At 40.5% G+C, this 72,089-nt stretch overlaps 1 protein-coding gene across 1 annotated transcript; it reads left to right on the top strand.

Annotated features, from left to right (window-relative positions):
* Positions 1–51,689: 51,689 nt before the first annotated feature.
* Positions 51,690–71,861, top strand: RGMB (repulsive guidance molecule BMP co-receptor b; the record flags this gene model as incomplete). Its single annotated transcript, XM_084233618.1, has 3 exons — positions 51,690–51,939; positions 56,773–57,281; positions 71,193–71,861. Exons 1-3 carry the CDS (start codon positions 51,801–51,803, stop codon positions 71,859–71,861), a joined length of 1,317 nt encoding a protein of 438 aa, XP_084089744.1. The 5' UTR covers positions 51,690–51,800.
* Between the last annotated feature and the right edge of the window lie 228 nt (positions 71,862–72,089).

Genomic DNA, 72,089 nt, shown 5'->3' with positions numbered 1-72,089 from the left:
TACCCCATGACCTAACACACCCAGAAACTTGCAACTTTCTCCTGTCACAACACCCAGTCCCATTGGGCTCAATCCCGAGAAAACTGGGCCCACAGAAGACTCTTGAATATCTGACTTCCAACCAATTACAAAGTACAGCTACATCAACTACTGGCTCCTCAATTCTTGCTTCACCAGCAGAGCAAACACACCAGCCTAGTTCCCATCTTCAGAGTTTTTCAGACACATGTAAGCACAGGTCTCCTTGTCATTGAACAGTGAATTTTTTGGAATGGTTTGACTCATCCCTCACTTGGCTTGCAGAAAAAGGAATGAACTGCTCTCCCTTTTGTTTCCCATGAAGTGAAAGGGAAAGAAATGCCATAGTATTATATACTCCTAAAAACCCCCTACATATGATTCACTTTAAATCTCTAGTCCTTGCTAATGCAGACTAGAGTAGAGTGATAACCACAAATCTATGTGGTCACCTGTTAAGTGCCTGCTGCGGAGATGCTTCCAGCATATGTGCTTAGAACATGAAGTACTTCTCAATTTTGAGGTTCAGCTAACATCTGGAAGTATCTGTCAAGAAATGTCCTACTTACTTTTTTATTATATACATTTGAAATACTTTATAACATTTCTTTTTGGCCACATATTTGGAGTTGGTCTAATTCACATTTGTTTTGAGACTTTTGACTTAATGGTTCACTAAATGTCAAACAAAAAGTTCTTTTGTTGTTATTTAAAACAATCAATTGTTGCTAACTTCAATTCTAATGTCACATAAAATTGAATCTTCTCACATAATTTCAGATACTATTTTAAAATACCAAAATAGGTAAGACATGGTTAGATCTATTAAATGTATCCTCTAAGTGCCATGTTATCCTTTCAAAACCAAACAATAAGGTCGGCCTTATATCTGAAACAGAATGTGAGTACTTACATACACAGACAGTTTTAGAGGCAGTTTTACTATTACAGGGAGTATTTTTACTCTAAGTGGTGTGACTTTTAGAAAGCCACGTGATACTTCTAGACCCCACACTCTTAAATGCCCCGCAAAACCCATCTTTCCCTCTTCTTTCCATTTGCACCTCTAGAATACATTTCCCTGTCTCCCTGGTAATTATTATTATTATTATTATTTTGCATAGAAGAACTGGCGTGTAAGCCAGAGGTGCAGGGGGTGAGAGGATTACCAGACACAGAGTGGGGAGCAAAATCACGTGGATTGACTGAACTACACCGCTAAATGGATTAGTGGGCGAGACAGGAAAGGTCTGCTGCACCATGTGGGTTAGCTCCCTGGCCAGGCATTGAACTCAGGCCAGAGTGATGATAGCGCTGAGACTTAACCCCTAGGCCACCAGGGAGGTCCTCTCCCTTGAATTAAATGTGGTCATGTGGCTGATCTCTAATCACTGGGAAGAGAATAGAAGTGATGTGTGCCTTGGAAACCTACCCTATATATGATCTATATTCTTTCTTCTTCTGGCTGGCTGAGAGGGAGATAACCCTCAGGGATGCTATAGCCAATGTGGTATTGTCCTGCATCATCACATTCCTTGCTTTATCTCATGAAGATGTCAAAACCTCTGTCAGTTAAATTATCACATTTGTTCACATGGGGTTGTTACATGACTAAACACAAACTTACATATGCTATAGTCACTCTATATTTTTGAAGTTTAGTAGTTACCTTAAGTGATGCCATATCTAAGTAAGGACTTGACCCCAGGTATTAAATGGGTTAAGAAATGGGCTGTGGAGCCACACTGCCACACTGCTGGAGTTCACAACCCAATTCCTCTTTTATTTGTAATATGACCTTGGAAATATTACTGAATATTTGTGACACAGTTTTATCATCCATAAAATGATGGTTAAAAATTGTCATTGTTTTGTGAGATGTTAGGATAATTGAGTGAGTTAATATGTGTAAAACTCTTATTAGTTTCTGGCACATAGTATGTGGTCTTTAGATGATAACTATCATTATCATTATTATTCCAAGCTACCAACTGTAATTTTTTATGATCCTATGAAATTTCTATAACCACCATTCAAATGAACGTGGTGTGGTGGTTCTCCTGCCTTTGTTTCATGATTTTTCTTCACATGCCTTCCCTGACAGCACCCTTCTTAAAGAGAATCTGTATAGTCATTTGTAGGACAAACCCCACTAGATTATATAACAACATTCTCAGAGTAATTAGTTATGTAATTTGTAAGTACACAATGTCAAGTTCCTTCTTTCACCTTATCACAGTTAACAGCAATCTGACATTTATAATTATCTAAAACTTCACTTCTTAATACTTTTACTTTGCCCCTATCTTCTACTGTACAGTTCTTACTATTTAAGGAGAAGATGCCTCTGTATTTGTATCCTTCAAATCTATCCCCTTTCTAGATCACAATCACTATCTTGATGGCCACTCAAGTCTTGGTTGGAAAAATGGCTCCACATTTAAAAAAGCCTTCTCTGCCAGGCTCTTTTTTTTTTTTTTTTTTTTTTTCTGGGATATCTTAAGGGAAAAGTCAAAGGGGATTTTCTACTTCTTATTTTTATCCCTCTCCTGAACCCAGTTATTTAGGCCTTTTCTGCTTAGCCATTTTTGGTTTGGTTCTTTTCAAAGCAAGGGTATATTATTCACTTACTCCACTTACCCATTGGGTTTAGTGTTATTCTTTACTCTGGACTTTGTTTTTATGCTTTTAGATTCCTGCCTTCTCATACAACCTACTTCTATTGCAGAATGAAGATAACCCACCCCATATTTTAGGTAGTTTCCATCATGGGAGTAAATATATTATAATGTATTTTATTATTTTTAATGAGCTAGCTATTTACCTTCATTTGAAGATTCGATTTGATTAACAGAAAATGATGGAGAATATATTTACTTTATAACTCAGCCTATTGGAAGTTGGAAGAATATGATGACAACTCTAGGTCAACAGCTTTAAATACATGACCTTGAAATCAGCAAAAAACTTTTCCTGTTGTGAGAAATGATTGAGGTTAGTTAAAAGAACAGCACACAAATAATTGTGCTACACATCTGATTCTGCAAAAGTAGTAATATACTTTCCAAAAGAACTCCAAGCACACTGGATTCCTCATAGGTTTTATGCTCTCCATTTCCTTCCTAGACCTTCTTTCTGCTTATGTGTTCAGATTCAGCAACCATCTCCACTCACTAACATAATTTTTTGGACAAATAATAAAAACCTTTCGAATTTAGACTTTTTAATCATAAAATAAAATGTAAATATTAACTATTTCCATAAGTTCTTAGAAAGATCTGGGAGATAATATGATTAGAATTTTCTATCATATGATCTACTGCATGTTAAGTATCAATAAAAGTGTGTGTTGGTTCCCTCCCTTTCCTTGATCTTCATCTCTCTGTATATAATTGAAAATATGAGTCACAACTGTATAATCAGCAAAGGTAGATCATATCTGATTGCAAGTGAGAAAGTTAAAGCATTCTAATCATTTGTGTGTGGTAGGTGATAAAACATTTGAACAAATGGACTTCTCACAAATATCTGCTTTAATAAATCTAGTGCTTCTGTTAGGAAATCAAATCCTATATTAATGGGCTTGTCTCCTTTCCAGGCCTTGGCGAGAAGTATAGTATCTGGCCTGGAAGTTTTTTCATTTCTTTAAATCATTACAAACTTTTAAAATTATCTTTCATTAAGAGAAGTCATACAAGTAGAAAATAAACTGTTTTGCAAAATGCTATCTATTTATTGACAACCAAATAGAGCCTAAAATAAAACAGTTTAGGTAGACAATTTAGCCAGATGATATGAGTGTGATTAATGTTCTAAGCAATTTCAAACCAAGTCAAAGCATGTATTTTACTGTTTGTTAACAGGCCCTGGGGCACTCAGTCCAGTTAGTTTTGACAGGTTCTAACCACAATTCTTAAAAATAAACAAAATTCCACTTCATGGACTAAAACCAAAAGAGTTAATCATTTTTATCTTTTATATCAATTTCTATTACTGATGGAGCTCATTTCTCATAGATATGTCACGACTTTCTATATATTGATATACACACACATATATATAAAAACATTTACTGCATCCTTATCATGTGTCAACAAGAGTAATAGTTGCTACATTTAGTTTATAGAGGTCAAGCATGGTATTAGTACAGTCACATTTGTAAAATCAAGCTCCCAAATCATCTACTTAATATAAATGTATTATCTGACCACAGAATGCTTTCCTAATCCTGGAACTAGAAAATTAAAGACATTCATTTCTTAAAGAAAAGGAAGAGCAAGGAAGAGTTTACAGCTCCATTAGACAAAAGAATCAAGGCACAAGGCCTACAGAGAGTGAGCTAGTAGCCTAAAAACGGAAACACATCATCTTCCATACAACTCATCAAGTTCTCTCTCTTCACATACCTGTGGGGAATTTAAATCACTAATTGGTACCTATAGTCTTGAACTTCTTAGCTTTAGTCAAATTAAAGGTTTTTTACTTATGTCCACATTCCATATCTGTCCATGTAGCAGGACATAGGAGCTTTGCTTCTTGTCCTTAAAAGGCAGTCAGTGTTCAATTTTTATGGTCAACAGTCTACTTATTATGCTGACACCTTATAAAGAGGCCTTATTACATCCTTCCTTGTGGCATTGCCTAACGAGTACCAAACAGAAACACTTTTTTAAAAATTAGAGTATTCCCTATTGCTATTGATAATTATGTTGGATGAATATTAGGAGTCCACAAATAATAAAAGGAAAGGAGAGACAGAGATGCCAGACCAGTTTATGATAGACTTTGGTCTCGAAAGTTTTTTAAATATGACTGTTTTTCTAAGGTCAAATACCTGACACTATTTTAATGACTAATGTCTTAATTATTTTTATGTGAAATGTTGTTTTCTATATAATCTATGTAGTCTGGGCTATTAGGTTAGAAAACCATTTGACATTGAAATTGGAGTGCAAAGGAAACACTTTAGTAACTGAAAATTTTCAAAGAGATCAGGAAGTGCAATAGAATATGGTGGTGGTCTATGGGAGAGTCACTGGTGGGTGCATATGGTGGTGATACCTGATGGAGGAGGTGATCCTAACTGTACCTCAATTTTAAAAATAAATATATTTGAAAAAGAAAATTTTTATATCCTGTTAGTAATTATTATACTTTCAGAAATGTTTTTCAGTGCTCAAATTTAAAAAGCAATTGGAATTCTGGAAATATACAGCAAATTAATTTTAGGTATCAAATTAAACTTTATTACAGTTTTTACTGAGAAAGAACTCGTAAGGCTGTAAACTTCTTAGCTTTAAATTTTTAAGATATTTTTCCATCAATTTTCTGAGAACATGCATATTTTGCATGAAAGCCAAAAAAACTCTCAAAGAAACAGAATTGCTAAATTAGTCTTAATTTCCCTAACCACATTTTAAATGAGTATATGATTAAAGATCATATTCTATTTTTTTTTTCATTTGGAATTTTAGAAATAGAATTGAAGATTTTACTAGGACTGACAAGCCCTACATATTGATACCTGTGAAAAATGAAAACACAGTCAAGCTTAATTATTTATAGATTCTGTACCAGTGAATTTTCTTATTCACTAAAATTTATTTGTAACCTCAAAATCAATACTTGATGCACTCTTGAGATCACTCACAGCAAAAAATTGAGTCATCCAAGGGCCACATTCCCAGCTGAGGTTGAACAAGGTGACTCTACCTTTTTGTTTCAACTCTCATACTTTAAAATGTCTTTTTGTGGTCCATTTAGTGCCACATTTTTGTACTTTTAGCTTGTGATTTTGCTGTTTAAAATAATCCACAAGCAAAATAACAGAGTTCTGTCTAGTGTTCCTAAGTGGAAGAAGGTTCCATATGCCTTACAGAGAAAATACATGTGTTAGACAAGTGTCTTTAAACAGAAAACACATGTAAAAGGTTATCAATGTAATGTTCAGAGACTCACAGTACCTAACTCTGATTTCCCCTTGTCCAGCATTTATTATTTCAGTGTTTATGGCAAATTTAAAGAACATAACTACTTAAATAATGAGTCTACTGATTATAAATTTTTGTCATCAAAATTAGTCTACAGATGATTAGATGATGGGTATTCTGGCTAGGTGCACTTCAATATGATTCCACAACTCCCTTACATTGATCTTTAACCTCCTCCCACTCAACCAAGAGTTTTACTCATTTTATCTCCCACTCTCACTCTTTTTTATAGCAACTTATTAACTTGAGGTTCCTTAGTTGATAAAATATATTCAAGTCCCTCTAGAAATCTGAAGCCCTCTTGGAATTTCTACAATACCAGAACATTACATACTTTCCTGCCATGTCTGGCTCATTATACAGGTTCTGATGATTTTGTTCAGTTTATAAACTGTCTCATCATAGCATTTACACTAAAAAATTATAAATACACAAAAAATTTCATATGAGCCATTGATAGGTTTGGTGATATCAACTGAGTTCGGGAACATAGAAATAGGAAAACCATATGGAGTCAAACGCACTTGTCTGAAGAGAACCACATAGGAAAAACTGAGGTGCTGTACACAGGCTGGGTCCCAGGAAAGGAGAAAAGAGACCATATTCTGCACTGCCTCCCCTTCCTCCACCACTCAGAACTGGCACTAATCCCATGAAATAATGACAGTGCACAGCTGGAAAGTGTCAGACCTGGACAACGCAACGATGAAGGGGTAACCCAAACATGAGCTAAGGTTCCACCCCAGCACATTTGCATCAGTGGTTGGATTTCTTCAGGCCTCTCCCAACCCTACTGACACATAGACTGCAAATACAGGTCTCAGTACCTACATAACCCTGCAAAAGCCAATAAAATAAAATACCAAACCACAGTGCTACCTCTGGGAAAAGTAAAAGTTGTTCAATTCTAAATTGCTTTAAAAAAATAGGGAAACTGAAAGCAGCAAAAGGGGAGGACAAAAAGAAACTATAACAGATGGTACAGTGAGACCTCAAGGAAATATGGCATCACAATGAGAGAGCTCTCCAGAATCCAATCACCGACTTAGAAGATTATATCTCCCTATCAGAAAGGCAGTAAAAAAATTGCTATAATAAAGAAAATGAGGGCCTCCCTGTTGGCACAGGTGATTTTGTGCCGCACTGTGAAGCTGTCCGCAGCCTCTGCAGCACAGGTTCGATCCAGCCGGCCAGCCCACATGGTGCAACAGACCTCTCCTGCCTCTCCCGCTGCTCCTCTCAGCAGTGTATTTCTTCAGTCTGCCTGTTCTGTTCCCCATTCTGTCTCCGGTGAATCATCTCACCCTCCTGCACATCTGGCCTATATCCCGGTCCTTGTATAAAAATAAAAGAAATCTTTAAAAAAAAAAAAAGAAAGAAAGAAAATGAAAGACATAGGACAAACAACAGAAAGGCAAGTCAAAATGATGCAAGGGAAATCAGAAAATTTAATCAAAGAGATACAACAAAATTCATTAATGCAAGTTAGTGAGTTTGGAAATAAAGCTAGAACAGAAGGTAGAAATTGAAGATTTAAAATAGAAAACAGTAGAGATTCAGGATTTAAAAAGCTCAACAAGTAGACTTAAAAATTCTAGAGGAAGCAATGTAAGCAGAATAGGACAAATGAAGAATCAAATCAGTGACTTCGGAGAGCAGTACACAAGAGAGCTAGGTAGACTAAGAATAAGATCTAATATATATATATGTGTATATATATATATGTGTGTGTGTATCTATATATATATATGTATATATATATATATAAGAAGAAGCACATCAAGAACTATCTAACTTCATTAAGAAAGGTACATAAGAGGGCCTCCCCGGTGGCACAGCAGTTGAGCGCTGGGTTGTGAAGCTGCCCACAGCCTCTGCAGCACTGGCTCGATCCCCGGCTGCTCCCCAGCCACAGGAGGAGGGTCCCACATGGTAGGCAGAACTCTCCTGCAGCCCGCTGCTCCCCTCAGCAGTGTACTTCGGTCCTTCTGTCTGCTCTGCTCCCCGCTCTGTCTCTGGTGAATTCTCTCACCCTCCTGCACTTCTGACTGTACCCAGTGCTTGTATAAGTAAAATATATGAATGAATGAATGAATGAATGAATGAATGAATGAATGAATAAAAATAAATCTTTTTTAAAAAAAAAAGAAAGGTACATAAGAATAATGGGTATTCCAAAAGGGTAAACGTTATGGGGACAGCACTTTTTCAAAGAAATAATAGAGAAAATATTGTAAACCTGGGGATGGAACTAGATACACAAGTCCATGAAGCTAAAAGAACACCTGATCATGTAAATTCAGTGAGACCTACAACAATACAGCAGTGAAACAAGCAAGAGCTCGAGAAAAATAAAGAACATCAATAGTTGAACATCTGAAAAACAATGTATTCATCACATCAACAAAATAAAAAGTATTTCAGTCAATTAGATGCAGAGAAAGCATTTGGCAACATTCAACATCCATTTATAATAAAAACTCAAAAAGTGAGGATATAAGGACATATCTCAATGTAATAAAGATCATGTATGCCAAACCCATGCTGAAGTCATACTCAAGGGTGAAAGATTCAAACTTTTTCTCTAACATAAGGTACAAGACAAGGATGATCACTTTTTTAAAATTCATTTATTTATACAAGAACTGGGGTATGGGCCAGAGGCACGGGAGGGTGAGAGGATTTACCAGAGACAGAACGGGGAGCAGAAAAGAAGGACAGACCAAAAACACTGCTACAGCTTCACAGTGCGGTGCTCAACCCGCTGGGCACAACCTGCTGTGCGCCACCAGGGAGGCCCAGGATGTTCACTTTTAACACTACTATTCAACATAGTATTGGAAGTCCTAGCTAGAGCAATTAGTTAAGAGAAGGATGTGAAAGGAATCCAAATTGGGAAAGAATTAAAAATCATCACTCTTGGGCCTCCCTGGTGGTACAAGGGATTAAGTCTGAGCATGATGAAGTTATAGGCAGCCACTGAAGCACAAGTTTGATCCCTGAGAAGGGAGCTATCCCACATGGTGCATCAGACCTCCCCTGTCTTGTCCACTGCTCTCCTCATCAGTGTACTTCAGTCAATCCACCTGTTCTGCTCCCCACTCTGTCTCTGATGAATTCTCTTACCCCTCACACTTCTGGCCTGCACCCCAGTTCTTGTATGCATAAAATAAATAAATCTGAAAAAAAAAATCTCTATTTGCAGATAATATTATAATATAGATAGAAAAGACTAAAGACTCCTCTAAAAAAACTATTAGAAGCAATATATCAATAAAGTAATGTGACAGGTTATATAATCAATCTACAAAATGTTGCATTCCTATAATCCAACAAACTAGAAGAAAACAAAATCAAGAAAAGTGTCCCATTTACAATCACATTAAAAACAAATAGCTAGGAGTAAAGTCAACAAAAGATGTGAAAGACCTATACAACAACACTCTCAAGACTTTATTTAACGTTATTAAAAAAAAGGGGGGGGGCCTCCCCGGTGGTGCAGCGGTTGAGCGCTGGGTTGCGAAGCTGCCTGCAGCCTCTGCAGCGCCGGTTCGATCCCCGGACACCAGCGAGGATCCCACATGGCGCGCAGACCTCTCCTGCCACCCGCTGCTTCCCTCAGCAGTGTACTTCGGTCTGCCTGCTCCGTTCCCCGCTCTGGCTCTGGTGAATTCTCTCACCTCCCGCGCTTCTGACTGTACCCACTGCTTGTATAAATAAATAAAAATAAATCTTTAAAAAAAAAAAACTGTGCCAACTCATGTCTATTTCTAAAATAAAATAAAATAAAATATCAAACCAAAAATAAAAATAAATAAATAAATAGTTATAAAAAAAGAAACAAAGAAATGGAAATATATTTCTTACTCATGGAGTAAATGAATTAACATTGTTAAAATAACCATCTAATCAAAAACAATATACAGACTCAATACAATCTTTCAAAATCTGAATGGTATTCTACAATCTAATAGAGCAAACATTACTGAAATGTATAAAGAACCACAAAAGACCTCCAAATATCCTAAGCAATACTTACCAAAAAGAAAGAAAAGAAAAACAAAAGCAACATATGCCCAGACTTCAAATTATAAAACTATAACAAACAAAACAGTTTGGTATTGAAATAAAAATTTTCACACAGCCCAAAGGAATAGAATTTAAAGCACAGAAATAAATGCTTACTTATACGGACAGTTAATTTATGACACAGGAGCCAAGACTATACAATGAAGAAAAGAAAATCTCTTCAACATATATTATTGTTTAAACAGGTCACATGCAAAAGAATAAAACTAGACCATTATCCCACATCATACACAAAAATGAACACAAACTTGATTAAAGACTTAAGAGGTCTGACCTGAAACCATAAAATATATAGAAGAAAACATAGGCAATACATTTTATGACATTGGCTTAAGCATGTCTTTGGGAACTTGACATTAACAGTAATGTAAACAACAACAAAAATAAACAAATGGTACTACATCAAATTGAAAAGCTTCTGAAGCTAAAGAAACTATCATTAAAACAATTCATCCTACTAAATGGAAGAAAATATTTGCACATCATACATTTGACAAGGGGCTAATATCAAGATCTATAAAGAACTCATACAATTCAACAACAAGAAAACAAATAACCCAGTCAAAAAGTGGGAAGAACAGCTATATGGACTTTTCTCCAAAGAAAACATGCAGATGACCACAGACACATGAAGAAACTGCTCATCATCGCTTATCATCAGGAAATTCAAATTAAAACCACAATGAGATATTCTCAGTCCTGTGAGAAAGGCTCTTTTCAAAAAAAAAACAGAGAAATGTATTGGCAAGTATGTGAACAAAAAGGAACCAAGAAAAATTCTGGTAGAATTATAGAATTGTCCAACCCTATAGAAAACAGTATGGAGTTTCTCAAATTTTTAAAAATAGATGTACCATATGATCCAGCAATTCTCCGCCTATGTATCTACCCAAAGAGTGCAAAAACATGATTTGCAAGAGATATGTGCACTTTTATGTTCATTAGAGCACTTTTTATGATAGCAAGTTTTTGGGATACTACTCAGATATAAAGGAATAGATGAAATCTTGCCATTTGTGACAACATGCATGGAACTGGAGAGGAATTATATTACATGAAGTAAGTAAGAAGGAGAAAGACAAAGACCAGATGATTTCACCGAAGTGTGGAATATAAAGAAACAAAACAAAAGAACAGACAAAATCAACTGTAAGATCTGACTGTAGAATTGAAGCCAGAGAAGCAGCTGGGGAGGCCTAGTGGATTATAGTAGGAAATTATTGGTGCTTTTGTGAAGGATGTGGTATGGTAACATATATCTGAAGAGGTGTGATCCTAGGCCCTTAAATAATATGAAATGTTATAAGCCAATGTTACATCAGTAAAAGTAATACAATTTAAAAAAACGCAACTTGGTACTAAAGCTAAGCTGTATACGATGTCTCCATCCTCACAAATCAGTGCAGCATTATTATAAATCCTAGTTTTTGTTTGGGGGCCCATAAAACTAAATGGAGGCAACTGTAAAACAATTCAATTGCCGTGGGTCAGGAGGGAGAGAGAGAGAGAAAAAAAAAAAAAAAAAAACCCTGGAGAGTGGGAAGGAGGAGAATGGAGAATACAGGATAAAAGGACAACAGAGAAGAAAAGTTCCAAATTCTGTGTGAAGACTTTGAACATATCTCTGGCTAACCTTTGAATCATATATGCATTGGACATACTCCAATAAAGACAAAAGACTCCAACTAAGATTTGAGTCCACCTCCTAAGGGTCAGAGTTTGCTATTTGATTCCAACTAAGTTAACTGCTAAAATACAAAAGCTAACACTCTTTGGAGGAATATAACAGAGTTTCCACAACATAAAATTTCACAACATCCAGGATAAAATCCAAAATTACTCAATCAAGAAAATATGACCCACTTTCAAGTGAAGAACATTATAAACAGAAACCAAAGGGAGGGGCCTCCCTGGTGGTGCACAGGGTTAAGCTACAGCCTCTGCAGCACAAGTTTGATCCCCCAGTCAGCAAGGGAGCAACCCACATTGCGCAGCAGACATCTCCTGACTTGCCCGCTGCTCCCCTCTGTAGTGTATTTCCATCGATCTACCTGTTCTGTTCCCCACTCTGGTGAATCCTCTCACCCCCCACACCGCTGCCCAGTACCCCAGCTCTTGTATGCATAAATAAATAAATCTTTAAAAAAAAAAAGAAAGCAACCAATGGGAGATGATCATCAATCTGAAGAAAAATACAAGGATTTTAAAACTGTTAATATAACTATGTTCAACTACATGAAGGAAAATATGTGCACATTAAAAAAATTTCAACAGAGAAATATATTAATATATGGACATTCTAGAACTGAAAAATATGTCTGAAATTAAAAAAATATTTGGATGCACTTAACAGCAGAATGGCGGTGACCGTGGCAAGGCAGTGAATTTGAAGTTACGTCCACAGAAAAAATTAAATCTGAAGAACAGAAGATAAAGTTGGGGGTAGGCCTCCCTGGTGGTGCAAGGGATTAAGCACAGCACTGTGAAGCTATCTGCAGTCTCTGCAAGATGACCTTGATCCCGGGCCAGCCAGGGAGCTACACACATGGCACAGCAGACCTCTCCTGGCTTGCCGGCTGCTCCCCTTTAGCAGTGTATTTCAGTCATCTGCCTGTTCTGCTCCCCACTCTGTCTCTGGTGAATCCTCTCACCAACCCCCACACACACCTCTGGCCTGTACCCCAGTTCTTGTATGCATAAATAAATTAATCTTTAAAAAAAAAAAGTTGGGGGAAAGATTAGCGCTTCTGGGACATATTACATAATATAAAAGGATTATATTATTTAATAATATAAATGTTATATTATTTATATTAATCACATTGATAAATCACATCATAACTATATTAAATAAAAACTATCAAATAATTATATTAAAATTTATGTTAAATTATATAAATATATTTATAAATATTTATACATATACATATATGTAAGGAGAGTTTCATCAGCACAGGAAAGAGCAAGTTTTTAAAATGTGAATAAAAATGAGAAAAATTCCCAAGTTTTATAAAAAATAAACTTAAAGACTAGGAAACTATAACTAAAAATGTATCTTAATATTTCAAGTGTTACTAAAACAATAAAAATATAATTTATATCTTTCAAATACCAGAATAAAGAAAATTTTATAAATCTAACAGAAAATGAAGGAGGTTAAAAAACACAAAATACAAAGTAAAATTGTAGAAGGAAGTTCAAATATAAACATTTTTGTTGTCACAAAACTACAGTAGTTCAAGTGATAGTAACTATCACTTCTTTTGTTTCTTAATTCTTTGCTACTAATCTATATTCTGCTTCCAAAAAAACCTAATTAAAATAAAGGCAAACTGAAAAATTTTTTAAAAAGAGACACTATCAAAATACTAGCTTTGTAAAATATTAATATCAGGCAAAATAAGGCCAAATATCACTAGCCAAGATAAAGGAACAATCCATTCAGAAGAAATAACCATAAACTTGAATGTACTGAACAGAATGGGCATAAATATAAAAGGCAAAAAAATTAATTACTTTTTTTAGACACCTACATCAGGGAGAATTTGTTTTACTGCCATCCAGGGACTGAGTAATCAAGGGACCATAGATCAATCAGACTCTGCACCTTCTTAATGATATAGTGATATCCACGCTTGTTTTAATGAGTGCAATGTTCTGTTTCTAACCAGATACAACTTGATAGAAAAATACACACTGACAAACATATATATTAGTATGTATGTATGTATGTGTACTTACATATATAGGTAATAAGACAATATAAGAAAAAGAAAAAAACAAAACAAATTGAAAAGATCCACCATAAAATTTCAGGTATTACAGATACAAAGGAATATTCAGAGAATGGATAGTAAAGAGGGAGGACAAGGAAACAAAAAGTCATGATGGAGATTGGAAAGAAGAAAAAGAGAGAAAAGAAGAAGAAAATACAATTCATTTGGGAACTTGCATTATTTAAGTTATATAGTAAATATCAAATAACCACCTTAACCACCTTACAAATGAGCAAAATTAAAAGATTTTAACTCTAAAATGTCTCTTGATGCCTCCTTTTTTTTCCAGTAAATTTTGTTTTAATGGGTCTGAAATTTTGTGATAGATCTTTGTTCAATTTATTTCTATTGAAAGTCCCTACTTTAAAAACGAATAACTTAAAACTGTCACAGATAAAGAAAATCACCCATAAACACTTATTTTAAAGGTTTCATAATGCATAATTATCAATGAGTCTTTTATTATTCAACTTAAATGGCCAATTGAGTTGAGGTCTTCCATCATTGGAGTGGCAGGTATTGGGGATAACTTTCAGTTAAACTTCCAAACATTCTGGACAGACTTAGAGACCTTACTAGTTTCAGTTGCTTTCTGGTCCATGAAACAGCAACTCTCTTAGGTCATGAACAGTGAAACAGCCCATGGGAGGATAGTCAAAGAAACTCTCCACATATATGGACTTGCCAGGAGGCATATTAACTCTGGCAGCACTACCAGATTCTTGAAAGGATCCATGTCATTTTCAGTTTTGCTGCTCTAAGAACTAACACAAGGCCAAGCCTAAGACAGAATTTGGGACCATCTTATAGAAAGATAAATCAATCTTCTCCTTCAGTTCAGCAAATTTGTGACCAATGTGATTGTATGACAATCCAGTATTGGTGCATATCCAGCACTGATTTGGCCTGGATAGTTGATAATGACCAGACCTGTGAAGCAAGATGCTTCCACTGGTGGGTCATTTTTGCTGTCACCAGCCACATTGCCAAGAAGATCTTTGAGAGGCACATTCTTAACATTCTTAACATAGGAGCCCACATTGTCTCAAAGCTTCATCAAAGCTTCATGGTGCATTTCAACAGACTTAAATTTTGACATTGACTGGAGCAAAGGAGACCATTGTGCTATGTTTAAGAACATTGATCTCACACTCAGCGAAATAAGCCAGAAAGAAAAAGGAAAATACCAAATGGTCTCACTCATAGCAGGAATTTAGAAAACCTAAATAAGGGACCAGGAAAAAGACTAATTATAATAAATAAAAAATCATTATCAACAAGCAACTATAAACCAGAGACACATTATGGGAGGGGGACAGGGAGAAGAGGAGGGATTAGGGTCAAAATAAGGGGGGTGGGAATTGTATGGCGAATATAACCAAAATGAAAATGCATACATTGTGCAAAAATGAAAAATGATGTAAGAATTATATAAAATATATTAAAAACAATAAGAACACTGATCTCAACTCAGCCCATAGGGACAATCCCAAAACACAATTTTTCAGATAATCTGGAGGGGCAGGTACAAGGGCTTGTAATTTGAATGAGTTGTTAAAAGATACAATCCAGAGGTTCAAGCAATGTGGTCCAACTGACAGTGCCATCTTTACAGTAACTTTCCATCCCTCAAGCCAAGACATGTTAGCACTTGGCTTTAGTCATGTCACTACTGTTACCAGAAATTGATACAGATGTTACATGTCAGGTATGTATCCAGTATTCCCAATGTAGGTGCTGATTTCCCTAATGATTTTCTTGAATTGCTTCTGGCTATGGAGTAGTTCAGTGGAATCCATCTTGTTAATATTAACAATTACTGTTATTATTTTTTTACATCGATGTCTTATTTGATTCCCCTATATTCCTGCTATAAGTGAAACCATCCAGTATCTTTCTTTTTCCTTCTGACTTATTTCGCTGAGCATAATTCCTTCTAGCTCCATCCACTTTGCTGCAAATAGTATGAGTTCATCTTTTTTGATTGCTGAATAATATTCCATTGTGTATATATACCATATCTTCCTGATCCAGTCATCTATTTTTGGGCATTTGGGTTGTTTCCAGGTTTTAGAAAAAAAAATACCAACAACTAGACTTGTTTCATACCCAGTATGTAAGCAGAAGGGTATGCTCATGTGTCTTCCCATGCTTGAAGACACGAACTTCAAATTCACTAACACCTGCAGCAATAATCAAGACAAGACAGACAGTCTGAAATGCACCTGTATCATGTTTTTCATCAAGTCTCTATCCTAGGGCATCATGATGATCATGTATTTGGTGATCTTGATTCTCTACAAGGTGGTATTGATGGTGATACCATGTTCATTTTCAGATTATCCAAGTCCCAGGCACATTTGAAGGAAATTTTCCCTACCTAAGCAGCCTCTTTTTTAAAATTTTCAATGGTTGTTTTTCCATCTGAAGTTTCTTTTTTAAAAAAAAAGTGTTTTAGTTGATTTGTGTTAGGTTATTCCATACAGCACTTTCTTTTATGGAAGGTTTTTGTTTTTTTTTTCTTTAATTCTGAGAATAAAATGAGTTGTATCACAAAAATTTATGAAATCTGATAGTATAAGACAGATTAAGAAAAAGTAGCTACTTCATGAATTCTCAATATCCTTTCAGGCTCTGAAAAAATAATGTCCATTGAAGACTCTTCACTGAAAAGGAATTGTCTACAAAACTGTATCAAACAAGCTAATATGAGCAGGTTTCTGTTTTCCTAAAACTATTGTGTAAAGTAGATAATATTGATGAGGCCAAAAGATTAAATTATGTCACAAAAATATAAAATATTTAGAAATAATTAATTTTTTTCTTGTCTATGGGCTTCTTGAAAGGATCCATGTCATTTTCATTCTGCTTCTAAGAACTAACATAGGGCCAAGCATAAAACAGGCACTCAGTACTTTATTGTAGCATGGTATTGAATTAAGAAAGCATTGGTTCATTTAACTGAATCTGAAATGAAAAGGGAGCACTAGAAAAGCCACTATATGGGGAAAATGATATCTATGGTTGGTTTTTACCAGCAGGCATCCACTCAGTTTCTCCTGGCAATGATCCCCTGATTCTAATTCTCCCTCCATCAAAGCACATGAGCTATAGGATGAATGTGTGGCACAGAATTTAGCAGCATGCCACATATCTTGGTCATAGTGATTGGCCCATTGATAAGCACCTGACCCAAAGAGAGACAAAGAAACACTTCTAGAAATCCTAGAACAAAGTTTCTCCCTCTTTTGCATAGGATGAAGATCAGACCACAAAAGATTAACAGCTGTTGCAGATCACCAGGGGAGAACCCTGCTGGGGTCAAAGTCAATCAAGGGACTGTAGGGAATAAAAGAAAGAGAAACTCTTGCTACAATGGTATTGGCTGAAACTGTATCCAGTCTGACTGTAGACCTGCCAGTCAATGTTATTTTAAAACATAGTTTTCAGCAAAGAAAAGAGAACTATAGAGATTTCTCTCCAAATCACATGAAGTTAGAATGGCTATCATAAAAAAAGGCAAGAGATAAAAAGTAATGGTGAGGATGTAGTGAAAGGAAATCCTTTTTCCTCAAGAAATTTAAAATATAACTCCCATATGATCAACAATCCCACTTACAAAGTAATTGAAATCAGGATTTTTTTTTTTTTTAAATAGAGGCATGTTTTATTTATTTATTTATTTGTTTGTTTGTTTTGTTTATACATGCACTGGGTACAGTCAGAAGCGCAGGAGGGTGAGAGAATTCACCAGAGCCAGAGCGGGGAGCAGAGCAGGCAGAAGGACCGAAGTACACTGCTGAGGGGAGCAGCGGGCGGCAGGAGAGGTCTGCGCGCCATGTGGGACCCTCCGCTGGTGACCGGGGAGCAGCCGGGGATCGAACCGGCGCCGCAGAGGCTGCGGGCAGCTTCGCAACCCAGCGCTCAACCGCTGCGCCACCGGGGAGGCCCTGAAATCAGGATTTTTAAACAATATATCCCATGTTCATGGCAACATACTCATAGCAGCCAAGCTAGGGAAGCAAACATGAGTGTTCATTGACAGATGAATGAATAAGGATGATTTTATATATATATATATATATATATATATATATACACACACACACACACACATACATACATATACACACACATATACATGTGTGTGTGTGTGTATATATATAATGGAATATGATTAAGCATGAGAAATAATGAACTCCTGCCTGCATTTGCAACAACCTGGATAAGGCTTTAGTACATTGTGCTAGATAAACTAAGTCAGACAGAGAAATACAAATACTGTAGAATATCACTTATATGGGAAACCTAAAAGAGTCAAACTCAAAGAAACAGAGAAAAGAATGGTGATTACCAGAGGTTGTGGGGGAAAGATACTGGTCAAAATGTACAAACTTCCACAGTAAAATCAACAAGTTGGAGAGCTAGTGCGCAAGATGGTGATTGTTAATATTGTATCATACACTTGAATGTTGGTAAGAAAATAGATCTTAAATGTCCTTATCATAAAATAATGATGTGACCGGGGAAATGGTAACTAACACCATGGTGGTAATTAGTTTACAGTTTATAAATATATCAAATCAACCTGCCATATACCTTAAATTTATAAAATGTTATGTGTCAAATTTCTCTCAAAGCCAGAGGAGGGAAATGTATAATAACCTGTGGAATGGAACCTTTGGTGAATGAATACTTCCAGAAAGTTGATTTATTTTTGTAAATAAATAAATTTTATCATGCCCAACCTCTTATATTTTAATTTTCTTTGGAAGAATTCATCCCAAAATAAATCACTATTTGCCTGACTCTTCAAACAAATAATATTAGTGACCCAATCCAACCATTAGAAAGCTGCCCGGAGGTTCCTCAATCTACTAAAAATGGACCTACCATGCGATCTGGCAATTCCACTACTAGGGATCTACACAAACGACACAAAAACAGTGAATCAAAAGAGCACCTGTACGCCTATGTTTATTGCAGCACTATTTACAATAGGTAAAACCTGGAAACAACCCAAATGCCCAAAAATAGATGACTGGATCAGGAAGATATGGTATATATACACAATGGAATATTATTCAGCAATTAAAAAAGATAAACTCATGCCATTTGCAGCAACATGGATGGAGCTAGAAGGAATTATGCTCAGTGAAATAAGCCAGAAGGAAAAAGAAAAATATTGGATGGTTTCACTTATAAAAGGAATATAGGGGAAACAAATAGGACATCAGTGTAAAAAAAATAATAATTACAGTACAAACCACAACAAAGCAAAAACAGACAATTGTAAACCAGACATACTGCAGGGGGGGAGGAGGGAGAGGGTGAGAGAGAGGGATTGAGGAGCACAGGGGACTGCGGTGTTGGTGCACCGGTGCCTTGGGGAAGGAAATTCAATGGGGACTCAATATGAGGGGGTGGGGGCAAGCAAATATTGTCTAAAAAAGTGAAAAAATTGATAAATGTTAAAATAAATAAATAAAATATTAGTGACCCAAGTTCATCATTAAATATAACAATTATTAAAGTTTTAAATAGTGGTATATGCTTTACATTAATAGTTTCATTACTGGGAATTTATCTTTTTAACATAATAGGGATACACAAGGAGCTGCTACAAGGATATCAATATAAAATTGGTTTCATAAATGACTGTACACTGTGTACTCAAAAGCCATTAAAATGGTATAGATAAATGATAACAAAATAAGCAATGTTTACAATTTTTTATGAAATGAAAACCTACAATGAACATGTCACACTTTTACAAAGGGAAAAATATAAATCTTACTATGAAAGTATACTATGAAAGCATACAATATTGTAATATTGTACAATGGTCACCTTAAAACTTGCTGATGAGAACAGAGTTGTTTGTTCAAATAAAAAAAAGTTCCTAAGCAATGCTATTGTATTGCAAATTTGAAAAATTGCTAAGGATGGATGGTAGCAGACAATATGATAATCAATTCACATTACATACAGATGTCAAAGAATAAGATTATACACCTGCAGTTAATTTAATGTTGTATATTGATTATTCTTCAATAAAAATGAAATCAGGTGTTAGGAGTTGGCGCCTCAACTCCGTCCAGGGTTCCCAAAGACTACACGGAGCCACAGATGCAAAAGCAAAAAGGCTTTATTGCTAGCTTAAGCTAAGGTCCGACTCTGCCTGGTGTACTGACACAGCAGTCTCATCAGGTTGAGAGAAGGACCCCTTTAAGGGTGACAAGCTGTTTTTTATACTCTGTTACAGCAGAAAAAGGGGACCTTTCATATCAGAAAATGGGGACCTTTCACAACGGGGACCAAGTTCGATCTGATTATGTACCTTTCTTTGGCAGCCTTTAAGTTTTGTTCATCCTTGCCTTGTGGTTCTTGTGGTTTTACCCTGCAACGGACAGCTGTGCTCTTCAAAACGGTCATTTTCCTTAAAATGGCTGCTGTCTTGCTATGCTTAGTCCTTTAACATCTTACACAGGAACTTTACCTTTTCAAGTCTAGGGCCTGACTTCAAAATATTTCTGCCTTTCTGGATTGTTGTAAGGCCTCCTGTGCTATCTTCCCAATATTGACAGCGCACCTGTCCTTAGAAGCCCCTTGTATTTTTAATCTCTTCGTCATGACACTGAATAGGATGTCAGAGGTTACTGAAACCAGTGACCTTAGGAATGCTCAAATCACTTCATTTACAACCGCCAAATGCCATCCAACTGAAATTTGCACCCTTCTAAGTACAACTTAATTCTTCCACTGGCTGGCTGCTGCCCCGTTTAGTTTTGTGAATTTCCCTTGCGATACTCACCATTTGCTCTTAGTGATAGTGTTAGGGGGAAGTGATGTCCTGAGTTAATCCCATACAGGCTTTGTGGACTCCACCCCCACTCCAGACTAAAACCATCAGGACATTGGGGAAGACAAATCCCATCACCACCAAGGGGAGGGTGGCTGGGACCTGAGGGTGGAGTTGGGCAGCCAGGTTGGATATAAAAAACCAAACACGTGGGCCTAGGACGCTCTCTGGCTCGCGATCGCTCGCCTCCCGGCTTCACCGCTCCTGGCTGGCGGCCAGCTCTCAGAGCGCCATTTTGGGGTTCCAGATCGGCGGATCGGGTAGGACTCATTTAAAACTTTGTCTCCCGCTTTTCTCCCAGAGCTGTATATTTCCTCATTTCCCCTTCCCTTGTAAATAAACCTTTTATTAACCTTTCACGTGTGCCTGCAGTAGAGCATTGATAAGTCCTTTTAAGCGCGCGGGTGAGGACCCACAGTCAGGCACCCCGTTTTGTATCGGGGTTGCTCTACAACAGTTTGGCGCCCAGCGTGGTTTCCAAGTTACACCCGCGGTTGACCAGCCCAAAGTAACATTCCTTGCGTTGGTCACCATAAGCGCACTAGTTCTGCAGGACTAGCAGTATAATATTTGTCTCTAGTCCTGAAAAGTCTGTTTTTTTTTTTTTTTCCCTGTGCGTACAGCCCTTGTGGGTGTGTTTTGACTCAAATATGGCCTCAACCATGAGCCTATACAGTTTCATCCCTAGCCTGAGTTCTTTCAGTTTCCTTCCGGCCTTGAATTTGAGCAGCCTTCTTCCATTAAATATCACCACCAGTTTCATTAATATAAATAATTTGATGAAGCCTGGTGTATGGCACGTGATTTTACTATTGTATACATACATGGGTGGTTTACAAGCCATCCCTTTACAGACTGTGCTTCTGGGTGGTTTTTTGGTAATATGTGTAAGCGCAGTTTGCTACATTCTTGTTTCTGTGAGAGGTAGAAGTTCTACTTCACATACTGAGAATGTGCAACAACAAATTCAGGCTTTTAACGTGGCCATACAACAACTAAATCAGGTTTTTGATTTAACTATTAAGAGTATAAGGGATGAAAATCGTAACGTTTTTGAGTCAGCTTATCAAAGCATGCTGTCTCAAGTGCAACAACAAAATCGGACTTTTGAGTCAGCTTTTAAAGGTATGCAGGACCAGATGCAGGCCGCCCTCCATAAATTAGATATGGCGGAGGCGAAGGCTAGGCTAATGGTGCAGAGAAAGGATAGACCTTCCCCTTTCCATGAGGACAGCCAGCGAGCAGAGTTAGAAGAGGAGGAGCATCATATTTTAAATACTTTAAATACACGAGGACAAAATCCTCTTCCACGTGACAAAGCCCCTCCCGTACAGACCCCTGAGGCTGCACAGCCTCCACTGCCCTCTGGGGAGGACACTAAAATGGCGTCCCCTCCCCACACTAGACTCGGCACCCATTTTGGCAGGAAGGATCAACCTGAGGCAGGGCAGTTTCCCCTTCGCCAGATGCCAATGGGTGGCTTAAATGAACATGGGAGACCTGCTGGGTACTTTTGGTCGCACCATCCGTTCAGTACTGCGGACCTCCTAAATTGGAGGAGCTCTGTTCCCTCGTACCGGCAGGCTCCTCAGAGGATGGCGAACTTGTTTGCCTCTATCTTTGTCTCCCACCGCCCTAACTGGGCAGATATACAGTCCATGCTGCATACTTTATTAACGCTGGATGAGCAGAGGATGGTATTCAGGAAAGCCAGGGAGGAGGCTGACCGTCTCCACCAACAGGATAGGCAGTCCCCAGAGCCGGAGGTTGTTGTCCCAGAGAGAGATCCTGGATGGGACCCTAACAATGGAGGAACGGCGATGTTGGATCTCTATAAAAAATGCTTATTGGTAGGACTGAAGCAGGGGATCCCCAAACAAAAAAACTTTAACAAAATATTGGAACTCGAGCAAGGAGCTAATGAGGATCCGTCAGAGTTCCTTGAGAGGATTATTCAAACTTACACTAACCACACGGACATAAACCCAGATGCCCCAGAAAATGCTCGTCTGATCACTACGGCTTTCATTACCCATAGTGCCCCAGACATAAAGAAAAAGTTAGCTAAGGTGGACGGCGTCACTGAGATGAGTCCGTCCCAGGTAGTGGACCTGGCATTCAGGGTTTATAATAATAGAGAGCACAGGAGACCGAAACCTGCGACTGTTTTTTTACAAAGAGAACACAGAACAGGGTTTCAGGGAAACAATAATGGACAGAGACGTGAACCCCTAGGAAGAAATCAGTGTGCTTTCTGTAGGGAAGAGGGACATTGGAAGTACAGTTGTCCCAGGTTACAGGGAAGCGGCAGACGCAATAATTATAGAAGGCAGGATAGAAGACAGAGAACCCCAAGACATGATGATTCACGTAGGGGTTACAGGAGGGAATATAGAAGGAGCACACAGAACCAGGAACCAAGGAGAGAGGAAAGAAGACAAATGTTAGCACAGAGTGGAGGCTCAGATGATGACAGGGAATACAGACAGAGAAGGAATCGAGAGCCCAGTACAGAGGACAGGAGACAAATGACAGCACAGGGTAGAGCCTCAGGTGAAGATAGGAGGGAATACAGACAGAGTAGAAGGAATCTAGAGTCGAGTGCAGAGGAAAGGAGACAAATGATAGTTCATGGAGAAAGTTCAGATGCAGAATAGGGGTGCCCAGGGGCTCCACTAGATCTAGAGAAGCCCATTAGAATAACCCCCTCAGAGCCCCGGGTAACCCTCGCTGTGGGGGATCGTCTGATTGATTTCTTGGTGGACACTGGAGCAACATACTCAGTTTTGAATTCGAAATTAACTAAAATGAGCAAAAAGACTGCAGCAGTCATTGGGGTTACAGGGAAGTCACAACAGACACCCTTCCTGCAACCTTTGGAGTGCCGGCTAGGCACCACACAGCTCCAGCACAGCTTCCTATACATGGAAGAGTGTCCAATCCCTCTCCTTGGTCGTGACCTTTTAAGTAAGCTCAACGCACGAATTATATTCTCACCAAAACATCAGAGGCTTCACCTACAGGTGCCTCCAGAGCATGCTCTGCGGTTCCAGATGTTGCTTACTCAAGATGTTCCACCGAAAGGTGAAATTTTACCTCCAGAAATTGTTGAAAGAGTAAGTAAATGGGTATGGGCTGATGGAACCCCAGGACGTGCGAAAAATGCTGAGCCTGTAAAGATAGAAGTGATAGAGGGGAGTAGAACCCCGAGGAGGAAGCAATACCCCTTAAAGGAGGAAGCCTTGAGGGGAATTGAGCCAGTATTGAAAAGGTTCCTTCAATCTGGACTCATTCGGCCCTGTCGCTCACCGTATAACACTCCGATTCTGCCAGTGAAGAAACCCCATACAGGTGAGTACCGTTTTGTCCAAGACTTAAGGGCCATTAATGACATTGTTCGGGATTTACATCCCACTGTGCCTAATCCCTACACCTTATTAACTGCCATACCTGGTGATTTTGGGTGGTTTTCGGTATTAGACCTGAAGGATGCCTTTTTCTGTATCCCAATAGATGTCCAGGATCAACCGCTTTTTGCCTTCGAGTGGCAAGACCCTAAGTCCAAGAGCACTCTCCAGTATTGCTGGACTGTGCTTCCACAGGGGTTTAAGAACTCCCCAACTATTTTTGGGGAAATACTGGCCAGGGATCTCAGGAAGGTTCAATTAAACCAGGGCGTCTTGTTGCAATACGTAGATGATTTATTGATTGCAAGTCCAGACTACAAATCTTGTCTGGAAAATACCATAGTGGTACTGAACCACCTGGCAGAATGTGGCTATAAGGTGTCACCCCAAAAGGCACAGATCTGTAAACAAACGGTGACGTATTTGGGGTTTGAAATTAGGAAAGGCAGACGGAGCTTGATGACAGAAAGGAAACAAGTAATTTCAGCCCTTAAAGTCCCCAGCAACCGGCGACAGTTGCGTGGATTTTTGGGTATGGCTGGGTTTTGCAGGATTTGGATTCCTAACTTTGGATTAATAGCAAAACCCTTGTACGATGCTCTCAAAGGCCTGGACTCTGAACCTTTGTCTTGGACCTCAGAATGTCAAAAGGCCTTTGAAGAAATAAAAGTAAAGTTGATTTCAGCACCAGCATTAGGGCTTCCAGATCTTAGGAAGCCATTCAAACTTTATGTACATGAGAGACAGGGCGTTGGCCTTGGAGTACTAATCCAATTGTTGGGACCAGAAATGCAGCCCGTTGCATATCTGTCCAAACAATTGGACCACACCACTAAGGGATGGCCTCCATGTTTGCGTGCTGTGGCTGCCACTTGTGACCTCCTACATGAGGCAGAGAAGTTTACATTGGGTCAGCCCATCACTGTGTGTGTGCCACATCAGGTCTTGACATTGCTGGAGCAGAAGGGTGGACTTTGGTTGACTGCCGGGCGAATGGGAAAATATCAAGCAGCTCTGTTAGACAATCCTAATGTGAAGCTGCAGGTTTCTAACTCCCTGAATCCCGCCACACTGCTTCCAAGCAATGCAGATGGACCTGAGGATGACACTTTAATCCACAATTGTTTAGAAACCATAGACACAGTGTATGCCAGCCGACCAGATCTAACTGACCAGCCTCTGCCAGACCCAGAGTGGGAGCTATTTACAGATGGCAGCAGCTTCATGGACCAAGGCCGTCGATGTGCTGGATATGCAGTGGTGACGCTCCAGAACACCGTGGAGGCCAAGGCTCTTCCGGCAGGTACATCAGCGCAAAAAGCTGAATTAATAGCCCTGACCCGTGCATTGGAACTCTCGAAAGGTAAAAGAGTCAATATATTTACCGACTCCAAGTACTCTTTTATGATTCTCCACATGCATGGGGCCATTTGGAAGGAGCGGGGACTTCTTACTGCCAGTAACAAGGATGTCAAACATCCATTAGAAATCCTGGCCCTGTTAAAGGCAGTAGCTTTACCATCAGCTGTTGCCGTGATGCATTGTCCTGGCCACCAAAAGGGTGGGTCTGACATGGCAAAGGGCAACAGGGCAGCCGATCGGGTGGCTAAGGCCGCTGCCCGTTCTGCCCATTCTGCCCTCCAGGGTGCACTCATCCCTCTTGTGGACCTGACTCAGTATGCTCCTGAATACACCGAGCGGGATGAGGAGAGAGCTCGTGCATGGGGATTTACTGAGTTTGATCCCAGCTCTACTTGGAGAGTAAACTCTCATGGGATGATACTCCTCCCGGAGGCCCTGGTATATCCGGTGCTAAAACATCTTCACGAGGGATCTCACTATGGGAGAGATGCCTTATTAGAAACAGTGCGCCCATATTTGAAGGGCCCATATTTACACAAAATAGCACAACGGATCAGCAGAGGTTGTGAATTATGTGCCAGGAATAACCCCAAGACTAACTCCCACCCTAAAGCCATTGGGGTTCAATATCGGGGCAAGTGTCCTTTTGAGGACTGGCAGGTGGACTTCACACAAATGCCTAGAACAACAGGCAATTTCAAATATCTCTTGGTTTTTGTCGACACGTTCTCGGGATGGGTGGAAGCATTTCCCACAAAGACGGAAAAAGCTTCCGAGGTTGCCAAACAGCTACTGAAAGAGATAATTCCTCGCTTTGGGTTGCCGGACTCTATCCAGAGTGATAATGGGCCGGCATTTGTCTCTGACGTCACCCATGCAGTAAGCAGTGCGTTACAGATAAACTGGAAATTGCATGCTGCTTGGAGACCGCAGTCTTCCGGGCAAACAGAAAAGATGAACCACACCTTGAAGAAAACCTTGGCAAAACTGTGCCAAGAAACACAACTTCGTTGGGACCAGGTACTATCCCTTGCCCTCCTCCGCATAAGAGTGGCACCTAGAAGTGGGCTACAATTAAGCCCCTTTGAGATTGTGTTTGGAAGACCTTTTCAGGCCTCAGTTCTGAAAGCCAGTCCGGAAATAACACAAGATTGCCGGATCACGCAATATGTGAAACACATCCAGGAGGTTCTGGCAGTGATTCATAACTTTGCAACCTCAAGGATCTCTATGCCTCCTGATCAACCATTGCATCCCTTCAAACCTGGAGATCAGGTCTTACTGAAGACTTGGCAGAGCGGGGATGCTCAAAACCAGCTGTCAGAAAAATGGACTGGTCCCTATGATGTCTTGTTGAGCACACATACTTCTCTGAAACTTGCAGGCATAAAACCCTGGGTACATCATTCCAGAGTTAAGAAAGCCCCAGGAGGAACTGACCCAGAGACGAAGTCCCACTGGTCTTGTGAACCCATTGAGGACTTGAGGTATTTGTTTAAGAAACAGACAAAAACTTGAATGTTACTGACTTCTTTTCCAGTTATTGTTACAGGATACCCAAGGACTCATTTTTTTTTCCTGAAGAAACCCTGAGAAAACTAACATGCTCTAACCAATCTTCTTCTTTTCAAAGTTTAGGAGACGTGAAATAACATCTAGGATCATGCATATGGTGCCACTATTTTTTTTTACACAGAAAGGTTTTCAATCTTGATTTTGATTTTGTTATTTTTTTAACTTTCTGCTTTTTTTTACCTTTGAGATTTTTTTCTCTGCTTTCTTTTTGTTACTTTGGCCAATGAGTGAAACTGCAGTTGCATGAGATATCCCACGCGTGATAAATGGTAACTAATGAGCTCTTTGTGTCTATATGTTGTATGTCTGTATGTCCTTTCCTTGTGTCCTTGTCTTGACCTCAAGTGATTGACTAATTGGTATACATGGTGCCCATAGACGTTGAAAAAAAAAAAAAAAAAAAAAGAGAGTCTCCAGTTATGAGAAAAAAACTAAAGGTTATGGTTTGATTGTCAACATTGTGCTACTGAACTAAGCCGGTGCCTTCATAGAGATTGAACATTGTTGTTTCTGTTATTTTTCTGATATTTATGGCAAAGCTTCCCAGAAATCTAAATTCAAGTACAAATTTGGTAGCCTGTCATTTGGCTGATGCAAGGAAATTTTGTGGAACCTCAGTAGAGCTCCTGAGACACTCCACAAAGTTTCTCCCTTTCCTCCTGGGAAAGGCATTAGATGAATTTTTTTCTATTTGGATTTTACCTAATGAAGTAAAACTGGAAGGGAAGCATTGTCACTTGGGAAAATGGTAAAACTTTGGTATGTACAAAATGTTAACAGTAGTATCTGGTATGTATGTAAATTGTCAATGGTGATTGTCACCTTGTAATATTATATAATTCAATTGTTTCACATCTACAGAAATTGTTTCTGAAAATATAGGGAGAAAAGGTCTCAACAGATTCCTATTGATGGAACTGTTGAGAGTAAAACTTTTCTACTAAGGACTGAATAGACTTGGACATACGCCTCATATTTACTAGGTTTTCCTTGACATAATAATACTGATGATTTTTTTTGCATTTTGCTCTAAATCCACAAAGTTTTCTTGTTTTGGTGACCAGGATCTGCAGCAAGGTTGTAATTTTTTTTTCCAACAAAGCTAACTTGTATTTGCATTTTCTCTCCCCTTGATACCAACACAGCATAAAAATAGTGGTAGTAATCTTTTACTACTTATCTCAGAGTCTGTTTTTGTATAACTTCCATAGGGATTTTGTTTAAACTGAAAAAAATTGGACATAAGTTTCATTGTGTGGCTTTGTGTGGAGTTCTTCCAGAAAGTTGAAACAGAGCTGAACCAAGAAGAGGAGAACCTGTTTGCCTTGTTTGTAGGGTTCCAGAGACCTCCAAAGAAGGTGAGGAAGCTTGCCTCCATTGGCAGGACTGGACAACCCGGCCAACGAAAATGCCCTGGTACCCTCGAGAAGAGGAAAGCCCAGGTGGAGTCTGATGAGACTAACTTTGTACCTGAAGCCTACATCGACCGGATGCCAATGGTTCGCTCTGATCCTATATGGAGTATTTCAACAAAGCCAGCTAAAATTGCTGCTTAGTTATTCTGCCCTGTGATTTTATGCAAAAATAGGCAAAATGGTTTAAAAGTAGACTTAATTGCAAACTTTTGCTATGCTGTTAAAGTTTGGGATCAAGGTTGAGAGAATTCATTTTTGCATAAGTTGAACCATTTTAACATTTTTTTTTCCTGTGATCTTGACATATCTGCTGTCTTGTTCTGGCTAATGCCTCCAGATGTTTTCTTTCGGCTGGGACTGATGAACTGTTTTTCCAGGAATGGAGGACTTTTGCTTTCCACAATGGACAATACCTGGAGGGATTCGTTTTCTTTCAGACTGGAACCCTGGAAAACTTTCATCTGAGACTGTATCCCAGCATCCATATGTTTGATCTTCATCACCATGGAAATGGTGGCAAAAAGTGAAAGGGGAGAATTGTTAGGGGGAAGTGATGTCCTGAGTTAATCCCATACAGGCTTTGTGGACTCCACCCCCACTCCAGACTAAAACCATCAGGACATTGGGGAAGACAAATCCCATCACCACCAAGGGGAGGGTGGCTGGGACCTGAGGGTGGAGTTGGGCAGCCAGGTTGGATATAAAAAACCAAACACGTGGGCCTAGGACGCTCTCTGGCTCGCGATCGCTCGCCTCCCGGCTTCACCGCTCCTGGCTGGCGGCCAGCTCTCAGAGCGCCATTTTGGGGTTCCAGATCGGCGGATCGGGTAGGACTCATTTAAAACTTTGTCTCCCGCTTTTCTCCCAGAGCTGTATATTTCCTCATTTCCCCTTCCCTTGTAAATAAACCTTTTATTAACCTTTCACGTGTGCCTGCAGTAGAGCATTGATAAGTCCTTTTAAGCGCGCGGGTGAGGACCCACAGTCAGGCACCCCGTTTTGTATCGGGGTTGCTCTACAACAATAGCCCTTCAGGTCATTCAATTCTAAAGTCTTTTCCAATTACAGTTCCTGGCATATTTAAAAAACAAGTACCGTGATACCCAAAGTCTTCTCTTTTCCTTCATTTTTCATTCATTATTTGGTACTTACTTTTTGCTGACACTGCTCTAAAAGTCGAGAATATAGTGATGAATAAGACAAATTAAGATCCCTGTCCTTATCCAACTAAAGTAGAAGATAATAAACAAGAAAATAAATAAGTAAACAAGATAATTACCGATCACAGTAGATATAGGGAGTGGGAGAGGTTTGTAGCACCAGATCATGCAGGAATTTGGTAAAAAGGCTTAGATTTCTTTCCAAATGCAATGGCAAGTGACAGGCACCAGACTGATAAAATCTGATTTGTATTTTAAAAGATTGTTCAGGCTGCTTGAATGTTACAAATTCCTGTATTTCTCACAGGAATGATTTGCATTGTTTCTCTTGGTCCTACCCCTCAGAACATGCTCTTGTTTTTTTTACATTCTTCTCCAGAAGAGTCCAGACTGAAGGGAGTGATTTGAGTTTCATCTGATTATTTAAAGTGAAATGATCACCACTTTTACCTGGGATGTTCTTCTATGAATGCAGTTAAAGATTAAATTAATATTCCAGGGCCTCCCCTGGTGGCACAGCATTTGAGCGCTGGGCTGCGAAACTGCCCGCAGCCTCTGCAGCACCGGTTCGATCCCTGGCCGCCAGCGAGGGTCCCACATGGCACAGCAGACCTCTCCTGCCACCCGCTGCTCCCCTCAGCAGTATATTTCGTCAGTCTGCCTGGTCTGCTCCCCACTCTGGCTTTGGTGAATTCTCTCACCTTCCCAAGCTTCTGACTATACCCAGTGCTTGTATAAATAAATAAATTAAAAAAAAATTTAAAATATTCCAGAAGGTTGAAAGCCATGTGATTAAGCTTGCAAGAAACAAAAGTAAATAAAGTCTGCTTGAGGGTTTAATGTGGTCATTCTCAACCCCATTGTCCATTAGAAATCCCCAGGAAGCTTTAAGGGAAAAAAAAAAAATCCCCGGTGTCCAGAAAATACCCCAGACACAATTTAATAAGAATCTCTGGAGGTGTGCTTTTGTTGGGGTTTTGTAGAGTGCAGGGTCCTTGGGTTCACTCTGGGAAAGGTTTCACCAGAGCACCCGTTTCACACTGCGAGTTTCCCAGGCGAGTTTCTCCATGAGACAGAGATGTTAGTCATACTTAAAGAACAGGTTTATTAGGGAAAGGAAAAGGCACAGGTTTTGCTAAGAGAGACCTACATGTTTGCAGGCGGGGGACCTTGAGGAGAGCGGCCTCCACTGAGGGAGGTCAGTGAAGAGAAGTCCTGGCATGGTAGCTGTCACGGGCAGGCAGGAAGCTGCTGCCCTGCAGAGGGAGAGAGTTGGTGAAAAGGAGCTACATAGTCCCAGGTGGGCAGTGGGAGTGCAGCCCCGAACCTGTACAGAGACTGCACTAATATAGTCCTCTTCTGTTTGGGAGGGGTCACTCCTCCGTGGAGTGGCCCATTTGTTGCTGATTTGGGATAACTAAGTGTAGGGAGCAGGAATGGACACTGAGCAGGTCTTCTAGGATCCAGCAGACCAGGTAAAGGAGTAGTCAGAGTCCTCAGGGGTTTTGCAGGTCTTTTATTGGGGTTCACCAGGCATATGGCAGGCTGGGGTGCTGGGGGGCCAGGAGGCTGGTAGGCCTCCCAGTCCACAGCAGGTCTTCACTCTGTCTGGGCTCTCCGGCGTTCTCTGGTGGTTCTGCTTCTCTGCGTCTGCATCTCTCAGCTTCTCTTTTGGCTTGCTTTTGCTGGCGTCCCTGTGACACCGCCCTTAAAAGTGTTAGGGGGAAATGATGTCCTGAGTTAATCCCATACAGGGTGAGGACCCACAGTCAGGCACCCCATTTTGTATCGGGGTTGCTCTACAACAAAAGCACAGTCTTAGCCTAGGTGAATCCCATCTACATCTGCCCGCACCCTATTCCAGGTGCCCGCCATCAGGCATGCATTCAGGATTGCAAGAATCATCATCTCTCTTGACGGTGAGAGGGCAAAAAAGCCTGACATTTTTCCTTACCCTACACTAGGCAAAACCAGGAAGGGGCCAGAGATCCCAGGGTGGGCCCAATCTCTATATCTTTACCCTCAGGTCTGTGCTCCACTCCCTGGAGCATCTGATCCTGCTTGGGTCTCATGCCTTGTGATAAGGCACTGGTGCCTGAGGGTCATGACCTCTACAGCTGGATTAATGGTCACATTATTCCCCTTGACCCCCACCTCCTTGTGAGTCAGGTTCTGGTCTTGGGACACCTCCTTTCCAGTCTTTCTGTTCTTGTCCTCCATCACTTTCATCATGGCTGAATTTCACCAAAGCTAAATACCTTGACAGAATGGCCAGCTCTGTATTTCCCAAACTTTAATGTGCAGTGAAATCATGTTAGGAGCTTGCTAAAATGCATATTCTGGTTACATGAGTCTAGGGTAGAGCCCAGGAATCTGAATTTCTTAGTAGCATTCAGGTGATGCTTTTGCTGCAGGTTTAAGAATCACACTTTAATTAGCAAGGGCTAGCCCCAAAGTTGTGAGAGATGCATCAGAATAACTTGGAGTATTTGTTAAAACAGGTTGCTGGACTCCACCCTCAGAGATCCTGATTCAGTAGGTCCAAGGTTTAGCCTAAAAATTTGCACTTCTAACAAGTTTTCAGGTGATTCTGATGCTGCTGATTGAAGTGCCACCACACCTGGAAATCACTGGGCTAGCCAATGAGGAAGAAACTACACACTTTGCTGTTTAGCATAGACTTTGTAATTTTGATTTTCATCACCCAGAAAACTTGATCTTTTTGTTCTCCCATGAATTCCATCTAAGCACACCCTTATGAATATTCTCTTCAGGAAAAAAAAAAAGCTAGCTAAAATGCATTTATTTCAGGGAAGAGAGGATCGTGACAATGAGAGGTCAGCAAATGTGTTTTGGTTAGGGAGAAATTAATCTGTAACACTGAAGCTAGACCTCATATATTTTATCATTTAGAGAAGTTTATGCTAAATTTTGAATGATGTCTTTCTCAGAAAATTAGCTACAGCATGCAACTAGTTTCCCTACTTAGAATAATCTTTAGTGTTCTGAATCCTTTTGTTTGCACTGTATATTGGTCTATCCACTTTCTTGTTTGCTTTGTTGCAAGGCAACTTTGAGTCTCTTTCCTGTGAACATGCTGCATAATGCAAATTAATCAAAGTTCATGCTGATATAGTGTGGAGAGTTGAGTATCATACATAGAAAATAAAGGGAATTGCTCTTCCAAGATCAAGAGTTTCTCAGGAAGCATTTTTCTGAATGATATCTTTCCTTCAGGCTCATGAGCACACTAAAAAGTTGACACATATATTACACTTTATCTGTTATATATTTCTGATGTGACATCAGTCATTTCCTTTTCTTTGTCTCATTTGAGATCTGATTATTTAAATCATTTCATTAATAAAATGTCTTTAAAATAATAAACCAGGAAGTCTCTATTTTCCCTATATGTTTATTTAATAATTCTTTTTGTTGATGCCCAGAAACTACAAAATAATATATTTAAATGTCTATAATATAGTTAGCTATCTATAATATAGTTAACTGTCTATAATGTAGTTATAAAAAAACTAATAATTTTAGCACATTTTGTGAAGCAGTTAAGAATATATTACACTGGTGATATAACAAAAAAGTTTTTCTTAACCCTTAAACAATTATGGCACATTTCACCTCAAAAATTGCATAAATTCTTATAGTTCTAAATCATTATATAAAAATTCAAACTGCATATTTATCAAACCAAAAATGGGAGGGTAGATGACTGGAAAGTTCCAAGTGTTTCATCAATTACCTGTTATTCTCAGAACAAAGGCAGCAATAAAAAGCACATAACAGAGTACTTTCTCCCATTCAATTTAGAATGTCATTTTAGTTTATTTTTTAACCCTGATGATTAGAAACATCCTCTGAAGGATAAAAAAGAAATTAAAAAGTTCCCTCAAGCTGCATTTTATTGAGTTATTTTTAAGAAAATAGAAGAGAATGATTGACGTGAGGACTTACTCATAATAAATCTATCCTGGCACAAACCCAAACAGAAATTACAAGTTTCACATTAGAAAATGGAAGTTGATTGACATCTTGCTTGACTTCAGCTTGACAGTTTAAGAAAATCAGTGAGTTAACATGGAGTGCCTTGCACAGAAGTACGACAGAAAAGCCAAAGGATATACCAACACCTAGATTCCTGGTGATACATGTTAGAAAAGTAAGTTTGGGGCAGTGAATTCAATGATATGGCTAAATTTTGAATTTCCTCTTTCTCATAGATTTTAGCAACACCATGCAACCATCTTTGTGATTACTTCATTGACTCATGTCCTGGATGACCTAATATTCACCACCTCCCAAGATCCATGACTGGGACTGCATTATGAGTATTGTAGGTGCACAGAGCCTGACTTTTTTTAAGTGAGCTAGAAATTATGGGCAACCCTTGGTGGCAATTAGAATTTTGTCAGCTTGGAAGGCAAAATGACAGAATGCATCTGTAGTGCAATGCTCAATGTAGGTATTATTATGTTAAGCCAATAATATATAGTGGAGGGCCTCCCTGCTGGCACAAGGGGTTAGGCACAGCACTATGAAGCAATCCACAGCTTCTGCAGCACAAATTCCATCCCCAGCCAGCCAGGGAGCTACCCACATGGCGCAGCAGACCTCTCCTGACTTGCCTGCTGCTTTCCTCAGCAGTGTGTTTCAGTCAGTCTGCCTGTTCTGTTCCCCACTCTGTCTCTGGTAGATCCTCTCACCCCCCCGTACCTCTGGCCTGTACCCCAGCTCTTGTATACATAAATAAATAAATCTTTAAAAAAAAAAAAGAATATTCAGTGGATCAAGATGTGAGACTACTACTCAGCAATCAAAAACGATAAACTCATGATGTTTGAGCCAACATAAATGGAGCTAGAAGGATTATGCAAAGTGAAATAAGTCAAAGAAAAAGGTGTATATTGGATAGTTTCATTTATATGCTGAATATAGAGAAACAAAACAAAGGCCCACTAAAAAGACAAAACTTACACGTGGACAACAGATCTGAGGCATACAGCAGGAAAGGGAGGAGGAAAGGGGTCAAAACAGGGGAGAAAAGGGTACAGGGTCTGTGGTGATGGATCAAGGGTGCTGTGGTGGTGGGAGAACTACGCGGACTACACCTGAGAAGAGAAATCAAGTACTGTCCAAAAGTTAACAATGTAAGAAATGAAATATGTAAAAAAAAAAAAAAAGACCATTCAGGGTCTTTTGAGGGTCCTTCAATGGGAGGCCTCTGAGTTTCTAATGAATTTCACAAGCAGAATTATCTTGTGGAAATACTCTAGCCTACTTCACAACTTAGCTTATGCCATTTCCTTATTATTTCTTTACTTAAGGCTGTGTGACTATGGTAACAGTGGGTGTTAGCCAAGATGTCAGGCTCACAGTAATACTAGTGGTTCCTACCACTTTAAAGCCTGGGAAGAGAACTAAAGGTAATGATGTAGAAAAAGTCCAAAAGATTCATAATGAGAAATAATCCAGGTCATCAGTTCAAAGCTTCATCACTCCCTTCATTATTACTTTAAATAGATAGCTGGTCTTGTTATATTCATTTATTCATTCTTGAGTCAGTCACTTAGTATTTTGACCAAATATTCAACTAATATGTAGTGAACTACCTACTATGTGCTGACACATAGTAGGCACTCTCCCAGGCACACTGGAATTTATCAGTTAAAGAGAGGAGTTAGGAACTAAAATATACATTAATGAATAAAATATAAAAATCCTTCTCCCTTGTGGGGGTGGGGAGACAATAAACATTAACATGTATATATTCTAAAGAATATTAAAATATGTAAAGGCCTGGGAGATATAGAATATATAGAGATTAGAGAACTGAAATGTATGTGCAGTTTTTCAGTTGTATAGAACCTTTTTAATTTGAAGTAATCAAAGTTGTTTAATTTTGTTTATAATTCCCTTACCATAGGGGTTGAGTCACCATATATCCCTTTATTATTGATAGTGTGGAGCTTATCACCAATGTTTTCTTCCATGTATTTTATTGTTGCAGTCTTACATATAAATCATTAATCTGTTTGGAATTTGTTTTTCTGTATGGTTAGCAGGTAATCAGGTTCTTTCTTTATATGTGGCTTTCTAATTTTCCCAGCACCATTTATTATCAAGACTTTTTAAAATCCATTTTATGGTCATGAATGTTTTATTATAGATTAGGTGTTGGTATATATATGGTTTTGTGTAGTCCCATATAAATTTCAATAATTTTTGTTCAATTTCTTTGATAAATACTGCTGGGATTTTGATGGGAATAGTGTTAAATTTATATATCATTTTAGGCAAGAGAGTCATTTTGATTATATTGATTTTCCCCAGCCATGAGATATCCTTTCATTTCCTTATGTTGCTATCTAAGTGCTTTAATAATAATAATACCTTGTAGTTAGTACTGGATAGGGGTTTTTTTTTAACCTCTTTTATTTATTAGGTTAATTTTTTTAAGCAATTTTAAATTATTTCTTAATTTCTTTTGCTTCTTGTTTGTTTTGTGTATAAAAACACTATAGATTTGTTTGTTGATTTTATGGCCTGCCACTTTACTGTATTCATTTATTTTTCTGATAACTTTTTGATGTACTTTTTAGGATCTTCTACGTATAATATATTATCTGCAAATATGATAGTTTTACTTCTTCTGTTCCATTTGGATTGCCTTTATTTCCTGTGTTTGTCTGATAGCTCTGGACAAAACATCTAGGTACTAAGTTAAAAAGAAGTGGTGACAATGGGTATCCTTATATTATACCGAATCTTATGGGGAAAGCTTTCAATTTTTCACCATTGAGTATTATGCTAGCTGCTGGCTTGTGATATATAGTCTTTATTATACTAAGTTAGTTTCCTTCTATCCTCATCTTGAGAATAGAGTTTTTACCATAAATGGGTGCTGGATCTTATCAAGTGCTTTTTGTGCATCAATTGATAGTATCATATGATTTTCATCTTTACTTTTTGTTTATATATATAGTATTATATTAATTGAGCAACATATAGTAAGCCATCTTTGCATCCCTAGGATGGATCCCACTTGATCATAGTATATGATCCTTGTGAAATACTGCGTAATTAAATTTACTTGTATTTTGCTGAAAATTTTAGCACTGATGTTCATCACAGCTATTATCTATAATTTTTTTCTTGTGTTGTCTTTGGTTTTTATATCAAAGTACTGTTGCCATTATAAAATGTATTAGGAAGATTCCCTCTCCTTGTATGTTTAAAAACAACTGGAGGGTCTCCCCAGTGGCGCAGCGGTTGAGCGCTGGGTTGCGAGGCTGCCCGGGGCCTCTGCAGCGCCAGTTCGATCCCGGGCCTCTGCAGCGCCAGTTCGATCCCTGGCTGCTCCCCGGCCTCCGGAGGAGGGTCCCACATGGCGAGCAGACCTCTCCTGCCGCCCGCTGCTCCCCTCAGCAGCGTACTTCGGTCCTTCTGCCTGCTCTGCTCCCCACTCTGGCTCTGGTGAATTCTCTCACCCTCCTGTGCTTCTGACTGTACTCAGTGCTTGTATAAATAAATAAATAAATAAATCTTTAAAAAATAAAAATAAAAACAATTGGAGCAAAGAGAATATTAGTATTCGTTTGATAAAATTCATTTATAAAGACATCTGGTCCTGGGCTTTTATTTTTCAGAAGAATTTTTTTTTTTATTATTTCAATTTCCATGTTTGTGATCAGTTTCTTCAATTCATCTGTTTCATCCTCGACTAGTTTTTGTAGATTATGTTGATCTAGAAATGTATCCATTACTTCAAAGTTATCAAATTTATTGACATGATTGTTACAGTAATCTCTTATGATCTTTGTATTTCTGTGCTATCAGTAAGTTCTCCTCTTTCATTTGTGATTGTGCTTATTTTTTCTCATTTTTTTTATTTTCTTAGCCTATCTAGAGGTTTATCTATTTTTTTCTTCTCAAAGAACAAGCTCTTATTTTCATTGATTTTTTTTACATAGTTTTTTAAAATCTCTATTTCATTTCTTTCCACTCATATTTTTATTATTTCCTTCCTTCTATTAACTTTGGGTGTTATTTGTTCCTCTTTTTTGTGTTGCATTAGATATAATATTGGTTTTTCATTTGGAAATTTTCTTGTTTTTAATATGGGCCTGTATTGCAATTAGCTTTCCCCTTTAGACCACTTTTGCTGCATCCCATTGACTCTGGTAACTTGTATCATCATTTTAATTCATCTCAGGTATTTTTTAATTTCTAATTTGATCTCCTTTTTTATCCAGTTGCTGTTAAAAAGCATGTTGTTTAATCTCCATGACTCAGTTTTCCCCATACTTTTCATATAGTTGATTTCTAGTTTTAAGGTGTTATGGTCAGAGATGGTGCTAGATAAAATTTTAATCATTGTGGTTTTATTGACAATTGAATTATGTTCCAAGATATGGTCTATTCTTGAAAATGTTCCATGTACGCTTGGAAAAAAGTATATGGAGCAGTTTTTTTGGTTAAATGTTCTGTAGATATCTGTTAGACACGTTTGGTCTAGCTTCTCATTTTAAGCAGTTGTTTCCCAGTCTCCCTGGTGACGCAAGGGGTTAAGACGCTACCTATGAAGCTGTCTACAGCCAGCCAGGGAGCAACCCACATGGTACAGCTGACCTCTCCTGCCTCACCCGCTGCTCCCCTCAGCAGTGCACTTCGGTCAGCCTGTTCTGTTTCCCACTCTGTCTCTGGTGAATCCTCTCACCCCCAACACCCTGAGCCTCTGGCCTGTACCCAGCTTTTGTATGCATTAATAAATAAATCGAAAGAAAGAAAGAAAGAAAGAAAGAAAGAAAGAAAGAAAGAAAGAAAGAAAGAAAGAAAGAAAGAAAGAAAGAAAGAAAGAAAGAAAGAAAGAAAGAAAGAAAGAAAGAAAGAAAGAAAGAAAGAAAGAAAGAAAGAAAGAAAGAAAGAAAGAAAGAAAGAAAGAAAGAAAGAAAGAAAGAAAGAAAGAAAGAAAGAAAGAAAGAAAGAAAGAAAGAAAGAAAGAAAGAAAGAAAGAAAGAAAGAAAGAAAGAAATTGTTTCCTTGCCTTGTTGATCCGCCCATTATTCTAAGTGGGGTATTAGGGTTCCCTAGTATTATTGTGCTGTTATCAGTATCACTCTGCCTGCCAACCTTTAACTCTTTCTTGGTAAGGTGAGTTTAACATAGACAACAGAAGGTTGGACTTTATTTTTAATTCCATTCACTCTCTCTACATCTTTTGATTGTTGAGTTCAGGCCATTTATGATTAAGGTGATAATTGAGATATTGGTGCTTGTTGCTATTTTGTGATGTTTTTGTTTTGGTTTACTAGTCTTTGTTTTTTGGACGTTTTTTGGTTTTTTTTTGTTTTTTTTTTTTTTTGGTGTGAGCTTGCTATTATGTTTTGTTTAAGTTCCATTTCCATTCTCTTATTTATTACTTCTGTATATATTTTTTAAGGGTTCTACTGAGGTTTGCATTTGATGGGCTATTTGTGTGACCAGTTGGACAGTCTGATGGGCCATATTATTACATTCATCCTCTCTCCTCTATGTGAAGTAACTTAGGTGTCTGTTACCTTCATATCTATCGTTCTTTTTCTTTATAATAACCCTCTTAGGATTACTTTCATTTGCACTGTGGGGATGATAAAGTCTTTTAGTTTTTGCTTTTCAGTGGAACTCCTCACTCTTCCTTCTATATTGATTGTTTATCTTGGTGGGTAAGACCTCTAGGCTGGAAATTTTTTTCTTTAAATATTCCAAATATCTCCTTCTGGTCCCTTTGTGCTTGTAATGTTTCTGCTGAATATTTCCCAACAGTCTGATTAATGATCCATTACAGTTTATCCTTTTTTTCTATTGATATTTTTAATATTCTGCACTGTTATTTCTTGACAGTTTTATTATTATGTGTCCTGGTGTCTGTCTGTCTGGTGTTATTTTGTTTGGAACTCTTTTGACCTCTTGGTGTACAACTTCTGTTCATTTCCCAAACTGAGGGTTGTTTTCAGTGATTATTTCTTTGACTAGGTTTTCCATACCTTTCTCTCTTTCTTCTCCTTCTGGGATCCCCATGTCACAGATGTTAATTTTGTTTGTGTTTTTCCAGAGAATTCTTACACTATTTTCGCTTTTTTATTCTTTTTCCTCTCCCACTTTCTATTCTATATTCTCAAACATTGTGTTTCAGCTTAACAATTCTTTTGTTTAAGGTTTATTCATTAATCCTTTTCATTACTTCTATTTGTCTGGTTTTTCAGGCCCTCAATTATGTTTTTAAAATCAGCTATAGTATTCCTTACTCCATTTTTCTCTGAATGTAGCTGCCTTATATTTTCATTATCTTTATTCTGTTGTTGTTTTATATCTTCCATTGTTTTGTTTTGTTTTTAAGTTCTATCAATGTTGTCAGGTCTGCTGCCTTGAAATCCCCTTCTGCCATGTTTTGCAAATCTACTGAGTTGATGCTGGGTGTCGGGAGTGGTTCTGATATTTGTACTGTGTTCTTCTGCATCCTCAGTTTTGATTTCATATGGATTTTAGTAGGGGTAGATTTTCAGCAATTATTTTTGCAACTGTTGGCATAGTAGGGGAACTGTTAACAGTAAATATGAAAGAGAGCAGGGACAATAGGCATTAAAGGATCACCTCCAATAGGTTTAGGAATTTGAACTTCCTTTTGTGAAGTGTTTGTGGGTGATGGCAGGTGTGGGAGATATCTCAACTTGTGGTAAGAAGTGGCAGGTGTTTTGGATATCTCAGCCTGGGCTCCAGCAGTAGCCTTTTTTATAGGGAAGTTCAGATGCTCTGGTCCAATTCACCCTACAGTCATTCTGTGTTATGAGCCTCAGATTCAAGCCAGTGTTTCTTGCTTTGTGTCCTCACCTCCATAGCTCTCTAGTGATATATCCTCCCTCCTGGGTGCCTGCTCTTGCACCCCCTTCTCTAGTACAAAACTGGGTCTTTCTTAGGGGCTCCAATATTTATGTGTGCCCGAGTCAATAGCTGAAGGGGGCTCTGCATGGTAGTTACTTCTCCCTCTTATGGGTTGTACTGGCTTATTGTCACAGAATTCACTTAAAGTTTTTCCTAAACCTTTCCATGGGACTAAAGCTCCTGTTGTGTGCAGTGGTAATCAGTTTTTCCCTCAGGGTTTTTGGCTTTTTTTTTTTTTAACACCAGTTTTACTACATACATTTGGAGGTGACAAGCCTGGAGTCCACTTTACCACCATCTTGCCAGACTCTCACTTACCTGAAACTAATTTAATGTTATAACATTAATTCAGTAAAAACAAATGAATAAAAGCAATTCTTAAGTTTTTCCCCAACCATTTCATTTTTAATTCCCCTATTAATTATTTGTCAGTGGTTTAATACATTAATAATGAATCTCTATGCGTTTTAATCTCTAGGCACTGTCCAAAAAATAATGAGCAATGAAATCTCATGTAACAACTGGACTTTAACATTAACTGGGTTCAAATCTTGTACCAACCACTTACATACCTTTGGACAGCTTTTTTTTTTTTAAGTTTTAACCTAATTTCCTCATCTATAGAATTAAAACAATAATTTATGGTTCACAGAGTAGTCATGAGAGTGTAGTTAGAGCCTCTGAGAGCCAGACATCAAGTATCTCCTCTTAGTAGTAATTAAATAAATACTATTTCCATTTCCATTCTTATCTCCCTGAGGTTTGGGAATAACCAAGAAGTCTCCCTCACAGCACTACAAAGAACACTGTTTTAGATTGCTAAAAATTCTTTAGAGAAAGGAACTTTCCATCACAGGTTTTTCCGTTTCTGTCTACATCAAATTGTTCACACCTTGAGACCTCACTTCTGTCTGAAATCCAGTCCCCAATTTCATGCAGACTCTAGCCTGTTATTTCAGAAATTCCTTTCCATTAACTGTACCTCCTTCTTACCCTTGTTACTCTCTACCTTAGCACCAGATTCCTTAAACATGATAGTGTTATTAAAGTCATTTTGTTTGTTTACCTGTTTATTCTTTCATCATCAGAATGCACATGCATAAGAGGTTTTTCTTAATCATTTACAGCAGTATCCTTAGGCCTTTCAAGATTGCTTGACTCGTTAGAGGGTGCTCAAAAATAATCTGTTTAATGAAGGAGTTAAAAGAAAGGATTTGTATTTGAGCATGAATAGTGCTAGATTCCCCCTCCCCACCCCCACTTTTTTTTTTTTTAACAAAGAACAAGTATCCTGGATGTTGATCACAAAACTTGAGGTTTGGGGAAGTGCATCCCCATCTCCTTACACCCTACCCCAGGGGGCAAGGGAAAGGGAAACTTCATCTCTTTCACATAGGTCCCTGCACCAGTCATGCATTCCTCACATTCTTCCTTGATGGACAGTCCCAACTGGGACAGCTAAAAAGGGTCCTAACAATTCCACAGCAAAAGTTCAACCTCTAAGAAACCTTTCCTATTCCTAAGCTATGCTCTTTTTTTGAAATAAGTCCCACTTCTGAATTCAGCCAGATTTGTCTCATTCAAACTTCTGATGAATATGCACTATTTCATCCCTGAATTCATTCTCAGGCTTAAGTCTAACACTACCTGAACCTCTTTATGTAGGTTAGAAAATTTGAAATGATGAGATGATGTAATCTGGAGAGAGACGGGAAATGAAAATGCTTATTATTTTTGTACTTGTGATTATTTGAACACTGATTTCTTTGGTCTTACTATTTTTCAATTTATTGAGTTAGAATGTATCTTTTCTATAATACCGGTAAGATATAAACAAATATCATCTGCATATTAGAACACACCCAGTATTTTCTTATTTAAGCTCATAATTGGTAATATTGGCCATTAGAATCAAGAGTACCTTATTCCCCATATGTCTTGGATTTCATGGAAATTTAAGGCCCATAGTGTATTCCATTCTGTCATGCTTTTATACTGTTCTTGCCACTGTGTATACAGGTCAGTGTGGGGATAGAGATTTTGCCTCTAAAGAAATTATGAATTATGATTATTTACCTCTCTAAAAAGATTCTTTCAACTCCTTGAAGTTGCTTTTTATAGGGCAAATATAAAGGAGTGAATACTTAGGAATATATATACCCTTTGCATATTTAGACATATTACAAGATCTAGAAAATGGTATATGTGTGTCTGTAATGACTGCAATTAAAATAATAAATAAAAACACTGGTCCCTGCTGTTTCATATTCTACTATTTTATACTGTGCTGAGTGACTAAAGAGTCATAACAACAGTTTTTTCTAATAGCAAGCACTTTGAGGAGGTAGTCTATTTTCTTTTTATCAGATATTTTTCATGAATATTGAGGATTAATTTAGTATGCATCTACTTACCTATTTTATTGTGTACATATGCAAGAACACTTTAGCCTTGCAACACTTCTCCATGAAATCAGGCTTGCACTGTTATACAATGTAGTAGTTTTCATCTTCTGAAGGATATACTTTTTATTTTATTTTATATATTTTTTACATCATTTTTCATTTTTGCACAATGTATGCATTTTCATCTTGGTTATATTTCCCATACAATTCCCACCCACCCCCCCTTATTTTGACCCTAATCCCTCCTCCCCCATCCCCGCCCATAGAGTATATCTGGTTTACAGTTGCTTTTTGATTTTTGATTTTTACTTTATTATAATTAGTCTTTTTCCTGGTCCCTTATTTAGGTTTTCTAAATTCCTGCTACAAGTGAGACCATCCAGTATTTTTTTTCTCTTTCTGGCTTATTTTGCTGAGCATGATCCCTTCCAGCTCCATCCATGTTGCTGCAAATTGAATGAGTTTATCTTTTTTGAATGCTGAGTAATATTCCATAGTGTATATGTACCACATCTTCTTGATCCAGTCATCTATTTTTGGGCATTTGGGTTGTTTCCATAGCTTAGCTATTGTAAATAGTGCTGCTGTAAACAAAGGGTTGCAGGTGCCCTTTTGAATTAAAGATTCTGTGTCCTTTGGGTAAATACCTAGAAGTAGAATTGCTGGATCATATGGAAGCTCCATCTTTAGCAGGTTGAAGATTCTCCACACAGCTTTCCATAGTGGTTGGACCAGTTTGCACTCCCACCAGCAGTGCAGGAGAGTTCCTTTTTCTCCACATCCTCACCAACATTTGTTGTAGCTAGTTTTTTTAATATGCGCCATTCTTACTGGTATCTCATTGTAGTTTTGATTTGCATTTCATTACAGGTGATGCTGAACATTTTTTCATATGCCTGTAGGCCATTTGCATTTTGAAGGATATACTTTTTAATAAATTGTATTTGTTCATTAAACTATGTGTGTGAAGCTAATCTCTAAAATTTACATTTTATCAGAATTCTTTATATTAGCTACAATCTATGTTGGTGTTTCAAGACAGCCTTATATTTCTACACCTTTATAAGGAGGTGGGGGGGTAGGGAATGAATTCCTACCCTTTTAAAAACTTGAAGTGTGCTTTTGATCCCTTATGGTTTTACTCAAACACTGCTGTATAACAAAAAAGATCTTGATGAAGTTCAATTACCTCTAAATAAAATATTTCTATTTATGTCATGTACAAAGTAGCATCTTCTCGGGCCTCCCTGGTGGTGCAGCGGTTGAGCGCTGGGCTGCGAAGTTGTCTGCAGCCTCTGCAGCCCTGGTTCCATCCCTTGCCGCTGGCGAAGGTCCCACATGGCGCACAGACCTCTCTTGCCGAGCCTGCTGCTCCCCTCAGCAGTGTGCTATGTCACTCTGCCTATTCTGCTCCTGGCTCTGGCTCTGGTGAATTCTCTCACCCTCCAGCACGTCTGACTATACCCAGTGCTTGTATAAATAAATAAATAAATAAATATTTGGAAAAAAAAAGTAGCATCTTCCAGTATAATTTTACAAGTAGTCTATTCCTTACCAATCTTATGATAATATTACTAGTTTAAAGAATAACTTCAACAAAACATGCAAAAATACAAAACAAGAAATACTAGAAAATGTTCTACTTACTTCTTGATAATTCAGATAATGCCTTCAATTTGCAAAAAGAAAAAATATTTCAAGCTGTGACCTTGACAAATGGAGAGTGGAATGTACCCATCCAAGCTGGAGTTCAATCACAGTTTAATTGAAAATTCAGAAGATGTTGCAAATATACCTTGCGTCATCATCAGCTTTCTTTCTAGTCAACAGACTAGGTCAATATGCCCAATTTTACTGAACAGTGATTTTTGTCCCTTGTCTATTGCCATCTTTAATTTATGGTTACTATGACTTGAGGGGAAGAAAGTTCAGAATGAGATAAGGGGAGGGAGTTGTGAAGCACTGAGCAAGATAAAGAATATGGAGGGGGGCAAATCATGTCCTTTTACTAATATAACATCCAAGTCTAATTAGAAATATAATGTTTTTAGGATCTGTGAATAGAACAGTGGGGGAGAGGAGGTTGACACTGACACAAATGAAGGCAAAAGAATTAGACAAACTTAAAATATTTTCCCACCAGTATTATTTAAAGAAACATTTTTCCAATGAAAATTTAGAGTTTAATGAAAAATGTTTTAAAGTGTCCATTGCTATGAATGCTGAGTAACTCTGAAATTCTGTTGTTGAAATTGAAGAACTAAGCAATTTGTAGTTTAAAAATTAGTACTGAACCTGTTGTATACCTTACTGTGAAATTTCACTTTAGTTTTTGTCTTGGTTTCAGAAAAGTTTCCACAGAAAACAGGCACGGTTGCCCATGGGATAGAAGAAAGCTCAAGATTCAAAATCTTGCAAATCAAAATCCTGGAAAGTACCATGAAGCTAAGGAAAAATTAAAGATATTGATTTAACGAATGCATTTACATGATGACTGACAATTAGCATACAGGTTCCACTGACCAGTGTTTACTGAAAAGGAGTGAGGGAGTAAAGGGATACTGGCAGCCTGTGCCTACTATTTATCTGCTGTCGAAGCCAGCTTAGTAGGGGAGTGAGGACTGGAGCTGCATTAAAAAGCATCTTCCCCAGCTCTCTGGGCTTGCTTTGAACTCTTGTTCATCATTATTTTATGCGACAGCTTGTCTTTGTGTTGGTGGAAAGGAAAAGGAAAACACAGGAGACTCTCCTTTAAGTTTGAAATCAAAACTCTGCTCTGTTGATTGCTGGAGTGGCCTTTCAAAGGCAACGCAAGTGGGAACATTAAAATTCCTTGTTTCTGTGAACCAGCAGCTGAATTTTTTTGGCTTTTGTTTTCTTTCTTTTTTTTTTAAATCTCAGCCACCGAAAGAGCATGTTTTAAAATAGCTAACATTTACCAAAAACACCATCCCCAGTATTTTATTTTTCAATTCGATTGGCATTTGGAGAAGAAAAAGCAAAGTGAGCAAAGACATAAAAGTGAACCTGTAGAGGGTGTGAAGAGGCGTCCGCGGTCACAGAATTTCAGAGCCGGAAGGAACCCGGCCATTGGCTTTAACACACCCTTTCTTAGTTGTGACCTCGTGGTCCAAAGACATCAAATCTGTTGCCTAAGACGTCTTCCTACTCAGTCAAGCCTAGACCCTTCTCGCTGGATTCCTATCCCGACGTCTTTCCACTGCCCTATACCGCCTCTAGCGTTAGACGAGAAACTACCGGGAGTAGAGGTACCAGAAGGCTGAGAGCTGCAGCTGAGGGTGAGATACTCCCAAGAAGTCAACTACCTAAATCAAAGTGCTTAACAAGAGCCTGGACGAAGAGAGGCAGCCTGCTGGTCCAGGCACACACAGCTCACAGAGCAGTCGTTGCGGCTGAATGTCTGTGATGCTTGTAAGATCGGCCTAGTGAAGAATGCTAGTCGGTCCCTTCTCCTCCTCTGCGCCTTCCACGCTTACCCTGTTTTTCCTCAAGCACTTCGTGGGCTTTTTAAATATATATGTGTGTGTGTGTGTAATATACGTATTCACCTATCTTGGGTGTTTTATTCTATTCTCTGTCCCTTCTTCAATTTCCAAATCGTTATCCTGGGCTTGCGTAAGCTGTCAAATAAAGACACACTGACACCCCAGGTGGACAGGGAAGGTCGCTGGATTTCCAATTTCGTCAAAGTCCAGAGCATCATTCCTGCCAGATCCCTCCCCTTTCACCACCGCCACCACCATATTTAGACACTAGGAAGACCCTCGAAGATAATGCATGGAAAAGAAAGGGTGCATTTCGCGGCCGCTGGCGGACAAAGTTGCGGAAGGTGGGCTGTGTGTGTGGGGGGGGGTCACTTCTGTAGACCGTGGGGGCGCGCGGCGGGAGCTGCCTGCGCTCCCTGCTGGGGGGCGGCTGGCACCATCAGCGACCGAGACTTGGTTGGTGCGACGGGTGGGCAAAGGCGATGAGGCCGACCAGGAGGGCGACGCAGAGGGTGGCGCTGGCAGCGTGAAAGGCGTCTTTGTGCAGCACGGGGAGGCGGGTGGGGGGAGAGAGGTGAGCGCTGAGTTCAGACTTGGAGGCTGAGGTCTGGGAAGTCGCAAGACGCCGATTCCCAGGCGCGCGGGGAAGGCCCGGGTAGTTCCGGCAGGGGGCGCTACAATGCTGGAGGCTTTGGGTGGGGACCCTTAGGTTTGCGGTTCTTTGAAACCAGAGAAGGGAGAAAGCGGCTCCCAGAAAGCAGGAGGGAATTAAGGGGTTTGCCTCCCCGCCCCCTCCCCTAGGCGGCGAAGCGATCCGGGTCTCTAGAAGGGTGCAGCCCCTGGCCAGGCGCGCTCTCCGCGGTCGGGGAGTCGGGAGTGCGGACCCCGAGGCGGAGTCTCTTCGGGGCTGGGGTGCCGCTGCCCCGACCCAGGGGGAGCGCGGGGCGCCTCTCTGCCCTTCCCGTGCGCCCCGGCCGCGTGGCTTGCGGCTTATTTTCCCAGCTGGCGAGCGTCGCGCTGCAGACAAGGGAATGCCTGTGGTGAGTTGTTTATTTTGTTGAAGTTTGCGGTGGGCCAGGGGGACGTGGGGGGCGTGCGGCAGGCAGCGGCCGGGACTGTTTTGTTTAGGTCTCAGTCCACCTGTGTGGTATAAATCTGCCAGCCTCGAGCCGGCGGGAGTAAAAGGGGGTGCGGGGTGAGAAATCCCGGCGCTCCCAAAGGCCGCTTTTAGCCGCTTGCAGACCTAGAACCACATTTGAGTCTCCACTCCTGAGATCAACTAGACCCCAGCTGCCATTACACCCACGCCCCGCGCCAGGGTCGCCCGCGCGCTCAGGGCGCCCTCAAGGACAGTCAGCGCCCCCCCCCCCAGCCCCCCGCGCCTTCCCTGGTTCCTAGAACAGAGGGGAACTGAGGTTTTAATTTGAGGAGCTCGTGAAATTAGTGGTGACTTGTTCTGCTGGCTTCTAACATGAAATTCTGGCATCTGTGGGAATCTACCCAATACTACGAATTAGGGTATCGGTTGGTCCGAGTTTCCCAGACTTGAGGCTGGGGGTAGGTAGGCGATTGAATCCCCGGGGGACCTAGAGGAACCCCCGGGGCTGACGGAAGTCCTGGCCGCCGCGGCTGTTGCCTGGAAGAGCCTAAATACATTAGCGAACTGGTAAAGCTTTTAAGGCCTTCTCGAGAGTGAGTGGCCGGCTAATGAGAGGTTAATTTTGTTTCGAAGAGAAGGCTGCACTGGTTTCCTGAGATAAATGGACAGGAAGCGCATTACCTCCGCGTTGGCAAGTGGCTCCCAAATGCTTTTTGCACCTGCCGCTTTGAGCGGCGCGAGCCACGGCGGAGCCCGCAGGGGTTTCGGGAGCGGGTTGTGCACGCCAGAGGGATGAGCCCCCCCCCCCCCGCACGCCCTGGCCCATCTCCTTCCGGGGGCGCAGAGCTCACCAGGGTCTCTGGGACTCTTCTCTCACACCCAGGTCCTACGTCTTCAGGAGCTCCGGGACCCCCTGATCCCACCAAGCCCCCTCCAGGAACTGAAGGGTTAAGAATGATGTAAGTACAACTACCTCGGGGTGGTCAGACTTGGGGGGCTATTTCAGCCCTTGCTTTATGTCCACCGAGAACCAGGGAGCAGCCTGGAAGCCTTGGCTCTAGAATGGGTTGCACAAATCGCAACCCGGGGTTGGATTGCTGGCTTCTCTGCCCCAGGTGGTCTGTTAAGCAGATGCTTGGTTTCTGGAAATGGAGATATGTTAACAGAAGAGTTAAGACATCCCAAATAGATTCAGGGAAAGATAGCGCATCTTGTTTAGAACCCGTTAATGTTGCTGGCATATGTTTAAATTCTATCCTCTCGCACGTTCACACCATGGGATATTTTGCTGGGTTCCTTGAATTTACCGTACTAGTTATCACCTTTCCTCCTGAAAACAAAGACGAGGGAGAAAAAATACACAAGTGTCCAGAAGCAGACTGGATTTGTCAGTTGAACAAGCTGTCACTTCACATTTTTTTCTGATTAAAATGTGAAACTTCCAAAACTCCTCGATTTTTGTTTGTGTTCTAGCTCCCAGAGTTTTCTTTGTAGAATCTTAAAACCCTCCCTTACTTGCTGTTTAGAAGCCGGAGCAATGAATGCGCTATAAGCGATCATTTCATGCCCCATGCTCTTGCTTTCCAAGACGATTGGAGATCTTGCGAACAGTCCGATTTTATCCGGGGAGTGTGCCACTGACCTAATGTCTTGAAAATAGGAACCACCTTGCGGTTTAATTGTGAAAATTAACATTTTTCCTTCACCCGGCTGAACACTTATGCCGCAATAAAAAATGAATTGTTAGGCTTATAAATCTTGAGCTTGTCAAATTTTACAACAGAGGAGCAATAAAGCACCTTAGAAAAAATTAAGTTTTTCCTCTAAAAGAACAATTCCATTTCATGACACCAGGATTTGCAGTGACTAGAGGGCGCCCTCTATTGATAAAAAAAAATTAGAGCACCGTGTATTTCAGGAACAGGATATAACTGGGTGAGAAGAGTGGGTGGGATCGTAAAGTCACAAAGGAAAAGACCTACACTAAACTGAATTTGATCCTTAACTCTTAGTTGTATGTTTTGAAATATGATCAATAAGATGAGATGTTGCTCTCAGAGGATCTAATTAAATCTTGGGTTAAAGAGAAAGAAACATTTTAGTTTTCGTTAGCAAAAATACTTTGGAAAAGTGTACATATTTGAGTACTCTTGAAAAGGCATTTACCAGTATTTAACTTTATTTCATTGATTATATGTAGTATTTGCAAGACAGTTAATTTTTGCTCTAATAATATTTAAGTCCACAGTATTATCTAAAAATCATATCAGATAACATTCCCCCTCCCCCAAAAAAGTCATTTCTTCAGGCAACTCTGAAGCTGTTATTAAGCATATTATGGATGTACACATGGCTTGGATTATATCTTGGGCAGTGAAAGGTGTGTTTACCTCTTGAGTCATCAAATGTGTAATGAGTAAGTAATGAAAAGTTACAGTAAAAATAGATAGGCATCCTTCATTAGGGACCTAGTGGTTTGTACGAATCATAATGTGTTTAATGAGTAAGCTGGAGTGATCGAAGTTCTGCCCTCATTTATCCTGATCTATTGATTTAACACATCATAAGGTGGAATATTAGTATTAAGGCATCCCTGGTTGATGTGAAATTCCTAATTAGAGGTTCTGAGGAACAGAGCCGTTAACGCTGTGAACTTTAATTTGATTATAAGTGGATTTAAAGTAGCAGCCCTGAGCCTTTGGCCTTTGAGGCCGTTCTTGAGATTAGATACCACTTCACACCTACTGATAACAAATTGGAACCTATCATCAATTTCACAAACATCTTTCCTATATCTCCACTTGGCAACCTCCTCTCTGGCAGATAATTGTATTTTTTTCCCCCTCATTTTTAGATCCAGCCAATAGCAAAAGTAGAAAATGACCTGCCACTGAATTAATCTAATAGACTGTGAAAATTTGTGGAAAAGCCACTGAGCAACAACAAATCATGGCGTAATTACACTACATTAAAAACTCACCATCCTCATTAATCTAATTACACTGTAACTGAACACGTTGGAGTTTGCCCACTCTCAGACCCCTCCCCGTAACTTTCAGGAAGGCAAACGTCAAAGAAACACACCAGAGTCGCGCGCACACCTGCCAGAGACTTGGGGGGGCGCGGGAGGGGGGGAGCTGGTGGGTCCCCTCCCAGACCATCCGATCTGTCCCAGACCGCGGATCAAGTTCGAATCTCCAACGCGGCCTGACGCTAGATTTAGCAAAACTCCCCAGCACACTGGAAACGCGGTCCCGCAGACGCGATGGGCTGCGAGGGGCCCGCCGCGCGGCTCCCCTGAAAGCGCGGCTTCCACCGAGCAGCCAGAACTGCACGGACGGAGAGGGTGGGGGGCCGTTAAAAAAGAAAACTTAGCGGGAAGTTGAACCCAGTCCCATTAATTCAAAGAGAGGTCAAAGGTCGGTTCCTCGTAACAACGGCTTCGGCGAGCTGCGGCCGCCCGTTGCCGTTGGGCGCGAGGAAACTGTAAACCGCGGGAGGGGGCGGAGGCGAGGGAAGGGGAGGGAGCCGCGGGGAGGTCGGGCCCGGGAGCGGCGGACGCGCCCCACAGTCGGCCGACGCGGAACTCGAATTACAGAGAGGGTTGAAGGGAAGGCGGGGCCGGGGGGGGACTTGGAGTCCTACGAGTGGCCGGCTGGGCCCAGCGGACCGCGCTCGTAGCCAATTGGGGCGGGAGGGCGGGGCGCGGCCGGGGCTGGGACGAAGCGGATTGGCCGGCCTGGGGCGGGGCGGGGCGGCAGTGCGGGGCTGAGATTGATTGACCGCGGGGGCCCCGCGCAGAGCTGTCCCGGCCGCCGGCGGCTGCGTGTGGAGACTGGGCGCGCCTCCCGCCGGCCCACGCCCGCCGAGCCCACGCTGGCCCGGGGCCGGGCGCCCGCGCGCTTGGGGCCGCGCTCCGCACTCGCTCACGGTCTTTGTGTCTCTCCTCCCGCCCCTCTCCCCCCGCGCGCCGCCCGCCGCCGCGATGCCGCTGCGCCCCGTGGCCGCCGCCGCCGACTCGCTCCGCCCGCGGCGCGCTGCTCGCTGCGCCCGTGGCGGCGGCCCGTCCCCGGCGCGGGCCTGAAGGAGGAAGAGGAGGAAGCGAGGCGCGTCCCCCGGCCCATGCCGCAGCCACGGCCCCGGACCCGCCACGGCGCCCGCGCCGCCGCCCTCGCCGGAGCCCGCGAGACCTGCATGGACGGGCATGGGCTTGAGAGCAGCCCCTGCCTGCGCCGCCGCCTCCGCTGCCGCCGGGGCTGAGCCGCGCCGCCGCCCCCGGCTCTGCCCGCCGCCGCCGGCGCTGCTGCTGCTGCTGCTGCTCAGCCTCGGGCTGCTCCACGCAGGTACGCGGCGCGGGGGGGCCGGCCGGGGGCCGAGGGCTTTGTTCCCGGGCGCCCGGCCCCGAGGGGGCGCGCGGGGCGGCAGGCGGCGGGGCGCGCCGGGGAAGGCCTCGCGCGCCCTGACGCGCACCTGGGCCCGGCCCGCGGCTGGGACGCACCCGCCGAGCGCGCGGCGCGCCCCGGGCGCGGAGCAGAGGCCCCGCCGCCCGCCCGGCCGCTCCGGGGCCGTGGGGGAGTCGCCCCTCCGACGGCCGCCGGGCGGGGATTCGGCGGGCGGGGGCGGCGGGGGTGCGCGCCCCGCGCGCCCGGGACGAGCGTTCCGGACGCTTTATGGCTCCGCGCGTTGGTGTTTACTGAGAGGCAGGCTCGGCTCAGGTTTCCGCCGCCGCCGCCTCCGAGGGGAGACAAGGAGCCTTGTGCTGCGGCTCCGGAGAGGGGTGGCGGCCGGGCGAGGAAATTGCACCGGATGGGAAGAGCTGCCCCCGAGTCTGAAAACCTGGAGGGGTTCATCTCGAAGTAACGTGAACGCCCACGTTGTTGAAGCGGGGATTTCGGTCCTGTTGCGAAAGCTGCTTTTAATTCGCTTTTTTGGCCTCTTTGGAAAAACTCGTGCTTCGTGGCCAGCCGCCTGTTTTGGGGTTTCAGGAGGGGTTGACAGATCGCACGCGGCTCTCCCGGGTCGGCGCGCTCCTCCCCAAGCAGCAGTGAGACTCGCTTCTTCGCACGGGAGGTGTCTCTGCAGATGCGCCCGCTGGCACGTGACACCTATTTTTTCTGTTAAAAGCGTTCCCTTAACACAGTGTTTTATGTCCGTTCATCTCAGTAAAACTGGGGGGGGGGGAGGCAAATCTAGGACGCTCTTCGCAGATAAATACCATTTGTAGGAGTTTGTCCAGTCTAGACAAGGAACTTTTTCAGTGCCAAATTTGAGGTTAGTTTTTACTTTGAGTGTAATTCGCAGCATTAGATAACTTTTCCTTAGAGAATATTTTGCCCGAGGTTTGTATGACAGCAGTCACAACGCTGTGACTCTGGAGAATCCTGAATTATACTCAGCTGTGCAAAGTAATATTTACTAAGTCATACCAAGTGTGCTGAAAATCTGGGAGGATTTTAAGTAATGGGGCAAAATTTTGAGAAGACAGTTTAATTGACTGTGTAACTTTGCATTGTGATGTAACAGCTGCATTTTAAAACTGACACTTGGAGAAAATAAACTGAAGTCAACGAGTGTACTAGCACGTTTTAGGATGAGTCAGGTTCTAAGTTGACGACATTAGAACCTTCGAAAACAGTGTCATTCTGCTTAAAGTTATTTATATAGGGCATTTTTCATGACTGTCAAATAGTCAGGAGTGTTTTGCGTGAAAAATGTGTCCCTAATGTCAAAGTGTTGGTTTCTTGAAATGGAAATTGAAATGCTAGGTGAGACTGTGTCCCTCTTGGCTGCTTGGGTATTGTTTCCCTTTGTTGCCACAGGGTCTTATGGCAGGGTTGGAATGTGGTCCTTGAAGATTTCTTTTCTGGCCTGTGAAAGACGTAGGTTCATTTAAAGGTTTATAAAATTAAGGTGCCTTATTTCAAGCACTTGGAATGTGAAACTCCTCTTAGTATCTTAATGTGTGTGCCCTTACTAAAGTCACTATTAAATTCTATCAACAGTTGTTGTGGTAAAGGATTTGTGTGGACAACTTGTTGGAGTGGAGCAATTAATCTGGTTAGAAGAGAGAGGCTCCTTTTGAGAGATTTCTTTGAAGAGCGGTGGTATTGAAATGCAGGGGTTGTTTCTCACAGCAGGGAGCCTAGCCAAGTGCTCTTTGCAGATGGACTACCATATGCTTGATGCCTGGGTCCATGTAATTTGCCTCAACACCCCATATGGCTCCACATTTTACTTAACTTCAGCATATCTCCTTTCCTTTGTCATGAATTGGTGACTGTGCTGCAAATTTACACATGTGCAGTCCTGGCATTGAGAAAACTGGACTGAACGCTACTGTCTTTATGTCTGAATCACTAATAGATTAATAGACCTAACAAATCCTTTTGCACTTTCATTAATTGGAGTGAAAACACTGTCACACCAGTTGTGGATGACCCGACTTAAAAAAATAAAGCTCAGTAACGACAGATTTTAAGTTTTGCCTTGGGAAATGAAGAGTGTTTTTATTTACCTTTTTTTTTTTTTTTTTTTTTTGGTAAGCAGATCTCTGCAATTCCTGAATGGAGATCCAATATGGGAGTTATTTGCTTACTCATACACTTCATGGCCTTCTTGGCTACATCCTTGAAATGTTTCTGCTCTGCATTGTCTTGGCATTTTGACAGGAGGCTTACTTTACCGCTTGTAACAGGCAAAGTGTGCATTGTCATTATAAATTCATGAAGCCTGGATATTTCTGGGTGTATGCTGCAAATTAGTCATTATACAGGAGCCTGCCATGGGGCTAAAACTGCTGACCCAAATGCACTTTCTACCTAGTTAGACTCTCCTCCCTCCCATCATCTCTATTAGGTAGTTAGAAACCTTATCCAAAACAAAAGAACCCAAGGAGTTCTGTTTTATGTGAGATTTCTCAGAGGAATCAATCAGCACCTGCCTGCTAAGAAAAAGGGAGGGAGGCAAGAAGGAAGCAGTGGGAAAAGGAGCTGGAAATCTAAATTCGTTCAGTTTTTTTCCTTTCCGAACAGTTGTGTCTACAGCTGTTTCACATGTTCTTCTTACTTTAGGTTTTTTATGACTATTTGAAATAATTACAAGTAAATGTATGCTAGCATGGATTTTATAGACCATAAAAAGAACAAATAGGCACTGCAAGTTTAGCGGAAAGTTCTTGTGCTGTCATTTGCTTGTAGTCTAAGAGCTGTTGGCTACTGAGTAATCTTCGCCCTGTGTATCTGATTTTTAAAGAAAAAATTTTTTTTGATACAAATAGGTAGGTCTTTTTTTTAAGCTATTCAAATAAACCATGTTGTGAGAATCAGGAATTTAAAGGAGATGTGTGGGGGAAGGAAAAACAGACTTGAGGAAAGACCTCGAATCTTAGGTTACTTACTCACATGATGATATAGCCAGGACTAGGCCTTTGCCTTGGTTTTCCCATCTGTAAAAGGGCATTAAATGCCTGTGGGGGTGGCGGAGTTGTTTGGTATTTTTGCTTTTCGAGTAAAAATAGCTGAAAATGACTTGATCTACTTGGAAAGAGGAATTCTACAAATATCAGCTGCTTTTGTCAACTTTGGAATAAGCAAAATAGAAAGAACACGTTTTGTGAACTTTTTTATAGTGCAATCTAGTGATAGCTATAAATCCATACCTCCAAAATATCTTACTGTTTTAATCTTATCTTTTTTCCTCAGGTTCAAGTGAATACCCAATGAAAATTTCAACATTTTCCCCTTTTTGGTCATTGAAATTTAAAAATTGGGGTTCATGGGTGTCCTCAGAGGTCGTCAACCCCCACCCACCACTTTCTCCCCAACTAAAACCAGAGATAGAGATTACAAGTTATTTAATTCAGTTTGTAAAGCAGTTTACTACTGAAAAGATTAAAATATTTTTCTAAAAGCAATAGTGCGCTTTGTTTTAAGGCATTATCAGATGAAATCATAAATGCTGATATTACTCTGAAGTTTATTATACATACATATTGAAATAATTATGTATTTAATAATACTTACCGATTTTCCATCCCCCCACCCCAATCTAGAGAACAGATTCTAACATCTTTTAGGCCTGAAAAAGATCACAAAGGTCATTTTAGAACAAACTCATTTTTCAAAAGAAGCACATCAGTGACCTAGAGAATTTAGTGGCAAAACATTATTTGAAAATGACCTTTTAAATAGTAAGACAGTGATATTTGGTATTTCATTACCTCATTTAACTTTGTTTAATCATTAAGCTTATCTGAATTGCCAATTTAAAGAAAAAAGTAAAGTTTATATAGATTTTTAAATTCCGTATCGTAAAGTTCTTTGGTTCTACTTCTAAAAAAATGACATAATTGGTGAAATCATTTCTGCATGGTAATTTCAGTTGTTGTATACCTTTTGATTTACTGTTCTTTTAACTGGTGAACCTCTTGGAACCTGGGATACTTGGGTGGTGTGTGTTAAGGGCCAAGTGAATTCCTAGCTTGGTCAAACGATCACTTGAAATGAATGATCGCAATGAAATGGCCACATTTTTTTAAGAGAACATTTATACTTTGTAGAAACCAAGATGTCGTCAGTTTATATACAATTTGTGGATAAACATCCCTCAGGAAATGCAAAATAACTTAGTACCTGGATTTTTTTCTTGATTTTCTTACCCTGTAGCTGTACTAGAGTCAGGGAAAGTTGTTTTAACTTATCATGCTATAATTTAAGGTTTCCCCCCACCTGAGGTGTGGAGACTTTAATAATGGTTTTGTGCACAGACAATGCTTTCCAAAGCAAATTACTTACACAGTTTTCAGAATCAACTATAAAGTTCGCATCTTTGACTTGGTCTTAGAGCCAGGGAATCTTTTTCAAAATCTGTGAATAATAGCAAGTTGATAAAAATACTTTACTTACCATTCCCTTGTAATTTTAACCTAATAGCAGTGAACTAGATTCATGTTCACTAACAATGAGCCATGTTTGATGTTAACTGCATGCAGTTTTTCTCCCAGTGAGTGGCTTACTTTGAGAGGCACAGAGCACAATACAACCCTATTTCTGATTTCTTAAAAATAGGAGAATATGAAATAGAACAAACAGTTCCCAGGGGAGAATGTCATTTTCTCATGTAGCTCAGGAAGTTCTGAAGCATTTAAAAATTATTTGGTCTTACCTTCTTTCCCATAGGTGACTGCCAACAGCCGGCCCAGTGTCGTATCCAGAAATGTACCACAGACTTTGTGTCCCTGACTTCACACCTGAACTCTGCCATTGACGGCTTTGACTCTGAATTTTGCAAGGCCCTGCGTGCCTATGCTGGCTGCACCCAGCGGACTTCAAAAGCCTGCCGAGGCAACCTGGTATACCATTCTGCTGTGCTGGGTATCAGTGACCTCATGAGCCAGAGGAACTGTTCCAAGGATGGTCCCACATCCTCTACCAACCCAGAAGTGACCCATGACCCCTGTAACTATCACAGTCACACAGGAGCCAGAGAACATAGAGAAGGGGACCAGAACCCCCCCAATTATCTTTTTTGTGGCTTGTTTGGAGATCCTCACCTTAGGACTTTTAAGGATCACTTCCAGACTTGTAAAGTGGAAGGGGCCTGGCCACTCATAGATAATAATTATCTTTCAGTTCAAGTGACAAATGTGCCAGTGGTCCCTGGATCCAGTGCTACTGCTACAAATAAGGCAAGTATAATTTTCTTCCTTCTTATAACTTACAACTTTCTGATGTTTGATTCTTCAGTTTTTGAAGTGTGATGCAGAAGACATAGCTTAAAAGAAACTTTTGGTGTCTTGTTGGATAATAGTTAACAGGGTTGATAAAGGATTAAATAAAATTTATTTAGGGAGGATTTCTCTCTGGAATTCTAGGCCTTGTATAAAATGTGGCTCTAAATTTAAGTAGGCAAAGACATGAAAAAATAAGCAGTGAAGTTGAGTTCTCTAGGGAAAAGATAGGCCTGTTTAATGAAAAAATATGTGCTTTTTTTTTTTTTGAGATTATTTTTTGAGTGCATATGTGTATGACTCTTCTTGAAGAAATCCATGTTCATGTTTATCAGATTACTAAAGTGGAAGTTCTAAATAGAGAAATCTGTCAAGCCTGAGGCAGTGACCCATCAGGAAACATTTTATTGGAAATTTGGAAGCTATAGTAAAATGTAATGTCCATAAACCAGGTTTCCAATGGCAAACTTACAGTGGTGGTTTAGTTACTAAGCCTTGTGGTGATCAAGTTGAGAATTGCTTATTGCAGAGCAGTAATACATAACCCCCATGTAATCTCCAGATAGCAATTTAAATCAGAAACTAAAAGAAATCAGCAAAATTAAGCTAAGTTTACCCTGCCGAGCTGTCAGTGTGTGTGGTTCTTGTTTGTTTTAAAGAAACTACTACTGAATTGAGATCCTCTAAGGTACCAATATCTTAAAGCACAGAGGTAGAGAGGAGAGCTATAAACTGGATTTCCAATTGCTAGGCAGCACTAATTCAGTCATGAGTAAATAAAGCGGTCTTAAAAGGTTTTCCACAAAAATGTCCCCAGGTCTCTAGCTCCTTCCGTGTGTCCCCCAACAACAAAATCACTCTGATAAGATCTCATTTTGTTTCTAACTTCCTTTGTTTATCTGTTCATAAGTTGGTTTATATACTAAAATAGAATCGAGGAGAACCAGGCTTTTGAAATACTTACGATTGTTCTTTTGATTCCAGGACACTACTCTTGCCTCCAAACATGTGTGGCATAATATTTAAGTGAATTTAAATTATTTTACTTGGCATTTGGCGGAGAGAATTTTACAACACCTCCAGAGATATCTGGAGACACCCAGGGGTGTCACAAATTAAGATTAAAAATCATTGCTCTGAACAAAGAAGACTGTTACATTGGTCCAGACATCTTAGGGGAACTCCACAATATTTACACTTCAACACCCAATAAAAATTCAAGGTTGCTTTTTGCCTAACAAAATCCTGTATCTCAAACTTCTCTTTCTCTGTTTTTTTAAGTATCAAATGATTTTTTCTATCTGTATATTAAAATGTGTTTGCTGTAAGTTATAAAGTTAAGCAGTCTTGAAGTTATATGAGAAACCATGGACAAAATTTCACCAATGCTGCGGAGTCATAGGGAACAAAACCTGGGGGTGGTCTTTGGGGGGGGAAATTATACTGAAAATAAGAAGGCGGTTCCATTGGGAATGGAGAAAGTCATCCTTGATTGTGCAAATAATTCAGCATTTGGAGGGATAACCTTCAGGCAGTACTATTGAAATTAATATGTCTTGTGTACATGGGAAAATATTAGTTCTTTTATCAAGCTCTTTTTTTCCTTGCCATCTATCCAGTAATGTGTCACTTCTGTTTGTCATTCAATCTTTTTAAGTTTATACTTTCTACCAATTATGGTGAAAGTATTTGGAGACAACCAGTTGTCCTATCACTGTTATTATTATATAAGTGGAACATTTGATTCCGATTATTCTATCTCAGTTGTGGTAGAATCTAGCTCATTTTTTATTTTTTTTTTTTTTTTTTTTTTTTTTTTTTTTTTTTTAGAAAATAAATAAAAAGTACAACTTTGCTTTCTCCCTCAATTTGGTAAGGATCAAAGGTTTTGCCCATTCTGAAAAGAAGGGTGGGGAAGTTGTCCTCTGACAGAAATCCAAGCAGACAATGTGAATGCTTGGTTTTTAATTGCACTATTGGAAAGTATTTCCTACATCTGGTGACCATGCTGTTCAGCAACAAATTACTCAATGGCTTCATGACCTCTGGTAGTTGGTTTTTCCCCCCTTCCTTTTGTAATTCTCTCCAAAATCCCTAAAGGATATGGAATGTTACTGGTTACTGTTGAAGACCTGTCTTGATGCTGGTGAAACCAAGCTAAGGCAGTGCATTTTCCTTTTACCTGCCCAGAGACCCTTCCCCTACCCTCCCCCCCCCCAAAAAAAACCTCTGAAAAATTCTAAAGCAATGAGAAAATGATGGTAATAACAATATAAACAAGATGAGGCAAAAAGTACATATGAAATAAGTTCCCAGAAAGGTCCACTTTTTTTTTTTTTGCGTTTTTTTTTTTTTTTATAAATTTTATTGTTATATTCCCCATACAATTGCAGCCCCCCCATTCTGACCCCAATCCCTCCCCTCCCGCCCCCCTAAAAGTGTCTCTGGTTCATAGTTTTTTGTTGATTTTGATTTTCACTTTCTTATAGTTATTCATTTTCCTGGTCCCTTATTTAAGTTTTCTAGATTCCTGCTATGAGTGAGACCATCCGGTATTTTTCTTTTTCTTTTTGGCTTATTTCGCTGAGCATGATCCCTTCCAGCGCCATCCATGTTGCTGCAAATTGCATGTGTTTATCTTTTTTGAATGCTGAGTAATATTCCATGGTGTCTATGTACCACATCTTCTTGATCCAGTCATCTATTTTTGGGCATTTGGGTTGTTTCCAAAGCTTAGCTATTGTAAACAGTGCTGCTATAAACATAGCGGTGCAGGTGTTGTTTGGAATTGATGTTTCTGTGTCCTTTGGGTAAATACCTAGGAGTGGAATTGCTGGATCATATGGAAGCTCTATGTTTAGTAGGTCCAGAAATCTCCACACAGCTTTCCACAGTGGTTGGACCAGTTTGCACTCCCACCAACAGTGCAGAAGAGTTCCTTTTTCTCCACACCCTCGCCAACATTTGTTGTTGCTAGTTTTTTTAATATGTGCCATTCTCACTGGTGTAAGATGGTATCTCATGGTAGTTTTGATTTGCATTTCCCTGATGACAAGTGATGTTGAACATTTTTTCATATGCCTGTTGGCCATTTGCATTTCCTCTTCAGAGAAGTTTCTTTTTAGCTCTTCTGCCCATTTTTTGACTGGATTATTTTCTTTGTTGTTGCTGAGTCTCATCAGCTCTTTGCAGATTTTTGTGATCAGTCCTTTATCATTAGTGTTGGGTGCAAAAATGTTCTCCCAGTTGGTGGGGTTTCTCTTTGTTTTTGTTATTGTCTCTTTTGCTGTGCAAAAGCTCTTTAATTTGATGTAGATTTTAAAAAAAATCTTTCAGAAGATTTTTTTTGTATCAGTCCAGTTTTGCTGTGATGGTAAATACAATAGTAGACCAGCTGTTGGATAAGCCAGCTCTGTATATAGCGGGTACTGTACCATCCTTATAGTCAGGGAATTTTACTACCCATGTGCTACCTTAGTGTTAAAGACTGACCAGTGATATAGTCGAGGTTGGCTGGCTGTCACACTAAAATGGTTGTATTTAGCATCCATTCATTTCACTGCCTTCAGCACTGAACTAAGGCACTGGTTTAGTTATTTGTGCTCTTGAGGTCCCTGACATCACAGCTCCAGGGAATCTGGAATCTTGAGCAAGCAATCTTCAAAGCCTCTCTTTATGAGCTCCACCTGCCCCTCAGCACTGGTCTTCCCCTCATCACAAAAAGACACACCTCAGGGCCTCCCCTGATGGTGCAGCGGTTGAGCTCTGGGCTGCGAGGCTACCCGCAGCCTCTGCAGCGCTGGTTCGTTCCCCGGCCACCGGTGAGGGTCCCACCAAAAAAATAAATAATAATAATAAAAAATTCCTGATTCCTTGATATGACCTTAAAAAAAAAAAAAAAAAAGACACACCTCAGGGGGGGAAAAGTTGTAAGCAGAAAAATGAAGTCATCTGCTCTCAAGGGCCCATTTCATTACTTAGCTAGGGCTTTTCCTTTTTCCACCTGGCAAGCTGTTTAGGGGAACTGAACCTGCAGTGCTCTACACTGGACTCCTCTCACGTGTCTGCTTTCTTTTCCCCCCTTGCCTGGGAAACAGGCTGGTTTTCTACTTGGTTACGGTGATCTCTGGCTTTCTCAGGGCTGCTGGGTTTTTCTTATACCTTTGGAGGAGTCCACAGGTTGCCAGGTAGGTATTTTCCTCAATGGGAGGCCAGGGCTGGTTTTTCCGTCTCTCTCCCGCAGGGCTGCAGGGTTTCTGGCACAACTGCACACCTCGGCAGAGATCCACATCAGCTCTGCGCCTTCTTCTCCACCTTTGGCTGTGAGGTAGCTTCAGGCCTGTAGGCACTGGGGGAGAGTGGAGTTGAGAGAGTGGGGATTAGAATTAGCAGTTGGCCTACACAGAAAAGGAAAGCAGTTTTCATTTTGGGAGGAAGGGGTAGCCACAGTTTTAACTGCAGTGGGAACACATGTATGTCAGTAGCTTTCCTGGACTTGACACAGGTGAATAAACCATCTGTGCTAATGCTTGACTTCTGTACCTTCTCTGCCCCATTCTCTTTGCCAACCCTACAGTCTCAACTCCTGTTTACTGTATCACTGAAAAGACTCAGTAAGGATTTGTAAACGCCATGGTTACAGAGGCTGCTTTTGGAATATTCCGTTTTTTGAAAGGAATCTGTACAAATGCAGATGCACTAAACTCACCAGCCTTTCTATTGCACTTGAAATTCCTTTTCCTAAAAACTTAGGGAATGCAGTTATTGCACATCTAATCAGTAGCAGTATGTTTAAACATTCTAAAAGTAATATGAACACCTTTGTTTTATTATCTTTTAATGTAATTATGCCCTTTCCCATCTCTCTGGTTTTCTTAGCCTGTACTTCACTCTCAGGAAAACAAAATTACAAGTAGCAGGAGAGATTGGGGGTGACAGCAAGTCCCTTTTAAAATCTTGCTACACATTTTTCCATGCTTCATCCCTTAGTGAAAGGTGAGTCACCTTAAGGCATTTGACATTCGGGAGAGATGTGTTCCTTGTGCTTAACCATGCCAGATGTCTTGGCCAGATGAGTGAGTTCTCTTGAAGTCCTCTTGTGTTCTTGGTACTACCATGAGCCACCCATTTCTGGTAATCCCCTGGGTAGGAGCACTCAGTACCTATGCAAAAGTCTAGAAAGAGGCCCTGCCCATCAGGGGTGCGCGCTCGCGCATATGTGTGTGTGTGTGAAAGTTTGTAATTACCAGACTAGCTACTTTCTCAGAAAATTCCTTAAAAATTCACTGTTTTATAATCCTAGAGATGTAGAAAGAATTCCTTCATTTGGTTCATTCTTGCTCAGTGTTTGTCAGACTGTAATACACAGTATGCCCTCTTAATAAAACAGTTTCTAATGCTGTGCACTTGAAATGCCTATAATGTTATAAAACATTTAACATTTTTATTTAAAAAACAAAAGCTGCGTGTGTTCTTAGTGCATAAGTTGGGTCCACTGCTCCTTTCTAATGCCCTTTAGCTTGTATTTATTGTTCCCACAGCAGCACATAGGCATGAAAACCAGTGTGCTGGATCATTCTGGGTTACAAAATCAGAGCCAGGTATGCCTGCATTGCAAAGATTTTCAACTGTCATTTTCAGCATATCTCTCTATCAAGGTTTAGAAATCTGTCCTCTTTTGACCTCAGACCTATTGCATTTTTTGTAGCTAAGTTTTTGTAACCCATTATGTTTTACTGTCTTTATGGAGATGTGTGAACCACAAAGTGATTGAAATTTCTAGGGACCATTAACAGGGTTGTGTTGTGAATATGTGTACACCATATATTGAGTGTAGCGTTTTTAGACACATGATGTTTTCTTTGACAATAAAGAACCTCTTTGTCCCACAAGGTGTAAACTATCTTGTACAGATACTGTAACTAATCCTTAAAGTCTGAGATTGCTCTTATTTTTCCATGATTATGTTATACAGATAATTCTTTTCATCTCTTTAAGGTTTGCTCTTACGGTTCTAATTTGGAAAAAAGCTAAAATACTATAAGACCATTCAGGCACAGTGTGGAACAGATTGGAAAGAAGTTTGCAATTGTAGCTTCCTACTTAGTGTAACCGTTTCTGTCATAAAATATGTGATTGATTTGATGATACATTTAAACAACCAAGCATTAAAAGACCTACTGTGTGAGAAAAGCAGAGCTGAATGCAGTGGTCAGTGGAGAATTACAGGGTTTGTGTGTAAAGTCAACCATTTTACTCCTGGAATTTGACACAGACTTGTTGTCCACCTCCCACAGTGAAGGTGGCTCCTCACCTACATGGACATTTCCTCTCCCTTACAACCATGCTATGTCTATGTCTGGCTACCATTTTTGAAAGGTGGTTGATCTTTGAGTAAGTACCAAAAGATTTTCTGCAATTTGACTATTAAGTCACTAGTTCTTTTTTCTTTTTTTTTTTTTTTTAAGTTTTCATGACCTGAACAAGGTCATTTTTTTTTTTAAGATTTTTTTATTTATTTATACAAGAACTGGGTACAGTCAGAAGCGCGGGAGGTGAGAAAGAATTCACCAGAGCCAGAGCGGAGAGTAGAGCAGGCAAAGTGATGAAGTACACTGCTGAGGGGAGCAGCGGGCGGCAGGAGAGGTCTGTGTGCCATGTGGGACCCTCGCCGGTGGCCGGGGATTGAACCGGCGCTGCAGAGGCTGCGGGAAGCTTTGCAGCCCAGCACTCAACCACTGCGCCACCATGGAGGCCCTGAGTCACTAGTTCTTCATTTTTGAGGGTCACATCTCAGTTTCAAAACACACAAAAGCATGTCTTAGATATTCTTCTCTTCCCTGAACATATTTATTGTAGAAACAATATTGAAACATTGAGCAGTAGTTTTTATAAGAGCAGAAATTCTGGCTGGAATTCGAGGTGGAGTGTTCTTATTATTTTTTTTTTTTCTATTTCCTGCATATCTCTTGGATTATAAGGTCTTATGCTCAGGAAATACTTGACTTTGTTTCATATAGTTTCAATAAATTGCTTGGAGGTAAAGGGATTTCCAAATGCATATGGGGAAAGAAAGCAGAAATAGGAGAAGAGATTATTAGCTGCATGATACACTGTGTTGTGAGATGACTGGGCCTCTCTTGGTTATTCTCTATGCTGTACTTTGTAAACAAGGTACCTCTTGTCCATAGACTCAGGTATCCTGGGTAGTAAGTCTTACCATCTGGAATGAAGACCTAGAAGATGCTAGGTAGAAACCATCTTAAGTCCTATATTTTGACTCTCCATGACTGTGCCCCTCCCTCTGTTCCTTTGGAAGGTGTGGTTTGAAAGAAGGGGACCTTCAAAACCTTCCATTTATAAGTGAAATTAACCCATTGCCTACCTGCCTGCCCACCTAGCCAGGCAGGATTCCATGTGGGCGTCATGAGCTTCTGCTTTAAAACAAATCCACACACCACAGTTTAAACCAGAGAGGCAGGAGGCCAAGTCTGATATCCAGCTGAGAGTTAGAACTTGTTTTTCTGTCACAGTTCCAAATGTCTCTCTACCCTGTTAAGTTTTCTTTAAGTCAACATTTTGAGAGAAAGGGGCGAGAAGGAAACATTGGAGGGCTGGTACTTTCTTTGTTGGCTTCAGTTAACACTAACCAAACAGTTTCTGCTTATGTGGAATGTGGTATGTAAAAAAGAGTTACCTACAGTGTTGAACAATGAAAAAATGCTACCTTACCCATTTGTCTTTATTTGTTTTGACTGCAGTAGAACTTGCTCTTCCACTGTTTGAATTTTGTGTTCTTGTGGGTGGGGTAACTTAAGGACTTTTTAAACTGCTCAATTTGTCAGTAAGTATAAACTCAGGAATAGGTACATACAACTCACATACAGAATTTAACTGCACAGCTTTGTAGTAACACTTGGTTCTTTTGGGTCTAGAAAGAATTTGAGGGGAAAATGGGTCTGTGGAAAGAGGAGTTCTTTGTGATCCAGTTGGCTGGTTATTTTAAGAGTTGGAGCCAAAAGAACATTTGGTGGGGTTCTTTCAGTGTTGGAACATAATATTTATAATGTGGATAGAATTGATATGACAGCATTTAAACACTTCTTGTCTGCTCTGCATTTGCTCCGATATGGGGGTCAAGGTTTACTCTTTCCCATTAAAGGTGTGTGCACGTACTTCTCCTGCTCAGGAAAATGCAGACAAAAGAATATTGTTTTGTAGCATTCCACTTAACTGGCTTCCTGAAATATATGGTCACCAGCTCTAATCACCTTGACCCTCACTGGGTTTTGTTGTTGTTTCAAATAAGCCTGGGAACTTGAAATTGAACCTAAAAGTGACAAGAGTGTCAGTATATCGTGAAGACCTTCAAGCCTTTTTACGTTTTTAATCACCTTCAAAAACTGAGGAATGATCAAAGAGGCTGTGATTTCCCAATCCCCATCTGCTTAGAGAACAGCTGTGCTGAACCTGGGCCCAGAACATTTGTCAGAGGTCCCACTAGGGCCTAGGGATCTGTGACCGTGCCCCCTCCCGCTTTGGAGGGCAGTCCCTGAAGCATCACCCGCTAGGATAGATTCCTGCCCCTGGAGTTTCTGCCCCTGGCTGGCCCTGACTCTCACCTTTCAAAATATTTTTCACCTCTGGTCTGAAACACTCTGGTCACAGCCTGGTGTACTGTGCACACATGCCTAGTTTCACATTTGCTGGCCACTTCGTAATGCAAAGACTGAACACACCAAACAAACAAGAAATTTGAGTTAAGACCAGAGACCTTTCTCTCCTGCGCAGCACAGCATTGCTCTGGTCTGTACTAAATAGCCAGCCAATTTCTCTGTCTCTTGAGTCTATTGAAACTTTTAGTCTTCTTTGTTTTAAGTGTACAAAAATTGCTCTTTGGGAGTGGACATTTTCATGCCTGTGCCTTTTATGTGTCTTCTCTAGTCCTGCTTCCCTTCGCTTTCATGCTCTTTCCAGCCACTGAACTTAATGCTTCTCCCCTGGGAGGATGACCTTATACATCCTCAGCTGTGGCTGTCCTTTCCCTCTGCGTTGGTTTCTTCTTTCTCCATCTGCTGCCAAGTACCTTCTAAGCCAAGGCAGCCGTTCCTTCATGTGTTACTTAGGACAGCAGTGAAGAACAAATAATTTGATCCATTTCATTGCTTTGGAATTCTGTAAGTGCCCGTAGAACAGGGCTGTGTGGAAAGAGACTGAGAATAGAGAGAGACCTGTTTTGATAACTCTTTTGAATGTGGTAGAATCTTCAACAGTTTTATTCAATAGCTGAAAGGAGTCTATGATAAGATTTTTAATCTGCTGCCCTCCTCTTTAAAACACAGACTGTCTTCCTTGGGCCTCCCTGGTGGTGCAGGGGTTAAAGTCTGAGTGCTGTCAAGCTGTGGCCAGCCACTGTGGCATGAGTTCTGAGTTCAATCCCGGGCCAGGGAGGTGACCCACATGGCACAGCAGGCCTCTCCTGTCTCACACACTGCTCCCCTCAGCAGTGTGTTTCAGTCAATCTGCATGTTCTGTTCCCCACTTTGTCTCTGGTGAATCCTCTTATCCCCCTCACCTCTGGCCTGGGCCCCAGTTCTTGTATGCATATATAAATAAGTCTTTACAAAAAAAAAGCCACAGACTATCTTCCTTACATATTAATATCTGTACTAGTTCACTAAAATTATTTAACAAAATATATTTGTGTATGTGTTAAGTTGAGCCTTCCTGGAGGTAGATATTTGATATGCAAGCTGAGTAGTGATTGTAAAATTACATTCCAATTCATTGAGTTCACACCTTCCTAGCAATTTTTTTCCTTAATTTTTCAGGAAAGTTACAATTACATCAGTTACTTCTCACACCAGCATTTTCTCTTAAATATGGTACATACAGATACTCTCCAGAGTTTTACATGAAATTGTTCACAGAAAGTTCGAGATGAGCAGCTCTGCTGTCCACCTGTGATGGTGACGATGCCTCTTTTTTCCTAATAAACCTGTCGTTTTAAAGTGTACAAAAAGAAAAGAACGTTCTAGATGAATGTGCTAATTTTCCCTGCTCCACAAAAAAGGGAGGGAAGACACAGTTCTCCCCCAGTGCTTAATTAACTGCAGCACTTTCACTTCTCAGCTTGCATGGAGAGAGCCTGCCGTGGTCAAGATCTACCCTTCCAGGTTACCCTGCTGGCTAAGGGTGTTAGGGCCAGGAAAAGTGCCTTCAAAAACCTCTCTTCTGTCGGTGTATCCATGCTTTGTAGGCTCTGACTTCTCAACATTAGGAAAACTGATCTTCAGAAGTCAAGTTTAGGTGTTTTAGAGCTGGGGAGAGAGCCAATTCATTTTAGCCTCCTCTAACTCAGCAGAATTTTAACAAGGCACCTACCAAAATGGTGTTCCTCCTGTTCAAAGCTAATTTCTGTGTTTCGGTTTATTTTGTTGGTCCATCTTAAGCCAAGAGATGTGTGTTCCTTAATGTAAATGCCCAGTCCCGATATATGAGAATTCCAGTAAGGTTCTGTACTCACAGTGCAAATGGCCTGATTAAACACCGATAAAAGTTTCTTCCAAAATACAATAAGCACAAATAGTTAAGTGCGCCTTTGGGGAATTCTGCTGTTTGCAAACCTCTGAGCAGCACTTGGCGTGGCTGTTCAGCCCTAGGAAGATCTATCTGTGTGTTGACCAGGCCGTGCCCAGCCTTTCCTCTTTGTTGGCCACCTCATTTTCTTTTAATGTATTTTCTTTCCTGGTAGAAAGGAGAGGCAAGTACCTCTACATTCTGACATTTCACAGCAAACTTTAAATCTTTATTGCCTTTCACGTGTGGAAAGGTTGATTTGTAGCTGCTATCTTTCCCCTCCTAATAGACCTTGTGGGTGGTAAAGATCTCAGGGAGAGAAACATTAAAAATGAATGAGGAGAACTGGAGCAGTTTGTCTGAGTGGGGGTTGAGAGGGATTGGGTGGGGGAGGTTTAACAAAAGGCATTGATGTTTTAAATGCACAGAAATGCCATCCATCAATAATAAATGGTGTGGCATAGAACAGATGTGCCAAATTGAGTTATTATAGCATATGGAGCAAATCATTGGGGGGAGAAGTAAGCAATATAACTGGTGTTTTTTAATTATCTATTTGAGAGACTTAAAATACAATTTTGAATATCCTATTTTTCCACACTCTGATAGCTACTGGTTGATATAAAATGAATTTCCAAGCATTCCAACTGCATTTTGAATGTTTTTAAAGTAAGAATTAGTAAGAACGAACAAATTTGGTTTTTTGAAGGAGCTGGATATGAAAATGCATTTTTGGCCCTTCATGGCTGAGTGCTGGCTTTTTCAGAGCTGGTGCTGTACTTGGTATGAGGAATGAAATTACTTTACAGACTTAAGTCATGTGAAACTGTTGCCTAGTGTTTTCTACATTTACATTGATTATATCTCTAGATGCCTCTTCAGTACATACTTAAAACTACAGAGGACCACTCAGGAAACGCCTCTCATCCTTGGAAATCAATTCATCACCCTCAGCATTTTGACTCAAGGGCTGTACCTAAGCTCTGTGAGAATAATTCCACTCAAAGGAGAAACAAGAAGTATCGCACTACATTGTCTCATAAAAAAATCACTCCAAGGAAATAAAAGGGACAAAGGTCTGTTAGGTAAACTGGATTATTTTTTTAAGTGTGTGTGCTGCTGCAGAGGTTAGGCTTTGGATTTTTACTTGCTGTTCCGGAGGTGTGGGAGTTAGTATTCTTGTCACAGGCGTAAATATATGCGTGTGAAGTGTTTGAAATGTGTGAAATAACCACTGACTTGGAACTGGTGTACTTACAGAAAGCAAAAGAGACTTGGTAAGACATGTGGAACCAGTCCACTCATCCTAATACTGACCTTTGCCTGCCTTTTGGGAAACATTTGAAATTAGATCTCTGATTTGTTCCAACACAAACTTTGTTTTTCCAAAGATGAACAAAAAAGTACCCAATTCTTCGCAAATAGTGACAATTTGGTTTAAATTTGAGGCTTGTTAAACTAGAAAAAGAGATTACTTAGTTGTTGGGAGACTATTTGTTGAATCTTTGAGTGTGCATGTTCTAGTTTAAAGTGAGGATGGTGGTTATATGTTCATGACTGTTTTTGCCATCTGTATTAACTTCCAGCTCTTTCAAGTGCAGAATTTACTTGAATTCTTCTTTTCACCTGCAAGGGATTCTAGCTTGCCTTAATAAAGCACTTGTCAAAGTGACTTGTGAGCCACCAAATAAATCTATTTTACAGTCCCATTAGATATCTAGCTTAATATCCCATTCATTCTGGAAGGCCCTCTGGTTGGATGCACAACAAATTTCCTGAAATCATCTCTGGTACACCTCCTTTGAGTTGTTAAGAAGGTGTTGAAACGTGAGAAGGCTGGTAGTGAAATTAAATTGTGGCTCGGGGTAATTAGGAAGGGAAAAAACCAAGCATTTTCATAGTACATTGTCTGGCTTTTAGTTGCAGCTGCAAACAACGGATATGAATTTAACCAGTTGCTACAGTGCAGCTGGTTCAGATCTGGCTTTATAACTGGCTGAAGTAAAATGAAATGGCTGGAAAATTCCAGTCAAGTAACACCAGTGGGAACATGTGGAATTAAATAGTGTGAGCAAATGCTGGCTGAGTTAGGGAAAAAAAAACTTCAGACATAAACTTTTGAGGGTGGTGGTGGGGACTTGTAGAACGAGGGGTAGGGAGGAGGGGCAGGCAGGGCATTTTCTGGCCTTTTTAACAAGGGTCTATTGTTTTGATTAGTCCCCTTGCAGGAGGTGGAAGGTTTCCTCCATCCAGAGTAATTTGTAGAGTGTTTGGCCCACTACCTTCCTCCTTGACCGAAGTCACCTGATACTTTTTTTTTCCCTTCAAGAAGTAAAAAAATAAGCTGTTACCCCAGTTACTGACAATAATACAAATCTCAAAATATGGTCTCCCCTCTTCCCCAGGCAGTTTTCCCACCTTGTGTGACCCAGAAGGCCATGTCTCCTCTTCTACCACCTGCACCAGAGAAATTATGTTGGAGGTGAAGGTGCACGAGGTGGTGTTTTTTTTTCACTAGTTCTTATAATTAAGGGGGGAAATTAGGTTCTCTAAAGGGAAACTTTTGTATTATAGGTTTTTTTCTCTATGAATTATCTATTCAATTTGAAAAAATGAGAATCGGCTGAGGAAGTGTTTTTCTGAGGAGTTAAAGGGTCACAGATGTATTCAGCAAGATTTGCTGTAACTAGGTTTAGTGTATTTATTCTCCTCCAGTGCTAGGGAACTGTATTTGCTGAGTGATTTCCCTGTCACAGGGATTACCCAGTCATGTGAAACATTTGATTAAGAGACTTAGAGAAATCTTTCCTGAGGCACGTGATGGGTAGCTGTTGCTGGGATGCACCCCCCCACCCCCATCCACACACACTCTGCTTTGTCTCTTGTGTTTAGAAGTTTAAGTTTCATAGGTGTGTTGCTAATTAAGGCCCATAAAGTTCTGCATAATTTAGAAAGGGCTTTTTTTTCCTCAGAGCTATGCCCATGGCTTATCTATTTTTGAGAGGAAACAGATATAAATTACCAATAAAAACTGCCTTTGTCCCAGCAGCAACACTGTTCTGTCTCAGGAAAGGAAATTGTTTTCTTGATACATGTTTTCTGGCATTTGTGTCAATTTTTCACTCTGAATACGTGGGATATATTTTTCTCCCTAACAATAACATTTGTGAGGCAAAGTCTTTGGCCTGAGTTTGAGTCCATCTCTAGCCGTTGAACTCCAGCATGCAAGAGAGCATTTGCAATAGAGGGCTGTTCCCTTACCTTAAACTTTGTGCACGTTCCTCCCCACAGATCACCATCATCTTCAAAGCCCATCGGGAGTGTACGGATCAGAAAGTATACCAAGCTGTGACAGATGACCTGCCGGCCGCCTTTGTGGATGGCAGCACCAGTGGTGGGGACGGTGATGCCAAGAGCCTGCGCATCGTGGAGAGGGAGAGCGGCCGCTACGTGGAGATGCACGCCCGCTACATAGGGACCACGGTGTTCGTGCGGCAGCTGGGCCGCTACCTGACCCTCGCCATCCGTATGCCCGAAGACCTGGCCATGTCCTACGAGGAAAGCCAGGACCTGCAGCTGTGTGTGAACGGCTGCCCCCTGAGTGAGCGCATTGATGACGGCCAGGGTCAGGTGTCGGCCATCCTGGGGCACACCCTGCCTCGCATGTCCTTGGCGTGGACCTGGCCCGGTTACACACTGGAGACTGCCAATGCTCAGTGCCATGAGAAGATGCCAGTGAAGGACATCTACTTCCAGTCCTGTGTCTTTGACCTGCTCACCACTGGTGATGCCAACTTCACCGCCGCAGCCCACAGTGCCTTGGAAGACGTGGAGGCACTGCACCCAAGGAAGGAACGCTGGCACATTTTCCCTAGCAGTGGCCATGGGACCCCCAAGGGAGGCGGCCATTTGTCTGTCGGTCTAGGACTCACGTGCTTGATGCTCCTTGTGTTTTTGTAGGGGTTGTCTTTTGTTCTGTTTATTTTTTTGTCTATAACAAATTTTAAAGTATATATTGTCATAATATATTGAGTAAAAGATTATATATATGTATATACCATGTATATGACGGGATGTTTGTCCTGGGACACCCCCCATATTGTACATAATGTGTTTGACTGTTTTCACCTACGTTCGATGTAGCGTTCTTTGATTGTATCGATTTTGTTTTGCAGTTTTGTGAAATGT

This window comes from Talpa europaea, assembly GCF_964194135.1.
Source record: "Talpa europaea genome assembly, chromosome: 5".
NCBI classification, from domain to species: Eukaryota; Metazoa; Chordata; class Mammalia; order Eulipotyphla; family Talpidae; genus Talpa; species Talpa europaea.
Note: the sequence above shows the minus strand (reverse complement) of the source record. Positions and strands in the feature narration are given on the sequence as shown.